Below are 62,500 nucleotides of genomic sequence, written 5' to 3'. Positions count from 1 at the left end.
ACGGTAACTAACAATTTCACTTGTTTCCATTAAATTATATCAAAAAAAGAAGTTAATTGTACTGTTCCATTGTGTTTCAGTGGGAATGTAGCCCTCTCAGTGTTGATGACAGCAGCAAGCACCTTCGCTGCCGTGGTAATGAAACCACTTCCATGTCATCATATATTTGTTATGCTTAATGAGTTCCAATCAAGAATAACCTTTCCTAAGGTTTTTGTTATTGCAGATAATGACGCCTATTCTTACATCCAAACTTGCTGGGCAATTTGTTGCAGTAGATCCAGCTGGGCTCTTCATGTCAACAGTTCAGGTATGGCAACAATTGTTTTTTGCTGATTTTATATGTATTCCTGCTATGCACACCCTGCTGCAGTTTCTTTGTGAATTCAGGTTGTGCTTGCCCCTGTACTACTGGGTGCTCTTCTGAACCAGTACTGCAATAGTTTGGTTGAGTTTGTTTCCCCCTTGATGCCATTCGTTGCTGTTGCAACTGTAGCAATTTTATGTGGTAGCGCTATTGCTCAAAATGCCTCAGCAATTCTTTCATCCGGATTACAAGTGGTCCTTGCTGTTTGTTTACTTCATTGCTTGGGCTTTACCTTTGGTTACTTGTTATCGAGGACACTGCGAATTGATGTCTCTTCTTCGCGCACTATATCCATCGAGGTTGGCATGCAGGTAAAAATGTTGTTTTCTAATTTTTAAATGGAGGATAATGGTGCATCATCATTTAGTATCATTGCCAACCTGTTATCCTTTTGGATGTACAGAATTCAGTGCTTGGGGTGGTGCTTGCTGGCCAGCATTTTGGTAATCCTCTTACTGCAGTTCCCTGTGCTGTGTCTAGCATTTGCCATTCAGTCTATGGTAGTCTTTTAGCTGGAATCTGGCGAAGCATGCCACCACCAACCGAAGTGAAAGATTGATGCCTAGAGACCTTAAATTTGGAGGTAAACTAGTAGAAGTCACATCAGATGTATTAGTAAAAATAGACTAGTTTGCCCTGAGGAAGAGGAATCCCAATGGGTTCATTCAAATGGTTCCTTAATTTGCTTGAATGTGGTGCAATAGCAGGGGAGAACTTTGTTTTGAGCATGACTAAGGGAAGGTTATGGGATTGTTTTGTAGTTGAAACTGCCTCTCATGTTCAGCTAGAGAAAAATTGCAGATGATTCCGCAATTGATACCCTGCTCAATTTCCTCGCAGTTTACTGTCTCCATCCTTCCTTTGAGCTGTTGGTACCCTATGTGACATTGCTAAGGGTAAAATGTTGTATGGTTAGTTCAGAAATCTAAGTCTGTGGAACTTAAAATAAATTCAAATACTGCATCAAGTGTACCACAAAAAATCTGCCATGAGAAATTACAGCTACTGTGTCAGACCGGACAGTTTTTTATCTTTAATGTATGAATTTTATTTTTCTCTGTGCAGAACTGGTTGAGAAATTGTTGAAAAGAATAGGACAAGTTAAATATATACAGCTACATCTGGTGACCGCGTGCTCCTGCATGTTTAAAAATAATCTGACAGCCATCTGTATGTATTCCGTAATATCGTTCAGAACTGAAGCATAATTTGCTCGGTGATACCACAGTTCTGGTCTGTAGCTTATTACAAATGCGAAGAATGTCTACTTTGAGGCGTCTTTAGAAATGAGGAAAGAAATGATGTTGTACTGCTTACAACGTAAAGAAATCCGCCGTCTCCATGCGTACATTGAAATTTCTGCATATCAACTAAATTGGAACCCAGGCACCTGGTCGTCATTCGTGACACCGGGAAATATAGTTTCGTTGCAGGGATCTCTCGGGATTTGGTGTGCAAATAACCTCAGCCTAGCTGAACACCAAGGTGCTCGGGCTAGGCTCGGTTTATAAACAAGCTGCTCAAGCTCGGTTCGAACTTGAGCTGAGCTCATAGCTAACTTACTCGAGCTTGGCTTGGCTAAAAGCTTAAAGCCGATCTTTGGTCCGAGCTGAGCTTTTCCCATCGTATTTGAACAAAACCAACGCTTAGGCTTGGCTCATTTATCAGCCGAGTTTTAAAATATGTTTGAGCTTATCTCCTTTCCTCATTCAACCAAGATTAAACTAGCTTATACCAAGCTAAGCCCAATCTAATTAAAAGCAGCTCGGTTCATTTACACCTGTAGTCACGATATTAATGCTATATCATTGATCTATATGGAACGGCATGTAGAAGATAAGGAACCACTGTCTAATGCACTTTCAACATCGGTGAATGCTATTTGTTAAGGGGGTTCTTTTGGTCGTTCAGAATGCTAGGTAAAAGTGGGAACAAAAGAGAAAAGGAAAAGGTTTTCCGACGAAAAGAAAAAATCTAGGCAATGTTGAACAATCCACTTCTATATTGTTTTACTCTTTTTTGATCATCCAAAGAGCTGGAAAATTCTCTTTTTCATAATAACTTAGGTTTTTCAGATCCTTTTCTGTGCCAAAACAAACCTTAAGCTGCATGATGATCATGCTGTTTAGCAATGGCCACGCCTTCCAGAAAGTGTTAATAAGTCTTATCATCAAAAAGAAGTGTGAACAAGTATTCAAATAAAAGCATTAGGATGCTTCGTTATAATATTTGTCCAATATCCTCAAGTCTCTATCCGCGTTCTTTTATGAATATTATTACTTCTATGAAACCTATGTGTTAATTCTGATTATTTCTTTATGAGTTCTATGCATTATACTGATAAACCATATTTTCATTACAGTTCTTGTTTGGGTTTTTTTTTCATGAATACCCTCCTAAATATCGAATTTTATATGAATACCCTTCTAAAATTGATATTTACATATATATCTTTGTAAACATTTGTTATGCTATTCTACTATTTTTTTTATCCTTATTTTTACATATGTACCTACACCATCTAACACCATTAAAGAATTAAAGGTTTCACATTAAATTTACTAAATATCCTTAATGGGTAAATGCGCAAAAAAATATTTATAAGGTGATCGTGATAGAAAATAAAAAATAAATTTCAAAATTTTATTTTATTTTTAATTAAAATAAATATGATTTTTATTAACGGTGTCATAGAAATCGTTACATTAGATGCATTTGTACAAAAACAGTATTTTATAAAGATATAAAAATAAATATAAATTTTAAAAAAAATATTCATGCAAAAAATTCTTCTTATTTTGTATATCTTATGTTTTTTTTTTACTTATATTGTACACCTTTTAAGGCTTTTTTTGACCTTTCTTTTTTTTAAAAAAAAAGAAAAAAAAAACATTCTTTTAAACCATGTTATAGGACCTTTTCAAATAAGGACATCGCAAGACAACTATAGTGGAGAATTTGGAGATGATACTTCCTAAATTTCCCATATGCTTAACTTTCCGAGATTTACGGTAGTACATATACCTCTTAGGGCCTGTTTGGGTATGGAGAGGAGAGAGGGAGAGGAGTGGGAATGGGAACAGAAGAGCCTCCTTTTAATATTAAAAGAAAAGATCTTGAGATGTCTCTATTACTCTCGTGGAAAGCAGGTCCTGTGTCCTCCCTTCACACCACGAACCAATCCCGGTCCATCACATCAGGTTTAGCCCAGCAGGTCTTTAATATTTAGTAAAGTCATGAGAAGCGTTGACCAAAAGCATCAGTGCAACAAGGAAAAAAATAGTGCATGAATCACACAAAGAAAGCTTAAAGCAGAGCAAATCATGCCTCCTATATATATACAAACATTCTACATGCTAAAGTACGAAATAGAGTGATTGATCTAACAACTGCATCCCAATAACTTCAGCTTTTCATTTTATTACATACAAATGCTGCTCAGCGCTAGCATCGAGCTGAGGTACAAATTTTGGCCGTGTGATCAACCAAGCGACCAACAGTCCTCAAATCTTCACTAAAAATAAGTCAGGTATCACCTGGGCAACGCCATCTCCCACCAGATAGCTGGAGTGAAATAAGACTACCAAAACAAACAAATACCAGCTACTGTGAATATCTTCCTATTACTGCAGCTGGTTTATTTAAACGAGGATAAAACAATCGACTTCTACATGCTGAAACAGACCTTGAACAATTTCAAAATTCAATTACCGCACTTATCATATGGTATATATGCAAAAAATAAAAATAAAAAAAATATAGTGGAGCTGAGGAGACATCATGGTTTCATCAAGGAAATTTAACAAGCCCCCGAAGGAAACTTGCACTCCTTGAACTGTTCAGAACAACCATTTTTGTGATATTAAATGTTAGAACCATTTCGAAAAAGTCCAGCACAGTACTCGATTTAAGCCAAAGGCATCCTTGGCATAAAGCATGTAGGGTACGAAATCACAATTTACTAAAATGGTAATTAGTTTTAGGCAAACAACTAAGCAGCAGCAAATGTAGAAAATTTTAGTCAATGATACAAAAATAACAGCAAGACAGATACTGGACAGAGCATTTTCCTTTTTTGTTTCCAATGAGCTACCAAGGCAAGGTTCTACAATTTCAAACCCTAACCAGAGTGAAAGCAGAACATAATTTTTTTTAATTAACGAACAAGGTCAGCATACTTAACTTGCACCCTCCGATCAACACCCAATACACCTTTACTGTCTAGGCTCTTGATTCTTTACAAGATCTTTAGTGCATTTGATGAAACTGGAACTTCACTGGCTTGTGATCTTTCAATATGTATATCACTGTTATATACATCCTCCAGTTTATGGGTAGCGGTTGGCTGGCAGCTGTTGCATCCTCCCAAGAAAGAGAGAGAGAAAGAGAGGGTGGGGAGGGGAGGGGAGGGGAGGGGAGGGGAGGGGACCTCGTGCTCTGGTATTCTCTAGCGTTGCATTTTAAAACCATACACCAACACCTGAAAACAACCGATGAAAGATAATTTTATAATAAAGCAGCACCACAGAAGCAGAAACTTGTTAACAAATTAATTGGATGCAATGCCTCACCAGCTCCCCTTGTTTGGCAGGAAAAGAAGCATGAATCTTAGCAAGAGATTCTTGTGCTTCAAATATTTGGAGCCCCTCTAAGGGATCAGACTCGACATTATCCCCCATGGTGGAGTTGATTGCCAGAGTTCCAACTTTAGGCTTTCTTATGTATATCTCAACTTCTTCAGCCTGTACAGATGTCTGACGAGCAATGAACTGCATATATGCATATTCACACTTAATTTTTAGCATTAAGATATTTGAATATTCAGCAGTTTAAGTAATTTAAACCAAAAGAGTTGCTAGGAAGAAAGGAATCACTTGGCAAAGGTGTCTAATGCACAAGGTTGGACTGCAGCAAAGATATGGTCGTTCCAAATTTGGCATACTTTGTTCGACCAAAGGGAGCAGGGTCAGGTGCACATCAAACTGAAATATAAAATTGTAAAGCACTAATCATGTTTTACTAAAGTTTGGGTATGTCACTAAGTAGCAAAAGCCAAATAATTTTCGTTATGGTTGTCATACCTCAGCATCAGTTTCATCTAAATTACGGATGTGCTCAGCGAACTTCGTCATGCGCCCGCCCTTGACAAGTCTACCATTTGAACCACTAGTATTACCATGTCTGGTTTGACTTCGTGTACCATTCTTACCCCATGCAAGTATCTCTCTGTTTCCTGCTCTCAAAGGTGATGTGCGTAAGTTTTCACGGCTCGCTTCCAAGTCATCATTTTCCTCACCGTCGATATTGCCTGCTGTTCTTGCTGGCGAAGACCGTGGCATTCGCCGTCTCTTGAATCTCTTCTGCCTTACATCAGGAGAACGATCCTCAGCAGAAGAGGAATCTTTGCTGCCATCATTACCATTTGCTTCCTCTTCCTCATCATCATCAGAGCCAGCAAGTACATTGTCCCGAACACCACTTCTACCTCTGCCACGTAGATAACTGTTTTGTCCATGAGCTCGAAAATTCCCCCTTGATTTTCTTAAGAAAATTTCAGCTGCAGCTTTTGTGGACTTTTTCCTACCAAGTGCCTCTGATTGTCGCCGAAATGTCTCAGCTATGGATGCTTGAATCTAATATAAATGGGAGATTGATAATCGAGATATACCAGATAAAAAGATGACATACAAGACAACGACACAGGCACGCATGCGTGCACCCACACATTCATACACTCAAAGGTTCTTTATATTTGAGATAAGTCAACTAGATAAAACTACCTTCTTATTGCGAGTTCTCTCTTCTTCATGCAAAGCCAGTTCCTGCAAACAGATAATGAAGCTAAAGTCAAACACTGCCTCAAAAATAAAGGAATAGAAAATACTACCAGTACATACAAGTGAGAGATCTGATGAACAACAATAAATTCTGGTAACTTGCTTACCTCTTCCTCGTACTTATCAATATCTGGATATAAAGCTGCAATCAGAGCATCATAATTTGGATCGTCCCTCAAAGAACGCCGACTAGCACAATGTGTCCGGCATGCTGGACATTCATTATTCCTGAAGGAATAGTTGGCAACTAAATTGTTAAAGTCGCATGTCCAAACAACCATAGATATAAAAGATCAATCAGTTAGCATTTGTTTTTTCTTGCATAATGCAAGTTACATAGAAGAATTTTGTATCCCTGTACAATCAAAGAGATAAAGATGGTATTATTTTACACCATACCCAAGCCGCATCGATTTGTCAATACATTCCCTGCAAAAGCGATGCAGGCACTCCATAACGGTTCTTGTCTTCCTTATTATACCTGGTGCATAGACGGTTCAGTAAGAAAAAGGAACTTTTCTTTGGAATAACTAGTACTAGCATATGAATGGTTCAAGGGATACGTGGATTGGATATAAGTTTATGTTTTCCTGCTTACCCAGAATGGCACCAGCAGAACCACATGAAAGTACTTATGAAATAATTCATAGAATTCTCAAATTATGCAAAACAGGATCACAGAGAACAAGAACATGGACTAATTTTAACATAGAAAATGGTATCCAGGAGCAGGTTTTTGCTGATCACCTTCTTTGTATTTTAGCTTCTTATTGCTGAGCTTACAGTTTCAGATTAATACATGCACTTACATCTTTGTGTATATGACAACCATCCAACAAAAATATAAGCAGTGTCTAATATGCTTGATGCACAATACTTCCACAAGTTCAGGAAATCATGTGCCTATATGTAAATGAGGAAGAACTCATACAAACACAAGGTATGTTAGAAAATATCGGGTTGGAGTTCCTAAAGTGCGCCAATAATGTACATAATGAGAAACACCTATTACCCAGCATGAATATCAAAGACAACATTCATTCTCTAGCTGTTTAAGCATCTGAAGGGAACACTCTAGCCTAAAATAAATATCATTCCGTAGATCATGCTTTTCTCCCAGTTTGAATATCTGATTAAAGCTTTGCAAAGATTTGAATATTAAAAGATGGACTATGATGCCAGAAGGATCACATTACAAGCCACATCAAAAATAAAGCAAGCTCTCTCTCTCTCTGTGCGGTTTTTTTTTTTTTTTTTTTTTTTTTTGGGGGGGGGGGGGGGGGGGGGGTGTGGCATTCGGCAGAAGGCCAATCACTTCCATTAAGAAAGTGGAAGGGAGATATAAAGAAAAATCACTGGAGGAAAGAAATAAAAAGAAGGATAGGATAAGAGAGGAAAGAGAAAATTAGAAAAGCAGTAAGGAGCAAAAGTAGGGAATCTTGTGCAGGAAGGTAACCAACCAACTCCAAATAAGCCTAAAAAAGAAGCCCAACAGAACTGAACAGTGGTAGTAGTCTCTGTTTAGCCTTTTGAGAAGACAAGATAGTCCAATCATTCGACGTAAGTGTTGTATTTTTCCAAGATATCCATCTGGCTGCTTCTGCTACCCAAAAAGATTCTCTTGTTGTTCTCCAAACAGATTGACTGATAAATAGTAGCATGTAGCAACCAAAGAAAACCATCAACAGGTCCAACTCTTTTTACTCTTATTGTCTTCCCACCTCAACCAAAGAGAGTTGAGATCTTCTAGGTTAGGGAGATCTTGGACATTGAATTTGTTAAGGAACAATCTAAAATTGCTGAAAAAATTGTCACTTTACAAGAAGGTAATCAATAGATTCTTCTTCACATCACTCAATGGAGGAGGTGCTGGCTGATTTCACCCTTTTCTTCCTGCAGTCATATGTAATATATGTGAACACCAACAGGCATTCACCAGTTGGCACGACCAGTTCAGTAAACTATATGCCTGCTGACTATGACTTGTTCAGGAGTTTTTTTCAGCTTCAACCTAAAGAGAGTTACTGCCAAAATTTAGGCAGTGTCATGTGAATTTTCCATGATTTTGAAAGCCTTTGTAGCAACTAAAATTTCCTTATTTTTTTCTAAACATAGATGCCATTCAATTGTTGGTGGTTTAAAGAGCAAACCATTAGGAGCCATATGAAGATCAATGAAAATTTTTGATCCATAACCCATAACGCCAGGTACTTGAAACCTTTTTACAAATATTTAGAAACTGACTGTACAAAAACACCATTCTTGTTTAGGTGATCCAGAACTGGATGCTTTTTTTTCAGATGGCAAATTCAGCTGCTGTGGGATCAGGTTTTAATTTGGAGCTAGAGTTTAAAGCATCAAACAGTGTGAAACCCAATGATGACAATGCAAAAAAAAAACAGTGAAAAAAGGTATTTTAGAAATTTAACTATATTCAGGTCTATATGTCTGCCTGATACATGGACAACTTCTACAATCCTCAGAACTTTGTGATACAATCCATGCTATGCTTCCAATCCAAACCGCATCATAGATGCCCATTTCACCCACTTCCGCTCTATGAATCCTAGAAAGCATTTTCAAAGTCTCCAGAATCGACATGACAGGGACTAAAGCCTCAGATTGGCTGATCGGAAGGCAGGTGTGATACAAATTCACCTATCAATCATTGTCAAATACTACAATTGATACTCAACTTCGTCTCACTTTGTACTGGTATTCTAAATATCTTGCTAGGAGCCAAGTGATTTTAGAGAGGTCACATGAAAAGGCATACGATTATGAGTTTTACTTTGATGGATATTCATTGAACAAAAAAATAAGTACAGAGGTCTAGCAGAATTCCACCATTTTTTACTATATTTTTCTGTTCATCTTCATGTTATTTCTTCTTTATAGATTTATAATCATGATGACCTCAGATAAGGTTTGATCTTTTATACTTTCTCTCCTTTTCTGTTCTCCATGTCATACTTGTTTTGTTTTATATGCAACATATCTAAATTTAATTTGATTCAGATCAATATCTACCTATCATCTATCTTCCCTGCTCCCTCCATTTTCATCTGTCTTTTTTCTCTTTATAAATTTCCAAGTTCATATCTCAAAATTTGTTCCTCTACTCACCTCCTCTTACTCCACCATGTGACCATGTCTAACCCACTGGATGTGACAGTTCTGAAATAATAAATCAGACTGAAAACCATGTCTTAATGTCTTACAGCATTTCAATTTTACAGATTCAGACAGAAAACAGAAAAGCCTTGCAAACACCTCACTCACTCCTGAAATTATAACCCAGAGCTTGGTTTACATAAGTCAATAGCAGAACAAGATTTTTGTGGTTATAAGCTTAGATGGTCAAATTCTGAATGGGAAGATTCGAAAGTTTTCCTGGAGTCAACGTGACTAAGATATGAGTTATAACGAGGTGGTGTTTCAACGAATAAAGACACCATGATCAAATACTACCTGTTGTACAACACCACAGAAGCAATTTTGTCATAAAGACCAACACTTAGATCTATTGGAAGGACATGATATATCTAACCTTTTTCTTGGATACTCATTGAATTAATGGGAAATTGCAATTCGGTGGTGGCCCACGAATTGTTGAGTCTGGAGCTTAAGAGTTGACTCAGGCCTTGTATAAATAGTTGAACTTCAACATAATTCTTAATGGTGGAAAACAACAAACCACAGAAGGAAAACTTCCTCTTCCCCTCAGGATTTCCAACAACCCAACTCCCCTATGCAGTTTGATTTTTGTATACTTAATCTTAAACATTTTATACAATTTGGAAAAACTGTCACCCATGCCCTTTGAAATAATGACCTTTCTTTTCTCTTCACTTTGGGATATCAGACTCTTAATTATAGTTATTCCTAGGACAGATATTTATCACTGCTCTAGTGTAAAAAATTGTACTTGCAATTTACAAGAGTATCTCCTCTTGTGGAACCAACATCTTTAGTCAAGAACTCTGCCAGAACTTTCTCATGTACCCTAGTTGTGGAAAAATGACATTTTCACTAAGTTAAGGCATGCCTTATTGCCAAGTCTAAAATTACCTTGTAATCAGTGAACAGAATCTTAGCAAATGAGCTGGCACTTAGTTTGGAGCAGCAGAATTTACTAAGAATTTCTTCAACATGTTTCGCTTTGATTTGCAACAAAAGGTATCCTAGAGAATCATGCATGAAAATTTTCCAAAACTGAATTCTAGATACCATGTCGGGCATTGAACAAATTTAAGGGGTATTTGCAGCATCACTATTGTATAAGGATTCACTGACATCAGTTACCATAATGATCATGAAAATTATGCATACCTTACATGTCAATATATCAAAATTTTATTAGGGATAACAGTAACTGAAATTTAGATTAATAAAACAGAAGCAAAAAAATAAAAACAATAAAACTTTAGGAACATAAACATAAAAGTGTGTCTTATAAGGTGTTCATTTACAAATAACCAGCAATTACCATGTCTAAGATCAGTTTGGTAATTCATATAGTTTGTTACAGTTATGCTTATACATGAATATATTCTGCATTAGAAACCTTTTCTTGATTCTAGGAGTATATGAAAAGCACACAGGTATTTTTAAGTCCATTGAATCACCTTCTTCAAGATTCACATTGACACGGAAAGATCAAGATCAGTTTTACAGTGTAGAGTTCTAACATCACATAAAGCCCATTTTCAAGGATCAATGCAGTCATATGCACACCTTACTTTCCCATCTTCCATCTCTCTCAAAAGTGGGAAAGATAATGATCCCCAGGAACATTTTAGATTTGAGCTTACAATAGAATCTAAATGTAGGTTATATTCCATTCAAAGCACTTCATAATCAGTCCACTATATGCAACATTACCCACTATGAATCCCATAACATGTCATTTCCCGAACCTTATTTGGACCCAATATGGTAGAATTTGATGCACCAAAGAAGTGGGGAAAAATCTGAAGACAGCAAAAGGCTACCAGAGCTATTGACGGAGGTGATTATCTCAACAAAATAATCAGATTTTGCGATTCAGGGGGAAAAGAAAGAGTCGAAAGCTTTCTGAAGATTTAATTAAATCATGTTAAGTTCTGGCACAAATGCTATCAAACATTACAGGAATCTCCAACCAGAAAAGGATTGAACCAAAAGCCTAGGGGACACCAACAACAACATAGAGCTTGACATCACACTTTGAAGAGCTAGAGGGCTTAGAATAGAAAAATCTATTTAAGATTTACATACATACATAAAGACACTGTATGTGTCGTTGCATTCAGATTAGGTTCAGTTGTTTTTAGTTTAGTTTTATGTTTCACATAATTTCCTTTCCTTAACGAGTTTTACAAATTTTGTTCAAGCCGTTTTGGTGCAGGTTACATATTTTATATTTTCCAACAATTTCTGTTCTAGTTTTAAGGGCTATGTTTCTAGTGGCACTCTGAGTCCTCCTTTAGGTAGGATTTTAGTCTACAGGTGGGTATCATACCTTTCAAGCTTAGAAAGGTCATTTTATACTTATATTGGAGCATTAGATATGAGAAATCATACAATAATGAATTTATACATCCTGATTTATTTGGATTTTCCTTTTTCTCTTCTGGTGTCTTCTTCTGCATCTAAGTTCTATCAAAAAAATCTAGTTGTATAGTTAAAGATGTGGCATGTAATGAAAACAATGGACAAGTTGACTATATATGCAATGTGCGCATTTGTGTGTATGTTAGAAGACTACTAAAAAAAATGCACAAAATTGAAGAAGCCTATTACATGACATGCTCAGTAACAATTTGCATCCTATGCCCCATCATCTAGATAAATGAAAGGGTCTAACTTAAGAAGCTTGTCAATATTAATGAAAAACCAAAAAATAACGAATGACTGCACAAATCATAGCACTGAAAACATTGTACTATAGAATTTCATGAAATAATTTGCGACTGTAGCATGTATTAATGTCCAATTACTGAAAACCAAGTATAGGTTTCTAGCAAATATACATACCTAAACAAATAGGGCATTGAACTTCTTTGCGTATGTCCGCCAATTTCACTGGGATAATTCTGTGGAGCAGGGAGAGGGTAAAAAATTAATTCAGAATGAAATACAACCATAAAAACATTTTGCAGACATGAATAGGTGAATAATAAAATTTATGCAGATCAATAAGTTTCATAACATACCAAAGAAATTCATAGCTTGCAAATGAATTCCATATAATTCAGATAACCAAAATAGATGAAAAATAATCAGTGCCTCTTTAAGCTTCAGCGACTCAATATAGCTCAAGCTTTCATTAGATGATATGCAAGAGTCAGCTTATAACACCAAGAATTTCTCCACAGCACAAGCACGTTAACTATATGATGCATAGACACAAATTAGCTTTTATACAAGCTCTAGCTGTGACTTCCATACAATAAGTTTGTTCAGAACTAGAACATCCTATAGAACAGTGAAAAGAAAATTTACTTAAGCATAGATGTGGGTAAGTGAAGCAGAAAAAACAACACACAATCACAAAAAAAAAGTTGAGACAAGTCAACAATCACTCATGTTTTCAACTAAAGAAATAGAAGATTAAAGTCTCATTCTCCATTAACAAAAAAATACAATGCCATCTCAGTGAAAGATAACTCAACATAATACAGTATTAGCATTGAATGCTTAGTTAGATAGAATACCAAGGTACAATCAAGGTTTGACCCTACATATGTTTGCTAACATGTATGAGATTTTACTTGGTGGTCCATGGATGGGAAGAAATTTGTCCATTTACATCGGCACTTGACAACAAGAAAAGGATAAACTGCAATAGTGAAGCCTCATTTCTTTAGGAGATTAGACTGCTAAAACAACAAGCAAGGCCATGAAAATATTTCATATCATGAACAAATATCAAGGGTCAACCATCAAATTCAGCAAGCAAACTGAAGAATTCAAGAGGTGACAGGACTTAAACACAGTTCTTTCAACTTAGACAGGACAAAAGATAGGATATTATGGAAGGAATATGGTGGCCACTAAGTTAAAAGGAGCACTCAGCAGATACACTGGTAGCAACAATAACTTGCATGCACCAAACACTTGAATCCTTGATTCCAAATCAACACATTCACTAAGGTGCGGCCCTAGCTGCATCCATTGGTTAGCATGCTGCAGTACCAGAGTGTGCCACCCAACCTTGGTGCCAACCATTGGCACCATACCAAGGCACAATACCACAACCCCTAGTCACAAAAAGGCTCCTCATTGTACACAAAAACATAACCAAGGAATGGCAATTTATGAACCGAACCCACCAACCCACCAGAGTTTGTCAAATTAAATGGATTTGTATATATATTTTTAAAAAAAAATTGAGCAAAGTTTGGGTCACTTAAGACTACCTGGTTATAAGTGGGTTGAAAATCAGTTTGGAACCAAGATCCAACAAGTCACCATAGGTTGAACAAACCCTCAAAACTCAGCCCTATGACCCTGTGATAGTAGCATTGTTAGCGGGCCAAGGGCTAGTCAAGGCTTGGTTCAACTGTTTAGTAATGCCTGGCAATTCATGGTTCAGAGAATGAACAAAAAATACTAAAGAATATGTAGAGTTGACAGGGTTTAGGGTTTATCACTTGCTCTCCACTTCAATTTCCTCTCTCTCTCTCTCTCTCTCTCTCTCTCTCTATATATATATATATATATATATATGGATGCCCAACTTAAATCCCCTGTTCTTGGCCGTATCATTTTCATTCCCCAATAATGTCAAGTGAAATCCTCATTGGTGGGTTGACACGTTGAGCATGGGAATATATAAAACAAAATCTGTAGGGTATGATTCTATTAATTTCATCCCAGTTATAAATGGTTCAGATATGGGTTGGGGGTTTCTTTCTGAGCAAACCTAAAACCAATCAGACCCAGCCCATTGCCACCCCTATACACAAAAACACATGTAGAAAGAAAATTTGGGAGTAACAAGAAAAGCTTGAGGATAAGGGACTAGAGATATTAGATGCAAATACATTATATGCAATTTTACAGTTCTGAGACATAGAAATGGATTAAATACCGTATATACTGTATTAATTGGACATAAATAATATCCTCATCTAGGCATAAACAAAAATATATGTAAATGTAACAAAGTCCGGTCACCAACATGGAGAAAACACAAAAAGAAGATTTATAAGTCAAAAATTGGAAGATGCACAACACATTATGATGTACTAATCTAACACCTCTGAGTCCTTATTGATATTATGTACTGGTTTGAGATTTCAAAGTCATAATAGTTTTGAGCCCCAAATATATAAAAGTATTGAGCATCTAGATGTTCATAAGTATATCTTCCTCACTACAGAGATGAAAGGTGACATAAGAAAAGCCATCAAAATTGTTAAACTGTATACAAAGAAATTGTTCACAGAGTTTGGTACCTCAATTCAGGATTAGGTAACTCTAATGATTCACAAATTGCTGCACTAGCCCAACCTTTCTAATTTATTTAAGAGCTTCCCTGCAGTACCATGAAGCTTGACACAGAGTGGCTGGACCAATAGTTCAGATCCAACAATGGGAAAAGCAAAGATATAAAAGAGCTGGAGCATCTAAAAATTGTTTGGGTGATTAAAATCAAATCTCACACACCATTTAGTTAAATGGTGTACATTTCGCATTCCCATAGCTGTTTTTTGAAGTATGGGGAGACGAGGATGTTAGAGTGGGCATGCAATGAGACTAGGAAGAATGAAGTTGTCAATAAGAAGAGAAAAATGCTCTTTATGTGATGTAAATGGCAGATGAAGTGAGCAAAATCGCTAAACATGGTGGAAAGTCATGCATGTTACCCAAAGAAGGCCTGAAAGGAGGGGTGATAAAGAAGAATTAGATGGAATTACTGGGTACCGATTTATAGATTCTTTGATTTCAGAGAACTTGACCTTAAATATGAAATAATGCATAAGTGGAACATGTAAGGCCTAGCTGAATAGCTTGCATGGATAAGCCTCTTTTATTGTGTTTATATATGTATTTGTTCTATGTTCTCTTTTTTTCTCTTCCAATATAAATAATCCATGGAGCAGAAAACTGATAAAACATCAAGAATCATAACATTGACCAAACAAAGTTCAGTACTGGTAGTATATAATAACATAAAATAATGCTTTAAAAAAAAGGAGTTTGAAATTTTAAGAACAGAACAATGGAGCAAAAGCAAGATTGAAGCATGTTTGTATAGGTGATGCCTCAAACAAAAAACATATCCATCATCTGCTCATTTGACTATAACTCCAGAACCATGAATAATCATAATAATCTTTCTTCCCTGCAACTCGAAAGTTGAAAAGCTGGCAGGCAGGTAGCACCACCCAACCATATGAAATATCCAGAACTGCAAGGATTAGAAACTATCAAAGAACACCAACCAAGAAATGATCAACAGGGAACTAGTTGTCTTAACGATAATAACTTTAAAGGCTTGTCGTACGTAGAGATCCACTACACTATCTATCTTCGCTGCTCCTTCAATTCAACTCGTGCATCCTCTGCGAACGTATGCCTCAGCGTATCCTAAATTAAATTAGCTTACACGTCATACTGGGTTTCCTAACTCAAAGCCCGCCATCTCGTTAACGTCACCCTTCCACTGCTCCCGCCCCTGCCTTCGACGACCATCAGGATCACCAACACGAGGAAGTGATCACGAATACATACCGTCACACTCCTCTCAAAAAGAAGAAGGAAAAAGAAAATACATACATCTGAAGAAAGAAAAAGAAATGCATACCTCCACGCATGCGGAAGGGCGTCAAAGCTCGTGCAGATGACTATTACAGGAACACATTGGTCGAAAACAGGAACAATGGAAGAAAACGAGATGGCGAGAAAACGAGATAGCAACCAGCTACAACCCATGAGATCGGATCTACCGAATAAACCGACCCACGAACACGAATAAAAATAACATGCATGTGGCCGAGAGACGGCCGTCATCCGTCATCTTCATCCCCGCGAAGGGAAAAGAACAGAGCGAAAACCCAGCTTACCCCCAAGTTCCATCGTAGCAAACATACAATACTCCACCACCTCGCCGGTACCGATCAGAAATACGACAAGATACCACGAGGATAAGAGAGAGAAGAGAGAGGGGGCGAGAGATAGAGAGGAAAACGAAGAAGGGGAACCTACTCGTCTTTGTCAGCCTCGTCGTCCGAAGATTGGCTGCCACCTTCGCCATCGGAATCTGGACAGGAACCAAAAAAAGAAGAAGACACGAGACGGATGGATGGTGAGATCGAGAGGCGGCGGAGAGAAAAAGAGAGACGGAGAAAGGTTGAGGCTAGCATCTTTACCGCCATCTCGTTCCTTCGGTAGCTCCGGCGGTGGATTTGGCTGCGGCGGCTGCGCGCCGTCGGCCTGCGGCAGCGGCTGGTGCTGCTGCTGGGACGGCAGCGGAGGCGGCAAGTGGGGGGAGTCGGTGGAGCCACCGAGGTGGTCGGAGGGCGGAGGGAGGGGGCGCTTCTGGGCGGGCATTTCTTTCTCTCTTTTTCTCGTTGGTGTTTTGGGAGGGTATGAGGTGGGAGAGAGGATGGTGGAGGAACTCCGACGCTCCTCTCTTCGTTTTGGTTGGGATGGGTTATAGGCGGTCCACAGGGGGAACGGCCGTGGTTGCGTGCGAGCGAAGGGAGGACGAGATGAGAAGGGTGCCGGATGGGAGGCAACCGGGGAAGAGAAGGGGAAGAAGGGGAGGGGGGGGGGGGGGGGGGGGAGGGACGGGGGTAGTCCGAGAGAGAGAGGAGATAGAGGGGGGTTGGGTGGGAGCGCTCGCGGTCTGACCGGATTTATCGATCACATTTAGGCGACAAAGCACATGCAGCGGCGCACCTATTTCTCTTCCGCCCCTGCTCTTCCAGTCTTTATATTTTATTCTTATTTCTTACCCACCCTTAATTGTTTCCTTGCTATTTTGGGAATAGGTTGCAACGCCGGTTTGGAGGCGCCTGGGTGCGCGCTGCTGGGATTGGTGCGTGGGAGCGGGGACCGCTTGAAGTAGAGAGGAACGGGTGGTGGTGCGAGCCGCGCCGCAGCGGCACGTTTATGTATGAGCGATGAAGAGTCGGACGGTAGGCGCCACGGCAGCAGAGCGAACTGGTCGCGCCTGGCGGACCCGGATGGAGGACGCGGTTTGACTAGGGTCGGGGTTGTATCTGGATTCACCTTCCTGGCGCAGGAGTTGTATCTGGATTCACCTTCAATCCAGCATCGAATTATCAACTGGTTGCTTCGGGACCTATACAGGTGGATGCATGATAGGGTTTGTAGTGCTTTGAAATTCATGTGGTGGATGATTTAATGGTAGATTTGCACGAAGAAGAATGAATCCTTCTTTCGAACAAAAGATACGGCCTGTTCAGTTTGACCATCGCTTTTTCGGTGCAAGGTTTTAAATTAACATGATCGTAAGTTTGTAAATAATTTTTCTGTATCGGGAGACGAATAGGGCCACCGACTGGATCGCTGCCTATGCAACACAGCATTCCGGAGAGATCTTCTGGACATACCAGAAGGTTCATTCTCCATAGTATGCCAGATTGTAGCCTTTGATGCTGCTGGCTGTACCTACATTAGGATGGGATGAGCAGCCGTTGTATAAAAAAATATATATATATATGTTTTTTCAGACATGTTGTTATTGTATGCTTGCTTTGGTCATGTGTTATGTACGTGATTATTTGCATGATGCACATGAGAGTTAGTAGGGATGGATGTGATCTTTCATTTTGATTGAAACGTTTTATTATTTATATAGTTAGATTTAATTTCTTTTTAGGATTTGTTTGGACAATCCAATAGGATTTGAATAATTTTTTTGCTAATGAATTGGGCAGTGTATTTGACCATACGGAATATAATGCTAACACTTTCCAAGTATGAATCATGTGGTTGAAGAGAAAAAAATGCCTTCATAGGTCCTGTTTATTAGGTCCTATTATGCTACATCCAAACCGGCTTATCTCAGGTCAGTTGTAGATTTGGACAGTGAGTCATAAAATACTGCCCCAAGCTATTAAAATGCATGGTGTCGCTTTGCCATAAGTCTAATTATATCCATCCTTTATCTTTAGTCTTCAGCCCTTAGGTCGATTAACTACAACAAGCATTCTACCATTTTGCCTTAAAATCAGGTGTTTTAGATCAGTTTGTCTAGAAGGGATACCTGAATCTTGCTCATAATGTAACATGTTTTTTTTTCTCCGCAATTTCCACTACTGTAAGTTTTAACTCGTTAGACTAGTCTGACTATATAATTTTTTGGATATATGTGTACCATGTTAAATTATGAATACCTAAAGATTTTCAATTTTGCTCACTGCATAGAAGCGTTGTTTTATGTGGTCTCAGAAATGGGTTGGGGTTGTATCTTTCGCCTGAAAAAATGATTCACCTTCCTTCATGTGATCGCGTAAATGTTGCTTCGAGATCTGCGCAGGCTGATAAATGAGAGAGTTTGGAGTGCTTTGAGAGCTGTATGGGTGCGATCCAACAGACGGCATTGTGAAAGAAGATCAATCATTGTTTCACACGAAAGATACAATCTGAACCCTTAGAAATGGAGAAGTCATCGAAGTTGATATTCTTGAGAGAGAAAAAAAAAAAAAAAAAGGATACTCTGACCTTTCAGCTGGACCTTCTTCACCTAGAATACCAGCTTCTCGCAGAACGGTTCGTGTTTATCCAGTTAGCAATGACAAAAGGAATAGAAAGTTTCGGGTACTTCAGACAAGCAGTTAGTGTACATTTCAGGTTTTATTCAGCAATGATTTTTTTCATTAACATCTGTAATTTGTTTCTTTTTCTGAGAAAAAGAATGTCACCCACTTAAATTTTAAAGCACGAACTGCCAAAAAAGTTAAAGGACGTATGACAAACATGTAATCAGGCTGGAAGTTTTTGTCATCTACAAAATGTCAATATTAGAGGTTGAGTTTGCTGCTAATTACTCTCTTTATGGTACTCTTTGGAATATGTACAACTAATTTCTAATGGACATCTTATTATATAGGGATATTCTTAGTCTGTAGAGAATTCCAATATGAGCTGACATCTCGCAAAATCTTGCATTGTGATATAAAAAGGTCTATCATCTTTATGATCACAAATGTTTGGTGTTTTCTACAGGTTAGGAAAAATTTCATTTCCACAAATTTTGTCTTCATATCCTAATCTGTTTGCAGGTACTATTTCCACTTCTTCTGCTCTCTCTCTCTCTCTCTCTCTCTTCCTTTTTTACTTCTTCTTCTTCTATTTCCACTTTATTTGGCCGTTGTTATGCCTGCAATACTGTGTGCAATATTATTTGTTTAACTAAGAAGTCACATACATTACTTTGCAGCGTGGTAGCACTTCAATCATATGACCAGTATTCCTTAGGGAGCTCCATAGATGGATCAGTGAGTTATCATTTCAGCTCTTTTGACTAGTTATCTGTGAAAGGACTGTGTAAAAGTGCTCTTTATTCCCAAATATTGATACACTGTAAATTTGAATTTTGTCTGTTATAAGCCGAAGTACTTGGATCATGGTGATTCCCATGGAAGTCTTCATGTTGACATGTTGAATATAACAAACCGGCTTTCCTTTCTCAAGAAAGGCATAGAATTTTCTTTGCTGTTGAAATTGAGAAAGCAGGTGTTAAAATGATGAAATTTATGCATATACTGTAAATCCACTAATGTGGGTGTACTGTGAATTGTAGATCACGTACTTCTTTTTCACTAGCTGATTAATATATAAGAGTTGGATTCAATCGACACAACAAAAAGAGTTCGAAAGTGTAATAATTTACAGTATTAGAGTAGTTGTAATGAACTGTAATAGTGAATACGGCCATAGTGGCAGATGAAGCAAAAGTTTATCTCCTTTTGTCCAAGCCTACTTCGGGATAGCGCTCTCGCTATCACAGTACAGAGCTGTGTTTTTCGACTGCTTGACAACTAGGTATGAGTTTAGGTAACAAAGCCAACTAATCTTTATCCCAGTGTAAACAATCCTACCACATACTCATTGTTAGTTTTAAATTGAGATGCAGCATATTGCTGTGATCCTTTTATCATGAGATATAAGTATGCATAAATCATGTAAAAATAAGTAATTAATTTGCTTTTTTTTGTCATGATTTAATCTATGTTTGTATAACAGGGTAACTTTAGTTAGGAGAAGGATCTGAAGAGGACCTTAACCTTAATTAACCTATCTACATTCATCAAGTTTCTGAGTTTCTGCTGACACAGATATTTTTTTGGACAGGCTTGAGCTGAAACCAGCATCTGGCTATTTCAGCTGAAGCTGACGAGATCAATCCAGTTTCAATTGTTTTAGTGGTTCCATCGATCTTGGCCAAAACCGATGATGGACGGATGCTATATTTGTGTCGGTCTTTTGGCGTCATTCTCTGATCATTGCTTTCTTTCTCTTTCGACTGTCGAGTAGTAGATGACAAGGGTGATGTGGCTATTTGATGTGGCATTGAATTCAAATATCTAACATGATTCACTTTGCCAAGCTAAATGCTTTAGCATGCAGATTTCTAATCTGTGCATCTAACCAATCATGTTTTGAAGTGAATGCTTCATTTTTTGTGCATTTTTTTCTGTTGCCAATGCTGATAAAGCTCTCCGACTGCCACCTGCAGCTTGGACTTAACTCATCTGAAACACTCATCATACCAGGTGCATCTCTGTTTTAGTTTGGCCTCCACATAGGAATTCAATCAGCTAAATTGGAGGTAAAAAATGTCCCATGTTAGGCGGAGGACCACTATCTGTGTATCTGGAGCTTTTTCTTTTTTTTTTTGAGTGAACTGTGCATTTGGAGAATCGAGACCAGGGAACCAATGTCTGAAGAAAATTTCTCTAACTTTGTTGTTCCCACTATTTCCTGGCCACAAAGTGGAAATATCTCTTGTGGTCCTCATTCTTCACCCAAGTAGTCAAGTTTCTAGGTTGGAGTACTCACGTGCGCCTCCTTATTGACTAATCTTCGCTGCAGGGGTTCAAGGATCACTTAGGTCAAAAAAAATTTCTTCATTTGGTTTCTCACAAACTTTTTTAATTCAAAAAAGAAATTATGGGTTTATCATTCACATTCAGAATATGATCGTACCACTCAATATTCATTTTAAAGTTAATCACTCAAGAAAACTTTATGTAACTTTATGTCCCATATCTATGAATTTGTCAATTCTCACGTGAAGCATTCTGAATCAAAATGTGAGTGAAGGAAAGGCCTATTCATTTCCTTGCCAAGGGTAAAAAGCCTGAAGTAAATAAATAGGGTATCCTAATTCCACATTGAAGACAAAAGAGTAGGGAGTTTTTGGTGGCATGAGGGTCATATGATGAGCTACTTTACGTGCATAGTACTTGATTTATCCCTAAAGTAGAATAGACTCATCTGAAAAGAGCTGACTGAAGAAAGGTAATGTTCTTGTTGCGTGAATGAAGCCAGACGTTGGAGAAAATTTAGAAAGTTATATCTTGTACCCTCTGAAGCTCTTGTTCCACCTTTTTCCTCTCTTCATCTCCTGTCAGCAGGTCACGTCTGCTCCTCTTCAAACTTCAGGGTCCAGTTTTGCTTTGATGCTGGGCACCTGCTTCCAAAGTTAACTGTGAAGTTGCAGTCTAATTATGTTTAAGTCAAAATGTTATGTAGCATATGTTGTATCATTTTCGTTCCATCCTCAAGAATGTGCATTTGCTATGTTGGAACAATTGGAAGTAAATTAGACTACCTTAAGGGTGCATTTCCATGCAAGTTTAGACTAATACGCAGTATTTTCATGCCCTGTAACAACTACTTTAAGGGTGCATTTGGTTCGTGATCAGAATCGAAATGGATTGGAATGCAAATCGGAATAATCATATCCCTCAATATGTTTGGTTCATAGCTGGAAGCAAAATAGAATTTGAATACTATGGGAGAGTAGAAAATGGGTTTTAGAGGATTGGAGCATTTCCGTTCCTCCCTAGAGTAGACATGGGAATGGGACTGAGGGACTCCTTTCAACCAAACGGCTAGAATAAGAGTCACTTATTTTTATTCTCATTTCAGAGTCTTACTCTTTCCATCCAAATATGCCCTAAATCCTGATAACTAGCTCATGTATTTCATTACAGATGAAATTGTCAAATAGCAAATCACTTGGTGTTCTAATGTGGTTCATTCCCCTTTGACTATGCATTTGAAGTTGCTGATACAAATTATCATAGTACCATTTTCCTTTTTCTTCTTCTTCTTTTTAAAAGAAGTGTTAAATTTTTTAATTAGGTATGGGGTTATGACATAAAAAAAAGACTAGTTTAGTACACGAGGCTTTAGCTACTATAGGATTTGAAAAGAAATAGCTGTACATAATTTGCTCCCACATGCCAGGTGATTGTTTCCATGTTTCGAATTTGTGACACCTAAAACATAATGTAGCATCTTATCTTTATGGCAGGGATCACTATTTCTATGGATGTCTAACTTCTTGACAAAAAGTACTAGCTTAAAAGGAATACAGGGTCTATGCAACAATGACCCTTAAAAGTTTCCAGTTAAATCGGCTTTAGAATCATTCCGGGTATCCAATGAAAAAGCATGAGAATCAGTGGCAAATATTGTCTATGAATTTAAGTATGTGTCCACCAAAACCATAGGACATGATCTTTAAATCTGTCCAAACAATTTGGATTTTTTTTATATTTAGCTCATGATTCGCCGAGTTCGTCCTAAACTTTGGTTAGGCGATATTTACAGGACTTGTGAAAATTGTTTGTGTGACCCTATAGTCACTGAAGCCTTTTTAGAAGAAAAATAGATACTTAAATAAATGAAAACAAACGCACCTTTTTAGAAGAAAAGGAAATGCAGGAACAATGGACAAAAGCGAGCAGATGGGCTGAGGGTTATTCGTTAATTTTCCTCCGTTTTAGGGACCGTTGGTGCAAGTCCTACGGGGTACAATGGGATCCTACAAGATAGGCCGAAAAGAGGAAAACGTAGAGGGCGACTCGGTGACAGTTATTAATTAAATTCAGTAGAGTGTGAGTGGAGTAGGCGACAGCCACCCGCTGCTTAGGGACATTCCGATTATAGTGTGTGGAGAGATGGCCGTATAGACAAATCATGTATACCGAGAGGCCAACGAGGCAGCAGACTGGGTAGCCTCTTAAGTGGCTAATCATTCTGGAGAGACCCTCTGGCTCGGAAAGGAGGATCTGGAGCGCCCTGGAACTTGTTATCTTTTGATTTTTTTTGTGTATTCGTACCCGTCATGTATGATACATCCGTTTTAGTAAATAAAAAAAAAAGTAGAAGGAAGAGAAGGAGAGAGCGCCGAGGCCGCTGGTTCCTATCCCATAGGAGGTATTTTTTTGGATCGGACCCCACCATCCGCTTGCTGCTCTCTCCCCCTCTCTACTTCAGCCCCATTTGGGGGAGCTTTTGGAGGGCCAACAAGCACTTTCTGGCCCTCCAAAAGTACTTTTAGATAAAAAATAGTATTTAGTAAAAATTTCGAAAAGCTATTGAAAACAGCTTTTGGGGAGAAGCTCCAATTTGGAGCTTTCTAAAAAACTTATTTTTAGTTTTGTCGGAAAGTTGTATTTTGATAGAAATACCCTCCATTTAAAAGTCCCTTTTTTACTCCCACGCTGCCTCTTTCTCTCCCACCCCTCCCCCTCCCTCCCCCTCTTCAGTGCCACCCTCTCCCTCTCCACGACCACACCCCCCCACCCCTGCGACGCCCTCTACCTCTTCTCCCTCCTCTGCCGCTCCCTCTCCCCCGTCGCCGCCCCTAACGCCCTCCGCCTTTTCTCCCTCCGCTGCCGCCCCCGACGCCCTTCGCCTCTTCTCCCTCCTTCTCTGCTGCTCCCTCTCCCCCTCCGCCGCCCCCAACGCCCTCTTTCTCTTCTCCCTCCTCCGCCGCTCCCTCTCCCCTGCCGCCGCCCCCGACGCCCTCCGCCTCTTCTCCCTCCTCCTCTGCCACCGCATCTCCTCCAACCGCGTCTCCCTCCGGCTTCGCCGCCCACCCTCCCGTCGTCGCGCCGCCGGGAGCTTGATCGCCCCTTCCATGACCGCGCAGGAGAAGTGAGGCAAGGGAGGAAGAAGGGAGAGGGGAAGAGAAGAAAGAAAGAAGCAAAAAGGGGAGAAGCTTCGGGAAGGAAGAAGAAGAAAGAAGAAGAAAGAAGAGAAGGAACAGAAAAGAAAAAGAAGAAAAGAAAAAAATAGAAAAGAAAAAGAAAAAAAGAAAAGAAAAGGAATGGAATAAATAAATAAAAATATTCGTAATTGTCTAACTAATTTTATCATCTAAGAAATTTGTTATTTATTTATTTATTTACATTAATATTATACTATATCATATATTTATGTATTATTATATAATATATTTTATTATGCTCTGTTGTATAATACTAATAATGTCCTTTATGGTCATTTTGTCATACAAGAGTACTTTTTTGGTTTGTTTACTAAACACATGTTAAAACACCACGGCATTTTAGAAATATAGTTACCAAATAGCAAAGAGTTTTTTTATAAAAGCTATACTCCAGACAGCTTTACTTTCAACAGCTATACTTCCAAAATCTCTACTGCTAACAGCTCCCCAAACAAGGCCTTTGTCGTTATCTTCTTCTGCCATGCTGCGCTTCCTCTACTTATCTTGCTAGATCCAACAGCTCATTACCAAATAGATTGTCGGTCAAAAAAACAATCGATTTTTCCTAGCCCATTTAAAACATTAGAAAAAACGGTAGAGCACAGGTATGATTTTTGGTGATGAAATGCCGAAATAACAGTCATGGTATGTACAAACATCTATAAATTTGAACTTCTAAACATTTCCTTAGAATCCTAATTAAAGTCCTTTTTATAGTAAAAACTTTTCTTAGATTGAAACAAAATAAATCTAAACAATTTTATAAGAAAGATATATGAGCACTTAATTTATACATTTTTTTCAGAAATATATTTGTTACTGTTAGAATTCGAGCTAAGGTCAGCCGTTCCGAGGTGAAAGCGGGTCGGCCAAGAGCTAAAGAGTAGCTTTAAGACGCTAATAGACCGGCATCACCACTCTAGAAGGCAAGCACGATATGCAAAGAAGTTTACTTGTTGGAAAATTTTCAGCGAGGGACCAACCAATGCTTAAGTTAGTATATCAGTGGGAGAAAGAGAGAGAATGAGAGCAGAAGAATGCTCGAGAGTGCGGGTCCTCTGGTCACCCCTATATATACGATAGAATAATATCCATTACCTTATTCATCAAGAGGTACGGTAATTGCATGGCAACAGCTAACCTCATTTGCTCAATGCATGGTAATGGCTCCTTCCAATATATATGTGATGTTAATTGTGCATATTATGTATTTATGGCCGAGCTAGATCAACAGTTACCGAGTCTATAATTACAACTTCTTTGGTGATCCTTGGCATTACTCCACGATTAAATCAACCAGCGTAATACATTGGCCAATACCATGGTCATTCACCTCAGTCAAGGCCAAGGTAGAGAGATCGGAATAGTCTAAGGTTAAGATGACCAATATTCTTCCTATCAGTATTATATATAAAATCTTTGGTAGCAATGATGTGCATACACGTGCCTTAGATGTATAAAAATTAAGTCAACAAGATATGGAGATATTTGTTAATACAAATTTTTTTCTAAAAGTAACTATGTGCCCTAAGCAATTTTTTAATATTAATTATAAAGAAAAAAAAGTAAGAACTAAGAAAGCTGTAATGATAGTTAATTTTTTGAGAGGATTAATAATAAGTTAGTAAGACAAGAAAATAAGTTTATATCTCAGTACATCAGTATATACCGGCTGGATACAGCGGTCAGAATTTTATTTATATATCGAATCAGGGACCCTCCGCCAGGTCCACGCGAACCGACTTGGCCGAGATTGAAAACCGGTCCTCCTGGAGGAGGCCAAGCGGGAAGGAAACCGCGCCCTCTAGTTCCTCCGGATGTGGTTGAGCCGCTTCAAGGAGACGCTCCGCCCCTGCTCCAACTTTTCCTCCTCCACCGCCACCGCCACCGCCACCGCCTCCTCTTCTTCTTCCAATTCGGAGCCCTCATCCCAGGTCCCTCTTCCTTTGAGGAAGCCCCCCAAGTCCTCCCTGTCCCAACAACTCCAGCGCCTCGAATTCCCCTCCGCCGAACGCCCGCTTTCGCGAGAAGTCGTCAAAGAGAAAGAAGCAAGAAAAGGAGGAGGAGGAGGAGAGAAGGAGGAGGAGGACGATGGGGATGGAGAGAGATGCTCTCTCCCTGCTCGATTTAATCGAGAGACGTTTCTTCCCCAGCCCTTCACTTCGGAGGTCAGAGGCCCCTACGAGCCTCTGGTCCTCTCCTCCCCCGGCGAAACCCCCGTCATTCAGGTGCTTCTTGCTCCTTTTCCCCCTTTTTCCCTTTAATTTCTCGCTGTTTCTTTCCCCCTTTTCTCGCTGTTCAAGATATTTGAATAGATTTGTCCAAGAACAGCTTGAGATACCGAGACGCAAACAATGCTAGCGATTTCAGGGACTAATATGGAGTTTCATAAGTCAAATCTTGCCATCTTCCATCTTCCTCCAATTTCCTTCCGAGTTTAGGGGGAATTTTTCCAAGAATTTAGCGGGACAGCCCGTTATAAAACAAAGGACTTGGGTAGTTATGATGATGGATGTGGATTGGGGTCTGGAGAAACTAACAATTAATGCTTTGTGAAGGAACTAGCTATCACTAAATATAATTTAATTACTCATGCTGTACGCAATCGTTCTTGGCACTTTCGGCTGCGACCCTTTCTTATGGATGACATAATTTTCTTCTGGTTTTTCATCCCATAAATTCCTCCTCGATCGGTCCTATTTTTTTAAAGAAAATTATGGTATTGGAGTTCTAAGAGTTCAAATTGTGATACATTTTCATTGATTGAAGGAGAGTTAAATCCATAGTCGCATGGTTCACTATGCTCCATAACAGACTGGAGTTAACATCCAAATTTCTGTTTGTCTTCACCTCTTTTCGTGTGTTACAAATCACAGATCTTTAATCATACTTTTAGTAAAACAAAAGAGACTTCCTTTTCAACTCTTTCGCTCAAATACGGTTAGTATTGTTCTCTATTTGGGAACAAACCTTCTCACCATAGCCAAATCCTTTCTCAGTCAATATTTAGTAATCTTCTTGTTCAAACTAATGAGCTCTTGGTTTCATTTACTTTGTCAGTTCTATTTATCATGGGTTATGTAGTGGAGTGTAGGTTAGATCTTAGTCCTTTTCAAGCAGAGATTTGGGACAACCTGAATTCGATCAGAGACGAATTTATTTCATCCTTGGTTTTAACCAATTTCAATTATGGAAGGCAAAGATACATTTGGTGTAAATTGTTTAAGACTTAAAGCAACCTAATCTTCTGGTCCACCTTTACAGTGAATCTAGTACAATGCTTGCCAATTTTATGTATTCAGCCCACACCTCCTGCTGGCATAAGGCAACATCAGTTTATTTGTTCTTTCCTCATTTGGGCATTGTCATCTTGCTTTCATGCATTGGCGTCAATACTCAACAGTGTCAGCCTCAACCATGGTAACCAACAAAACAAGACTCAATGCTAAGAAGTATCTTTTGAGTACATTGAGAACATGATTTTGTGAGCATTGATGCCTTCTTTTTTCCTGGTATGACATCAACCAACATTGTATCTCTTTTATCTTGTTACATGAAATTCTTCTCTAGTATGTCATCAATAAAACCTATGCTTTAATTCTTTAAAATGTTGATAACAATTTACATCACTGTCAATGCAAAATTATGTTTGACTTCAAAGTGTTAGAGCTAGTTTGATGCGTAGGAACATATAATGTTACTTTCTAATCATTTTTGACCAATCACCACTTGTCATGTGGCAAGAACATAATCCACTTGTCAGGACAACAGGGTCAAGTTTTTAGGTAAGCTGGTTCACGAGTCACTCGGCGTCTCTACCATACTGCTATAGTGCTAGAACAAATTCTGGTATGCAGTATGATTTTGCCAAAATGGATTCAAGTTCCAGTAGGAACCTTGTTTAGTTTGGGAGTCCAGTCTTAGTAGTAAGATCATGACTTCTCATCTAGGAACCTTTTTGCACGTCGTATGCTAGTATATTTTTCACATATAGAACCAATAAGGTCTAACTCTTCCTTGCAGGTTCCTGCATCTATCAGTTGTAGGCTTCTTGAACATCAAAAGGATGGCGTGAGGTTTCTATATAGTCTGTACAAGAACAACCATGGTGGTGTACTTGGAGATGATATGTAAGCCTTTTTTTTTTAGTATTCTATTGTTACTCTTATTTTTGTTATTATAGACACAATGCTGGTGATTGATCTTATCATTTACTCTGACTTTGACTTTTTATTTTATCTTGAATTAGGGGTTTGGGTAAAACCATCCAGACTATTGCTTTTCTGGCTGCTGTGTTTGGGAAGGATACTGAACATGGGGACCATCAGTTGGACAAGAAGGTCCATATGATCAAGAAGGGACCTATACTGATTGTCTGTCCCACTTCTGTTATTCAAAACTGGGAAAATGAGTTTTCTGAGTGGGGAGACTTTAGTGTTGTTGTTTATCATGGACCTAATCGTGATTTGATTCTTGAGAAACTTGAAAATCGAGGAGCTGAGATACTTATAACTAGTTTTGACACTTTCAGAATTCATGATAAAACTTTATCTGAGATTTCCTGGGACATTGTCATTGTTGATGAAGCGCACCGTCTGAAGAATGAAAAGTCTCAACTATATAGAGTATGCTTAGGAATTAAAACCAGAAAACGGTTTGGTCTTACTGGAACCATAATGCAGAACAATATTTTGGAGTTATTTAATCTGTTTGAATGGGTTGCACCTGGGTCCTTGGGAACTCGGGAACATTTTCGAGATTTCTATAATGAACCCTTAAAGCATGGTCAGAGGTTAAGTGCTCCTGAAAAGTTTATTCAAGTTGCTGAGGAGCGCAAGCAGCATCTTGTCGCAGTGTTGCAGAAATATTTGTTAAGGAGGACCAAGGAAGAGACTATTGGGCATCTTATGCTAGGGAAAGAAGATAATGTTGTTTTTTGTGCAATGAGTGAGTTGCAAAAGCGTGTTTACAAGAGGATGCTGGAACAGCCTGATTTCCAGTGTCTCATAAATAAGGATCTTCCTTGTAGCTGTGGGAGTCCTTTAACTCAGGTTGAATGTTGCAAGAGGATAGTACCTAATGGTATTATTTGGTCTTATCTTCACAGGGACAATCCTGAGGGCTGTGACTCATGCCCTTTCTGCCTTGTTCTTCCTTGTCTCATCAAACTTCAGCAGGTATTTTGTGTATTTCACCATCTTTCCCCCTTTTGTGATTTTTTTTTAAATATAAACTTGTAAATGTGATTCTTGCAGATCAGCAATCATCTGGAGCTGATAAAGCCTAACCCGAAGGATGACGTGGAGAAACAGAAGAAGGATTCTGAGCTAGCATCTGCTGTGTTTGGTGCTGATGTCGACTTGGTTGGTGGTAGCGCGCAAATTGAAAATTTTATGGGGCTTAGTGATGTAGAACATTGTGGGAAAATGCGAGCATTGGAGAAGCTGCTATTGTCATGGACTTCTCACGGTGACAAGATACTTTTGTTCAGCTACTCTGTCAGGTATAGTCCACTCTGAAAGTTATTCTAACCTTTGTATATACTATATATGAAGGGCTTGTTTGGAAATGCCAGCAAGATTGAGTTAGATTTCCTATTGAATCATAGAGTGGGCAGTCTATTTGGATAGAGCCCATATAAACAAATACCTCCCTCAGCTCAAATCTTGTGGGAGGGAAAAAAAAGACCCCTATGGTCTTTTTTTCTTCTTGCAATCCAACAGGCTCACAGATGGGACTTAAGGTAAGATTAGGATGGGCCTTGAGAAGGAAATTCAGCCCAATCATGCTGGATTTCCCAAACAGGCCCTAACAGTATTCCAATTATTTGGTTTTTTTTCTTCTCATTTTGCTTTTGTTTGGTAACTCATGGTTAGTGGCTTGAGTTTACCAGTTACTAAATATAATATTTCGCCACTATCATTTAAAATATCTTCTTGGAGATTTACTAGTTCTGAAAACTAATTAGGTTGAACTTTTCTTGGCGCTATAGGCAGATCAAAATTTTCAAGATCTGCAGGCTTGGAACCTAGATGAGGAGGTTTTTTGGTTGGATATTATTCTTGTGGTTCCTTAGCATATTTCTTTCACATGCACTTTTGTGGGTAGAATAACTGGAGCAAGAGGAGGCACAATAATAGTCATAGGCAAAGCAATAGAAGCAACAGGACGTAAGTCAACTTACAAGCTGCATTGCTTGAGTTGATTAGTTGAACAGTAAATAAGGTTTGAAGAAGTTAATGTTGACACGCAGCATATTCGAAGTTTATAATAGTATCATATATATTTTCTTCTAAGTGTGAGAGTACCCTCATCTCACTTGTCATTTCTAGATCTAGAACGTATAAAAAGCTAGCACAAGTGAGTATTTTTTGGAGGAAACCCTGAAAATTGTGAATTCTGAAAACAACACTTTCTATGAAGTTAAAATCAAAAGCGTTGATGGTGTTTATTTAGTTAAATAGCATCCTATCAAGAAAGCATCTGTTTGGTGGGATTTGAAAGTATTTGTCTATAAAGGTTTGCCGTAGTGGATGTATGATACCGGATTGATACACAGTTTCGTACAGTATCGACACTCAGTACGTCTTGCCATCTTATATCGTATTACGTACCGACACTATAATAGGACGGTACTGGTAATGGGGTTCGGTACCGAGACAATGAATTTTAATCTATAATATAAGGAACTTCTATATTGTGACAATGTTCTCTTTCCACCCCTGTATCAATAATATTAGATGGAATGTTCTTTATGTTGGAGTGATTCACATGAAAAATCTGAGAGCAATCATTAATCAACAATAAGTTAGTCATATGGGAGTAACCATTAACGGAATATGATGAAATGATATAGAATTGAAGACCATAAATATTGAAGATGTAAAGTTCTCAAATTGAATGAGCTTTACTATATTTCAGGATTAATCTGAGTTTTGCAACTGATGAATTTTCGCCTCGGATATTAAGCAAATGGAACATCACTGTGAAGTTCTGCCTTGGATAAAAAGGTACACCAATGATGATATATTAAATTTCAGGATTGAATCTGAGTTTTGCAACTGAAGATAATGTAGGGACTTCTTAACTTGGCCAACAAGTGATGTGAGGCAGCAGTACCATTGGAGAGGGAAAAGGTTGAACAACATCTGGCACCAGTGGTCTCTGATTGTAACTTAGTCCTTCCATGTCACGACCTCCACCAAATATTCTTCTTGTAAGATCCAGAGATGTCATGTTAGGAAGGTGGTTATAGAGCAGCTAAATGACTTGGTTCACTTGAGGAAATTCGGCAAAACAAAATGTGAATTGCAAGGAAACTATGTGCTGCACTAGCTCCATCTATCTGTGACACAGCCATCCCAAAAACTAATGGAACCGTGTGAGTAAAATTTATCCACAAGAAAGAATATATTTGACTCACCTATTATATTATCTGATAATTTGAGTCTATGATCCAAAATATATATTCTTAGTAACCAAGTTAAAGTTATTTCAGTTGGTCAAACTTGTAACTCGATTTTCTAGATTTTTTTTTCAAGTTTGAAAGAGAAGGAAAAGCAAGAAGGAAAGAAGAACCTCTGCAAGAGTTTGAGTATTCCATGTTGTTCTCTATTGTCACTATATGATGCCATCAACTAGGGTTGAGAAGAAACTTTATTCCTGAGGTCATTTACATAGATAGCTCCTGCAGTGTTAAGCTAATATACATCTATCATCTAATTGTAGTATATCTTTTGTTCTAGATAAGCCAGGTTTGTATCATGGTCTGGTTATTGCATCATTCCCTCAAAAGTCATTATTTTGTATAAATTGTGATGATTTGCGGATGTACATGTGGATTTTTTCCTTGTTTATGTGTATATTTTACAATTTAAGTTGATGGTTGTTAGCAGGATGCTGGACATACTGGAGAAGTTTCTTATACGAAGAGGCTATTGCTTTTCCAGACTTGATGGTTCAACTCCAATGAGCTTACGCCAGTCACTTGTTGATGAATTTAATAGAAGTCCAAGTAAACAGGTAACCTACATTATTTAAATAGTGAATTTGCATATGCATTCCATCAACTGATGGATTCTTCCCCATTTTATTACAGGTATTTCTTATATCTACTAGGGCTGGTGGTCTAGGTCTGAATCTGGTCAGTGCTAATCGTGTTGTAATTTTTGACCCAAATTGGAATCCTGCTCAAGACTTGCAGGCACAGGATAGGTCATTTCGTTATGGCCAGAAGCGCCATGTTGTAGTATTTCGTCTTCTTGCAGCTGGTTCACTTGAAGAACTTGTATATTCTCGCCAAATATATAAACAGCAGCTTTCAAATATAGCTGTTTCAGGGAAAATGGAAAAGCGCTATTTTGAAGGTGTGCAGGTATTGAGTGCTTAACTTGTTTCTTAATTGCTTTATCAATTATGTAATTACATAATTCTAAGCTTTGTTTTTTGTCTTTCCACTTCTTTTGCTTCGTTACAGGACTGCAAGGAATTTCAGGGTGAACTATTTGGAATCTGTAATCTGTTCAGTGACCTATCTGATAAGCTTTTTACAAGTGAGATCATCGAAATGCATGAGAAACAAGGAAAGGATCCTACAACTCAAACCAATCTAAACAGTCCAAAGATTAATGATGATTCTTCTCTCAAGGAGGTACATGTAGTTCCACTCTCAGGCAAGTTTTCTGAGGCTGCAGGTCACGTGCAACACATAACAAAGCTTGATGACTTGGGTAAGCCCATGATTTACAATGTCTAAATCTTTTATATTTACTAAGCAATGTATTCATCTAATGAATATTCTTTTTTGGTGTATCTATTGGTTTTGATCCTGAAATAGGAATGCACATCTGGGTTGATTATGGTATTTTATTTTTTGAGGTGGTTTTTTTTTTTTGAAGTGGGTGGGGGTGAGTTGGGCCAAGCCCAAAGGTGGTCTCAAGCTTCACCAACAGGCACGTAGCTTGGGCTCCGCCTTATCTATAGTCGACCCAACTTGTGTGGCTCCATCTCTGCTCGATGAGCAACAAGTGAGATTGAGCTGAAATCAAGCTAGCCCAAGTTACCTTTGGAACCTTTTTTTTTTTCCTGGAAACATGTCATAGATGTATAAGGAATTCTCTCACTGACGATTGTATAATATGAAAATTGCTTCCGCAATTTACATATAGCATGTGATTAGGGAAATGATCTGTAAGATGACTGCTAATTGTTGCTTATATTATAGAAAAGATATTTAGAATTGTACTTATGATATAAATGATGCACATGCATTTTGTAAATTGGGCTAGGCCAAGCTGATCTATTGGGCTTGCAAACCACTGGCCTAAGATTCTAGGTTGGGTGAGGAATTCACAATGCAGGCTTATTGAGTCCATGAAGATATTGGCCTGGCCTGCTTAAATTGCTGGCTTGGTCAAGCCAGTGTGGGTTGGCCCAGCCCAATGTGGCATCCTGCTGTCAATTTTTTCATAATCTTGTGTTACATAAATTTAGATTTGCTCTTAAAAGTATGGTGGATTTGATGCATATACAATTATTGTTTTCATGGACCTGGGTTGTAACTCAAAACTAGCTATTGGTTTCATATTTATATGTGAAAAACTCATGATACTAGAAAAGTATAAATTCCTAAACAGTCTTAAAGAGACAAGTTAAATCACTATTGAGATGTTGTATTGAAGGTTTTATTTATTCAGGGGAATAATGACATTTACCTCCTTGCCTGGTGCTGTCTATATGGTCGCTTATGAGGAAATAACTTGCCTTAGAATTTGACTGCAGATGTTGAATCAAAAAATAAAGATACTTCTATTAATATTCATGCAAACACATTGTATGTCTAAAATTCTGTCATTCCAAGCAATTAGGATTTATGATCAAGTTCATCCAGTATCATTTTACTTTGCTCTTTTCCTTATGAAGTCTGCCAGTGCTGTTAGACTAATTTCAACCTGTTAACAATAATTTAGCTGAAAAAGAAATAAAAATAAAATAAAGTCAATTAATTTTCACAGGCATATTATATTCTCATCGTAATGAAGATGTTGTCAACACGGGGCCGGGCCTTCAAGGAAAGAATGATGCAACAATTACACAAGAAAACAATACCATGAAGACTTCAATCAAGAAGACAAATAAATGCTTATTCGCAACAGATATCTCCCAGAATGGAAAACCTTCTTCCAGAGAGCAGAAAAGAAAAGAATTTAGACGCATCGCCAAGTATATGGGCATGGGGGAGCTTGAATTTAGCAAATGGCTGCTATCTGCATCACATTGGGAGCGGAATGAAATGCTACAGAGCTACAAGAAGAAGAAGAAAAGATGACCGCTGAAAGTTGGGAATTTTATGCAAATACCGGGCAGGGCCTTTGTTAACAATAAATAATTCTTTCTTTTTTTAAAAATGAACTAGTAACTGGTCCTGGCCGTGTCCAGTAAATCAGTGTCTGCCTTGGGTCTTCCTGATAGGTTTTTCAGCAGGATCTGGCATCCTCATCAAGGAAAAGAGTTGTCTTGTAATTCTTTCTTTTTTTGAGAAATTAACAGGTACCTGGTCCTGGCCGTGTCCAGTAAATCAGTGTATGCGTTGGTTCTTCCTGATAGGTTTTTCAGCAGGATCCAGCATCCTCGTCAAGGAAAATAGTTGTCTTGTAGCATGGAACATCTAGTTCCTTCCCTGCATATTGCTTTGTATTATGTGCTCTCTGTAAATGTAGTTTTTTCATCTCCTTGTAGATTAGTTAAACCTGATTTTTGCTGTAGAACAGATTACTGTGGTCTAATATAAGCTCCGGTGACAGCTTTTTTACTCATTTTGTGAGAAAACTAGTGCTTCACATGTTTCATTATAGCATTTGAATGGAGTCACTAGCTATTCTTGTTATAAAACTTTTTTTCCTTTTATCTTCTCGTTTGTATTTAGGGAGAATGAGAGAAATAATCGTAGGTCATTATGCTTGTTTGTATCTTGTACAATTAAGATACTTCTCTTGAGGCTCATCAGGGCTATACGTACAGTCCTAATCAGGTTGATGCAGGCAACCAAGATTCCGATGGCATGAGTTGAATATGTCAGAAATAGCAGGACGAACATGCAAAGTTTCCGATACTGTTTACCTCCAGGTTCCTAGAACAAGATAGGAAACGACAGGAATAAGTAAATAATAATGTCCGCAGGATCAGGCACGCTTGATGCAATCAGCAACAGAAATTTTTACCGCCTCATGCACAGGAGTTCCGCCAGCTAACCTCTCCCAGAAGAATTCAGGGTGGTGCAAGCACTGCCAGGGTAGTTTGAATCCTCTCCTGTTTCGAAACTAGTTACAGATGGGTGCCTGTGCAAGAGATGTGCTCCGCCATCTATGTATAAATTAACAAAGTAAATTAGCGGCTACATTATCATGTTTATAAGTAAAAGATAGCTGTGAATTGAAATTTTAGAAATCTCAGACCTCTGAACAGTAAGCCATCAAAGCGCATTGCCTATAGCTTTTCTATAAATAATGGTCATGCTTTATATATCCTCTGCGTAAGATCAGCAATGTGGCTGCCTGCTCGCTTGATGCGCGGGAGGTCATCGAAGGTTTAGTGAGGACGATATATGAAAGTAGATATATAATTGTGGAGTTCTTTAAATTGCCTCGCAGTCAAGGACTCTACATTGTTATCTTTTGACTTTTTTAGATGTATCCGTATCCATCGTGTAGGATACATCCGCTTTAGCAAAAAAAAAAAAAAAAAAAAAAAAAAAAAAAAAAAAAAAAAAAAAAAGAAAAAAAAAAGAAGACTCTACATTTCCATAAGATTTGAGGATGAAGTTCTTTATGCATGGTGGAATGACGTCCCATATAGCCTAAATTAATGAAGAACCACCCCTGCCAGGAAAACTCGGAAAACCTTCAACTATTTAGCTGTTCACAATAAACTGTTCAACGGCAGACGATCCAAGTGTGTGGTAATGTGGAAGAAGATTTAGATCGTTATTCTTCTCATGCTTTTCTCACACCTGATTTGGCAAAACATCATCCCCAACCTCTCTCCCTTCGCTGCCTAGCTAGCACGTTCAAAACACTGTGGAAAACATGGAGAAAAAGCATGCAAAACAAAGAAACGAGGGCAGCTTGGGATATAATAGCAGAGGTGGGTTTGCTGGTGCATGCGGAGGGAGCGAAACAACAATAGAATCTTTCAGCTTGGAGCCACCTCTCCACGCTTGGTAGCTGCACAAGCCTTCTTTCTTACGTAGAGCTGGATGTCTTGCTACATGGGAAGACTCTAAAACTCCGACAAGGTTAGTAGTCTGCAGGAGAAGACCGGAGTTCTGGTTGAAAACTCCCAGCTAAGAACTTTAGCAAAGGACTACCTCGACGCTTGAAACCGCAAGAACTTTGGGGTGATCCCTCTTTGTAGGTGGACCCTATGTCAAGTCAGCCTGGTCCATAGTGTATCCGCTAGAGGCTGTATCTTAAAGCCCTTATCCATTCTGATTGCAAATATTTAATCCTTCTCAATGAGATTCTGGTGGTAATTACTCCTGTCCATCTTAAAGCAGAATCCAAAATCAGGAACTTCTTCAAGTCATCGGTCTAATGATTAAAAAAAATAAAAAAAAGAAAAAAAATGGCGTGCAATATTCTCTTTCTTTCTCGTTCTTGGAACATACTTTTTACCGATACATACTACATGACTAGATAATAAACACTAAGAAAATTACTTATCTTGCAAGCCAATACACACCTCTAACTAATTCGATATATAGCTTTCAGAACATAGTGTTCACCAGTATATAGTACACGATCATGTGATACATATTTAACAAATTAGGCTCCGTTTGGTAGAGCTTTTGGAGGGCCAAAAAGTACTTTCTCGCCCTCCAAAAGTAATTTTGAATGCAAAAAGGTGTTTAGTAAAAATTTCGGTAAGCTATTTTAACTTTCTCAGAAAGCTAAAAACAGTTTTTTGGAAGAAGCTCCATTTTGGAGCTTTTCGAAAAAGCTATTTTTTAACCAAAGTACCTATAATAAAATATAACAATTGCATACTTTGTCCCTTTATAAACCTAAAAATCCGCTCGAGCCCTAACAAAGAACCCTAGCCATGGATCAGACTCCCTTTCGTGCAAGAAAAGGTATTCTTATTTTCTATTTTTGTATGCATCTTTTGAATCACGTTTTAGAAGAAAAAATTTTTAATTTCTTTCTCCGTTCCTTTCAAATTTTTTTTAAAATATTATATTACATTATATCATAATACATTAATATGTTATGTTAAATAATTTAATATTATGTTATATTATGAAAAATTAATTTACGCTAGTAATTATAATATTTTATATCTTTAATATTGTATTATACGATAAATATAATATTATATTACATTATATCATAATATATTAATATGTTATGTTAAATAATTTAATATTATGTTATATTATGAAAAATTAATGTATGCTAATAATTATAATATTCTGTACCTTTATTATTATATTATCTATAAATATAATATTATATTACATTATATCATAATACATTGATATGTTATGTTAAATAATTTAATATTATATTAAATTATTATGCTATAGTGTACAATGTTATATTACTATATTATAATAATATTATATTACATTACAGTAATATTATATTATATCATATATATGTATTAATATATTATATTTTATTATGCTCTGTTGTATGATATTATGCAATGTCTTTTATGGTAATTTTGTCATGCAAAAGTACTTTCTCAGTTTGTTTACCAAACACATGTTAAAGTACCACAACACTTTATAAATATAGTTATCAAACAGCAAACAACTTTTTATAAAAGCTCTACTTCAGAAAGCTCTACTTTCAACAGCTCTACTACCAAAAGCTCTACTGCCAATAGCTCCCCAAATAGGGCCTTAGTTATCTAGCAACCTAATATATATATATCTAAGCAAATTGATACACAGTTTTTAGAATATCATATTCACCAGTACACACTAATATGGTCAGGTGATACATAGTTTTTAGAACATAATGTTCACTAATACACAGTACACGATCAGATAATACATATTTAACAAATTAGTTATCTAGCAATTCAATACATACATCTAAGCAAATTAATGTACAGTTTTCAGAACATCATATTCGCTAATACACACTATATGGTTAGGTGATACACACGTCGACTTTTTGATACATACTACAAGCTTTTTTGATATATATCCAACAGTGATCCAATATACACCTCCAAGTAAATTAATATATAGTTTTCAAAATATACTTTTTATCAGTACATAATGCAAGGCCATGTGATACACACCAAGTGAATTAAGTCAACTAGCAATTCAATATATACCTCTAGGTATATTTCTAGAATATGGTGTTCATCAGTATTAGTATATAGTGTACAGTTTTCTAGCTTTGTCTAATATAAGAAATTATATACATATCATTCTTTAAATTCTATAAACTCTGAGGTGCAAAGGTTTTGAAAAACAGAGAAATTTGAAGGAAGACCTTACAAATAGGAAATAGAAATGACGAAGAGGATAGATGGAGAGACTTGATAAGGAAGAAAGAGGGTGCCGCGTGTGATATTTTTCTTTCCTTTTTTATTTTTTTAATTACAAGACCGATGAGGTCCTTAGAAGGAGAAATTTCTAACTTTTGACCTCCTAGTTTAAGATGGGCACTAGAGAAAACATATTTAAATAGAAAGTAGGTCCTATATTCCCTTCCCTGCTGCCCACCCCATATAATTTTTGTCCCTTCCCGGCAAGCATGAGCTAAGTCTCCTTGTCCATTTGATAACATCAACAATAGTTGTTTACTCTGTGTGCAAGTGAGGCCGATTTCGCATTGCACATGTTGGCACGAGCAATGCGTTCGCGTGTGCAAGGTGACAACATAAAACCCTTTAAGACATGATTGATCTCATATACAGATCCTTAAGCCACCGAAGTTATACTATGATGCAAATTTAAACTAACGTCATTCTTCATTATTACTTAAAAAATTTACATACCGTTATCAGTGATGATGGAACTCCACAGGTTTCAGTCCACGAGCCAGTAACCAAACGCTTACTATGAATTTAGGGTTGGAAACTAATAAACCTCTCGCTGTATTCTAAATCCTTAGCAGGAAGATGCTGAGCTCAGGACCGCCATCGTTGAAATCACTGCCTCCACGCCCACCACCATCCGGGCTGATCATGTAGAATGCTTCCGAGTCGACGTTCCCCACCACCCTGTCAAACTTGGCTCGCAAGTACATCACCTCACAATCAGCGCCACCTCCACCGCCACCGCCGCCGCCGCCTCCATCATTCCTAGACCTGCCAATATTCTCCGTCTCTAGAGAATGAGGTGGTGGAAGGGGAGGAGCAATTGGTGGAGGTGGAAGCACCCCGGCGCCTACCGACACCGCCTGCAGCGCTTTCAGCACATGGAGGTCGGCCCCGTTGCACCGGCGCGACACGGCGTACCCGCGCTGATGCCCGTTGCAGTAGAGGCTCCACGCCGGCTCCTCCCACAGAGAGCGCCGTGGAGAATTATTTTTCCCTTTCTTCTTGCTTGCGGTGGCCATGGCAGGTGTGCTGGTGTTAGCAATCCGATCGCATTCAAGTAGTATCCTCACCATCCCGGAGGCCATCTCCTTGACGAGCTGGTGCATAGGAGTGGCCAGCTCAAGAAGCAAGACCGGCTCCGACCGGGGATCCATTTGCATAGCCAAGCTCACCCGGCCCCTCCTGCGGCCGAAGAAAGTCCCGATCACCTTCCTGCGGGCTGAAGGGATAGACTTGAAGGGTGCAATGGCCGGCACGACCGGCCAGTGGCATGCCGGGGTCAAGAAGGATCGGAGGGTGGGGAAGAGGGAGCGGAAGATCGACGAGGCGAACATCGTGACGGAGAACGTCTTGCCCGGCCTCCTGCGAAGGAGAGGCAGGTGGAGGGGCGAGAGAGCCTCGTCGTGTTCGCCGGAGGAGGAGGAGAAAGAGAGGTCCATAGGGCGTGCTACGTCCGCGCTCCCCGTTGTCATTGGCTTCCACTCGTTAGGTGGAGATAGCAATAAGGATTGGAGGTGGTGGTGATCGCGCAAGTGGGGTAAGAGGAGGGACATAGTGGGGAGGAAGGGAATATTGTGGACAAAGCCAATGGGCAAAGAAGTATCCAGTGGTATGATAAGCGTTTTGAAGATTATGGCAACTGGGAAGCCGGATATTTTTGAAGGATGATTCAGCCACAGTGATTGAGTAGATCAGGTGTAGGCATGTCAGGCTAGATCTACACTCACTAGTCAGGGATGTACGTCATCTAATTGAGAGTCTCGATCGACTCATTCTGGGTTGCACATGTATTTAAGAAGGCGAATGGTACGATGGCTTCCTTCGCAGTTCATCGTTCTGAAACTTTTCTATGGGACGATACTGGCTTCATTTCGCAGGGCGTAGCCCATGTTTTGTATTCTATCTGCTCGTGACGTACTCACGTCCGAATATAGTGAGACGCTGGTGTACCAAAAAAAAAAAAAAAGAAAAAAAAAGATTACCAGAAACCAACAAAACGGAAGGCGAGCAAATAGGCTGCACATGATCACACTCCATGACAACCCGTGATATAAGGAGAGATTTGATACGAAGTGTCAAAAAAAAAAAAAACCCTGCCATTTGTTAATGTGAAATATATAGATCGGAGGGGAACGAGGGACGAGAGAGAAGAATAGGTTTGTAGCTTAGGAAATACATTTGGTGGTGGTGCTGGGAAATACGCAAGTCAATGAGATGATGCTATTGAGGGGAAAGAGAGGTTGAGGGCGTGGGGACGGGAGCAGGTATGGTGGCTCCACCAAAGCCTCCCGAAGCTTGGGCGGTGGGATGGACGTGATGATGGGAGCCTTCTCTATTTGCTCTTGTGCTTGTATCGATATTTTGTTTTAGTTTTCTTTAATAATGTCTCGATCGGTTATCAAATCAATGCATGACGAGCTTGGTAGAAGGGACAGGAGTGTCTTGTAGTGCTGGGTGGATGGACTATGCATCATCCTGTGAACGCGTGTGTCCTCGTCATATTAAATTAAATAGGATATTAATTTGATCGAAATTGTTGACTTCTTATTTAATGAAGTTTAAGAAGAATCTTTTATTTATACAAGCCAAGGCTAATTTTCTATGCGACGAATGGTGCATGCATGCATGATTTTTTTCTAATTTATACTGATTGGGCATGAGTACAATTAATAAAATCAAAAAAAATAAAATAAGTTGACGGAGAAGAAGAGAAATAGACTCGTGATTCTTTTAGAAAATCTCTTATGAATATGTGTAGTATAGGAGGTGACCGTCCTTTTTTTTTTCGATTCAATTTTAGCTCTCTAGGCATTCAAGCTAGTACTAGTAGCAGTGATGGCATAAGAAAAAAAAGGATCAATGCTGAATGTGCATGCATGGTTTGAAGGAATCCAAAGGGGACCACTGGAGTCAGCTTCCTCCCTTAAATGAGAGATCCAATGGTGAAGGGTTGGCCTAAGCAGAGGCCTAATTATGTAGAAATTGTCATTTCGAGCCATTCATATCAGCCAGGGTCAATTCATAAATCCAATATAAATCAAATCATTCTGATGACCAACTAAGTAGGGGTGTGGCCTTCTCTAATCATAGGTAAGGATGGGACTAGGTTTGATGCCTTTATATCTTCAAGTAACGCATTTAATTTGCTGGTCTTTAGATCTAGGACATGCGTAAATACTTGTCTAATTGGCTTGTTCCAGGCATGTATTGGTTGTGAATTTAATTTAGACTAAAACTAACAATCTCAGGGCCAAACATGACGTTCGCAACTATCTTAAGTTGGTCTAGAATTGGTCAATTTTCTTCGGTCTAATATCACCAAGATCGTAACCTAAATGATTGCAAATACTTTATCTTTGGTTTTGAATCTATGCTAGAATTCACTAAATTATAGGTCTTCTTTACATAGTAAGTATGCAACAATTATAATATCACCATTAGTTTCTCTATCGTCGTCGTTATCCTTATCGTCCTCATCATCCTTGTCTTTGTCATTAGTTTCTTCTCCCCACATAGCAAGTAATTAGATTTGATGGGTCTTCAAAGCTATATAATTGACATACAACTGACTCAATTATGGGTGACTAATTGTGAATCAATTTTTATAAGTTAATGATTCATTGTATAAAAATTAGAAAATTATAATTAGTTGTTTGCTTTTTGGCTAGCCTATGACGGGTGGTTTCACTGAGTCTTTTTCTTATTATTACTTTTTCAGTTCTAATAGTCGTGCCCATGCGAACCTTACAGAAAATATCCTCCCCAACCTGCATCACAATACTGAAAAAATGTCGAAGCAACAAATATAAACAAAAAATAGATAAGAATACAGGAAAAAAAAACCCCTCACCTCGCTGGCAATTGGATATTTAACCTAATCTTGACCCTTATGTCTAATCCTTTGCCTGTAGTATATACATATTTTTTCAGTTGTGTAGAGATCTCATTAGTTAGAACTATTATAGCTCAGCAGGTGGATGGAAACCATAGTATCTGCCATTGTTCTAAGGAAAAGAACCTCTCGTTCAGCAACATGCTAAGCTATTTGCAGAAAGAAAAAGAAGAAAAGATTAAACGTGCTAAGCTAACGATGAAGGTAATGGGTGGCTTGAATAATTTATTTCAATCGGTCATCATGATATTTGCCTGAATAGCAGAACTTGACTAGAAAAGTAATAGAAGTGGAAGTAGAATATTCAAGTAAGTTAGAAAGTTCTATCCCTATGATAGGTCACCAATGAAAATATTAAGAAAATATAGATTGTTTCTGAAATATTGAAGGAAAAAGTTGCACAAAGCTTGTTAGTTGAAGAAAATTTTTTATTTCCCACCTAAACAAATTTGCCAACATTATTTGAATTATTTTGCAGTGGCATGGCTTCATAGGAGACTCCCGTCAATTCCCATGATCCACCACTAAATCATTTCCAGGAGAAAATTGGACAGCTTTTCTGGCAGTACAGAGGATAGAGTTTTCTTTGCGGAGTTCTACCAGATGATCATGAAGAAAAGAGCAAGCTGAATTAAGATATATGAAGTTTCTAAGTTCCTATTTTCTCTTATAGGTGTAGAAAAAGCTACACGATTAACTGGAAGTGAGATATTCTTTTTAATCCCATAGGATGAAAGGCTATGCTTATATCTTATGAGCGAAAAGATAACATGGATTTACCAAGGAGATAAGGACTGCGGAAGAACATCTTCGCAACAAAGTTAGTTCTGCGGATGGCTGTCCAAAACCTTGTTTTAAGCTCATTATGCACTTTGAGTATCTGTGTTTGCCTGCTTTCTTTTTTATAACCAATGCAGTCAAATCTCTTGGTTTCCGGTTAAGCACGACAAGAATGATACCTGCGCGATGCATGATTGTTCTAAGATTTTTTTTTCTAATTGTTCTGAATTTCGGAGAGGGGTTGAATTCTCTCTCTCCAATCCGTCTAATAGATATAGAGATATATGCGTTTACTGTCGATAGAAAATCTATGAGCTTGTTACTACGAACAACAAACAGTAGTTCTCCCTTGGTTTTCATTTTCTACGTATGTAAAATAAAGACATCAGAAAATGCATTAGAAAATCTAAAGTAAGGTCTCTTTGTGCAAGGCTTGTGGATGGGCTTGATCTTTGGTCTCTTTCTGTCAGGCTTGCACCCCCTTCCTCAGTGATCACTCTGTGCACTAAATAGTCAAGATTGGACCCTCTTAGTGAAGGATAAACTAAACCGTGCACATGTAATTATATAGCAGATGCTTAATAAAATTCACAGAGGTTAATTAATAACAATCCAATTAACAGATTTGCCTTCTTTCAAAGAATGAGCATTTCATTTCCAAAATGTGATTGGATTTTATGATAGAACAATGAACATGTAAAAGCAAGTGTTTATCAATTAGCAAGGCTCTCAGCACGGAAGTCGATGTGTTCTTCTTTGCTTTACTATAAGCATGCAAACGATGGCATGCCTTTCTCATGCCCAAACTGAACTCGATCCAGTTGACTGCAAGGTTTGGGACTAATCATTTTTTTTCTTTTTTTTTTGGATAAATATACAACTCCATAAGATTTTTTAGATTTGACTTATGTATGCCTTCTATGCTTTGGGTTCAGATCCAAATTATCCATGAGTGGCCTGCCCCACTTAATCCAACCTCAAATTGAAACTGAAATTAAATGAGTTAATGATTAGAAACTTTGCCCAACCCAACTTACCAATCTTTAGCAGACTGCAGTTTCATCTTCACATTGTATTTATGTGCAGTGTGATTTTTACTATATGTAACTTCAGGCCAAGTTGTAAACTTTTTGCTTAATTAGTTTTATACATTTTGTATATTCTCCGTGGCTAAGGTCATTTTGGCACCTTTTAAGAAAGTCTACACTCATTTTGACAATTTGATCTCTACTTTCATAGAACCATATGAAAGTGGCAATTCTCTTGGAACTGAACTTGTGCATCATCTCTTTCTTTGATGTTAACTCCAACCAATCCTTAAGTCGACCCAAATCTCACATGCATAACATAAAAGTTATATCTAGCTAAATCGGCGAACCAATCACAGACCACAAAGGATTTACTAGATTGCTAATCAAATTATCAGCCAAGTCGACCCAACAACAATCACATCTAATGTGATGAGAAGCACTTGCAAGGTAATAGTTGGCACTTATAGACTTCGAAAAAAAGAATCATATATTTTAGATTGCATTTGGTCCAAGCATAAAGTAGGAATAAGATATGGAACACCTATCGAATAACATTTGTGAAGGAGGCGTGACTAAATAGTGATGCCGGTCGAACTTGCTTATGACATGCAAGTATTCCAAAAGGCTAGCGTAAGTTATACCTTGCATAAGGATACTTTTTAATCTAATTTTACTTTGTTTGATGGATAAAAAGTTCTCGTTCAAAAGATATTTCAAATAGTTGAGTTTTGAATCGTCTAATAAAAACTATCATAACTTAAGGCATGATTATTTCCATAAACTTAACTTCTACTATTTTTATTTTTCTTTCTTCCCAAACCAAGCACAACCTTAAGAATTAACAAATGGTTCTCATATTTAAATCGTGTTAACAGCTCATTAGTTTTAATAACGATACAAATCCACCGACAACCAATAATTACCGAGTTATTACCTGTAATAAACTATCAATAAAAAGGGAAGTGACGTGGCGGAGGTTTCCATGGCCGCTGCCGCCGACCCCACCAACGCAACTCTCCAAACCCGGTCTCTTCTCGCCCGTCCGCTTCAACCCTCCTCCCCTCGTCTCACCCCAAGATTTCCGACGCGAGAAATTTCTGCGCGCTTCTTCTACCTTGACTTCTCTCCCACCCCCATCCCTACGAATAAATTTCAGAGCTTATACTTATTCTATTGAATTCATTTTCCTGTTGCTTTCGCTGTGCGCGGAGTTATTTTGGTGGGGAGTCGGGTTTGGTATCAGTTCGTTGAGCTCTCCCTTTCGTCTCTTTCTTTCTTTCTTTCTTTCTTTCTCTTCGATTCTTTCTTTTGGGTGGGTTGGTAGTTGTCTCGAATTGAAGCAATCTTTTGTTGGTGATCTTATCATGTAATCCGGGCGTAATCTTGAAGAAATCGCCCTTATCTTCGATCTTAATGTTTGGAGCTGAATTCTGAGGGTGGGCCGTGTTTGGACGGCAATGGATGGGTGGAGAGGCGGAGAGGGGTTTGTAAAGAGCGCGATCTTGGTGCTGCTTCTTGGGTTTCTTGGGGCTTCGACGGCTCTGAGGCCTATCAGGGAGAGGGCTTCTGCTGCTACTGGATCCTGGGGCAATCAGGTTTATTTCTTGCTCTTCTTGATGCAAAATTATATATTGCTCCTTCTTTGCCGTTTCTTCTATGTTTTTGCTGCATTGTCGAGTATGTTTTGTTTTGATGGATAAAAAAGTGGTTTCTTTTTTTTTTCTTTTTCCGAAAACCCTAGTTTTTTTCCCTAGCACAAAAAAAACCCCCTAGTTTTGGCTCTGAGGACACTCGTAGCTACTTAAAATTGCCATCAGACTCCAGTTGACTCTACTCGAGGTTGTGGTGAGTTAATTGAGTGATGCTAGGATGCTATTAACGAATTGATCGATTTGGCAAATACATGGGACCTTGATCATGAGCAGTTGTATATGTATGGTTTCTTTCTTGCTGTTTCCTTTGCTTTTCTTTTAAATTTTCTTGTTTTTGATGAATTTCAAGGGTAAGGCTGGTTTTTTCCCCCTGCATTTTAGGATGCTACGGGTGCAGACTTTTGTAACTGGGAAAATCCTAAATCTGGCTTTGGGGACACTTGCAGCTTAATGCATTGTAATAAGAGTACAGTTGACTTGTACAAGGTTTAATTGGTTAGTGATGCTTGGATGCTATCAGGAATGATTTGTTTGGTTAATTCATGACACATTGATCATGAATTGTTGTCTGTGTGTCGGGGTCTTTCTTGCATTCCCTTTTTTTTTTTTTTTTTTTTTTCAGAACTTTAAATTTGCTTGGTTTTGGTGATCAAAAACTTGGTTTTCGACGGCATTTTAAGTTGGTTCAGTTTCTGAATTTTGTAACTGGGAAACCATAGAACTGGCTTCGGGGACATGTGGAGCTATCAGAGTTTACTTGAACAACTGTTAATGGGTTGAGTGATGCTAGGACACTACTAAAATCAATTGGTTTGATAAATTCATTGCACATTGATCATGAGCTGCTGCCTATGTATTTGATCTTTCTTGCACTTTCTTGCCTTTTCTTTTTTCCTTCTTAATTTGCTAAATTTTTGGTGCAATTTGTTTTGGTCATAAAAAATTGGGTTTTATTTCATTTTAAATTGGTTTAGGTTCATGATTTTATAGCCGCGAAAACCTTTTGGGGTACTTGTAGCTATGCAATATGCCATCAGATTATAGTTGACTTTAAGAATTTTTATACATGCTGATGAGGCTAACATGCTATTAAATGATTTGATTGTTTAAAGCTCATTGATCATGAGCCACTTTCTATGTATCAAGTCTTTGGCAGTTTGTGTTTTTCTTAGTTCATTTTCTCTTCTTTCTAGACTTTCTTCTTGATTCCCTAAGTAACTGTTCTCTTAATTTCAAATTAGAAGATCTGAAGAGGAAGCAATTGGCATTTCTTAGTCATTCAGAGAATACGAAAGTATTATTGTATATGGGGCATGCATTGCAAGGCCTTGGTTTTTATAATTCTCAATCGTTTATGACCAATTTTCTTTCCACTTTTTTTATTAATTTCAATTATTTCTTTTAGCTTGTCAGTTCATACATCTTGCTTGCCACTGCAATTGTATTCTTTGGTGCACATCTTAAATTTCCTAAGTCTAGATGCTTCTTGATGGACAATCTTTTGTTAGTATTATACCTTAAAGATAGTGCTCCTTGTATCCACAACTTAACAATCACTTTCTCTCCTTTTCTTTCCGTTTTCTCTTTCTTATCTTTTCTCTTAATTCTTGAAATTGTTCATGTTAGACAATTTCATCTTTTCTAAATTCCCAACCCTTATCTATGTTCTCTAGACAAGGAGTTGAAGGATTTTTGAGATGGTCTCCTCTAGGGTTCTAGGTTGCAATACACAAGTATTCCATTCATTTTAGCATGAATTTGGTAACAAGAGAAAACATGGAATTTAAGAAAAAAGCAAGAAATTATTAGATTAGTGCAAAAAGTAGATTCTTGTTTTGGTATCTCTAATCACATCTTTTTGTAGGCTACAATTATTGTGGCGCTTGTCACAAATTAATTAGGTTTAATTCTTTAACTTGTTTTGATCACCTGTCGTTGCTGTGGAGCTATTTTAGGTGGCTCTTGTCTAGGTTATCCATCTGAAATTCTATATATACACCTGTCCAAGGGACAAGGGCATGCATATATAATGCTTGTAACCATATAAAATTTGGTCAGAAACGAAATTATACCTTAAGCTGTGGATCCATTTAGTGGAAGAACTGATCTTGAATTGTCCATCATCAGTGACAATGATAGACACATGATTGATCTAGATAACTCTGGTGCCCTTCCATTTCTTTTTATATGCTCCTTTCATAAGGAACTGATGTCATCAGAGTTTTCTGTATTTTTTGTTGGGGAGGTATGAAGTTATATTATGACCCAAGGTCTCCTAACCAATCAGCCTTCCGGTATTAAATAGGATTATCGCCTCATCTCTATGAACAACTGATGTTACTGTAATTGATAGGCAGAAGACAAATAATACGTAAAGTGATTATTAGGGTTACATAGTGAAAGTTATTACAAATTCTGACACTTTTTCAGTGCCACATAAACTTACTTTGCTCTGTTCTGAAAGACCCTGCATGACTTTAAAAAAAAATCTAGGCAAGTCTGCATTTGTTTTATAGTATACAAATCACTTTGATCCAATGTAAGCAATTTAAAGAACATATTCAGGAATTGAGAGAGAATTTCAGAGGGAGAGAGAGGAACTACTGTGATGACTTGCTAAGATAATAAATTGTCTTCCTTGTTTTATCTCCAACTTAAGAAACTATAGAAGCTTGACTTCTGCAGAGCAGCCTTGATTTAAGAACTACAATGGTGGAAACCTGCTGTTGGATTGTCATTTATGATTATTTCTTAATATTTAACTTTTGTCTTTAGGATTGGTGCTTTCTTTGAGTTGCCTTCTTGTCCTTTCACAATACCATTTTGCGATGGATGTACTCCTATTAGCAAATTCCTGTTACTTGTTTAACTTATGAAGGGTGTTGGTGTCATTTTTGAGTTAACATTAATGCCTTTATTCATTTCATATTCTGAGCCATCATGAGAAGCTCATATGCAATTACTTATTTCTGATTGATTTTTGTTTATTGACTGTTTCTTCAGAGGCTTTTCCTAAGAAGAGATGATAGTGATATAAGTTCTTATTCTGGTTGGAATATTACAGGAACATATAGAGGTTTGGTTCCTTTCTTTCTTTCTTTCTTTCTTTTTTCATGTTCTTATGAGAACATCCACTCAGAGTCTAGAAGCTCCTTTATTTAGCTACTGCTCTGAAGTAACTCTAGATTTGTTTCTATGTACATCTCAACTGCCCTGTTCAAGTTATTTACCTTTCATTTCTCTGTAATTCATTTTTTTACACATTGTTAAATTTATTGGACAATTATTACTAGCAATTATTATCAGCGAGATTATCAAGGAACAAGCCATATTTTTTCAAAAATGTCATTCTTGTCTGTAGAATTTACATGCCTCTGTCTCTTTCCTTTATTGTCAGTTATGCTATTCTCTCTTGGTCTACTAATATCTGACTTTTAACATATTTGGATATTTGAGATTCATCGACTATTTTGTTATTTCTTGTGTTAAGAAGACCCCAACTGATTAATTGACAAAAACAACAGAGTGAGCATGATCACGCATCATCCAGATGTGTGCAAATAGCTTGAAGAAGGATGCGAGCTTTGATAGAGGGCTTCAGCTCTGAATTTTGAGTCATTCTGAAAACATCCCAGGCCATTATTCCATCACTGACTTCTGATAAAGGTGTTTCAGCATGTTTTCCGCCCTCTTTTAATAACCTCATGTTTTGATACTTGCAATTTTCATCAACTGTATTTGAATTTGAAACATCAAAAATGAACAGTAGAAATCACATTGAATCGATTCAATATATTACCTCATGTGCCCAAGAATTGACAAGTCCCTTCGATGCAAAGTTGCTTCTGCTAGTATTTCTAACCAAGAATATAGGCTACAAGAATCATGAATGAAATTACATGAATGAACCAACGTGGACTTCAGTATTTGGTACTGGGGTGTCCCATAGTCTAATAATGCTCCTCCATTTGGTATTTCTGTATGACTGTTGGAGCCAAAGATAGAGATACATCCACTCAATTTGGTGTTCAGACTCATTTCAAAAAGCGATAGAAGACATTAGTTATTTATAACAGTTTGCAGGGAATATGTACCAGAAGGGCAGAAACTGTAAACTACATGATATACCTTCTGGGATAAAGTGGTGAATAATCACCATTTTGTTGTAACCTAACAAGGTGATGCTTTTTCTATGGATATTTGCTTTGACGCTCATAGGAGTAGTTGGCTTTATCTTCTAGCTACCATGTAATAATTTGTTGATTTAATACTTCTATATGGTGTACCTTTCTGAAGTCATCTGGCTGGGTGAGTAACTGCTAGGCCATGCTGGAATTTTGATGGTTGTAAATTTATGTATCATCTGGCTGGATATATCATGCGAAAGTACTTGTTCGAGCTAGAATGCTTGTGTAAAAAAAATTTATGCATCTGACTACAAATTATAGTTAGTACAATTTTTTCATATAAAATCCCAACAATAATGAAAGTTTGTATCTGGAATTTTGATTCAGTATGCAGAAGGTGCATTTTATTGATCTTGTTGTATGGTAACTTATATTGTAGGAGTTGTTTTAGCAAATTCACTGACTTTTTAGGTGGACTAGTAAAGGTGCCAGTAGATTTGTCTTCTCGATTGTTGCTTGAACTTCTACGACTAGTGGGGTTGGGGTTGGGGGGGGGGGGGGGGGGAGAGAAAAATCTGCTACGTAAAATGGTGCTTATTAGTCATGTTCTCCTAGAGCTCGATATATCTTATTTTCTGATTATTCTGGTGGTAATTTTGGAGGTGCAGGAAGGTGGAGCTTTGTAGAGACCACGAATCGCTCTTCTAGGTTTCTAGAATTTGGGAAATCTAATGGTGTATCGGTCTTGGAGTTAGTGAGTACCCCAACAAAGATAAGTGGTGTACACTATGTTCAGGTAAGAAAGATGTTCTTTCTTTTGCCATCATTATCATCATTGTTGTTATAGTTATTATTGTTAATTATTTTGTGGTAGTACATGATCTATTTTGATTTGTTTCTTCTTTTTTCATCTGGTTAAGAAAATAAACTTAGTTATCTTGTGCTTGATTCTCTTATCATTCTGATTACAGTATCCAATGTGGCATCCTCACCTTTCTCTTCTATATAGTTAAATCTTGTTCTCCATATGTAATTGCAGCACTAAATTATCTCATTTATTTCTCGTATTGCATTATCCAGCTTCACCCTGCCAAATAGTCTCTTTTCAAGTTGCTACTCTAAGTGCAAACTTTCTACATATTAATTTTTACCTCTGAGATTAGTCACCTCACATTTTGAGATGAACTATTTCTAGTAGTTTGGAAGTTAATATCAGTAATGGAAATGGTAATGTCAAGCATCATGTTCTGCAAGCATCCAATGTTTATCTGGTCATCATTAAGATGAAAAAAATGGAGATACAGAAGTGACCTCTTTGACTATTTTCGATATGCCGAGACTGCTGTTATATTGATTTGGTGTCTGGTGTCTGACTCTGATATGGTTATAAATGTTTGCTTGTTTGCAAACAATAGCCTTATGCAGTAGTGGTTAATGACATGTGTAAGGCAGTTGCTGTGAGTGGTACTCAAAAGCAGTAGTCGAGTGTAATCAGAGGCATACGCTATGGCTGAAGGTAATGCCAGTGAAACTGACATGTGTTTGTTGCATAAGATGGAAAAGAACTACTAGTGCTACTACTTTAATTGGATTCCGTTTTGTAACTATTGATTTTCTTTATATGGGTGAGGCTGTAGATCCAAAAGCTTTTGAAGGTAGAAATGTCTGCTAGCAAAGTAGGTGCACGTCTGTTCTATATATGGTTGAAAAATGAAAACAACTGTCAAACTATAAGTCATCTTCTTTAATTGATGCTAGTTTGTGATTTGTCTTTATTTGGTCAAGGCTATTGATCAGAAAATTGTTAAAGGTAGAAGGATGTGCTAGTGAAGTTGGTGCATACTTGTTACGTGTAAGGTTGAAAAAAAACTACTACTCTAGGTTATTTGGATGCCCTTTTTACTAATTTTCTTTCCTTTTTGGTCTTGAGTGAGCAGCTATAGATTACAATTATTACAATTGGATCCACAAATTCAACTTTATTACTTGTTTCTGTTTTGATAAAATAAAATGTGACCTTCCATAACTTTTATGATTACAGGGAGCCGTAACTTTTCATGATGTATTTGACAATGAACATGATAATGGAGTTGCTCAGATGAGAGTAGAAGGTGTGTATATATGGCCCTTCAGGCAACTTCGAATGGTAGCCAACAGGTAAACTTGCTATGCTTGGCTGCACCTTTTTATTTTGTCATTTTCTTATTGAGTGTGGGGCCATGGAAGTATTAAACAAGGAATCCCTGACATCATTCCATAATTGAACAGAATGACGGTTTTTGTATGTCGAAAAAAAGCTGGCTGCCTAAAATCTTTGCATGGATGTATGCTGTAATTTGGAGACAACAGTTTTAATATGATTCTTTGTTAAAGTTGGTTTTTCTAGTCCTTTTTTCTAATTGTGCGTGTGTGCGTGCATGTTTCGGGGGGGTGGGGTTGGGGGCATCTATGTTGATGGAATTTGTTATTCCATGCAATTTTCAGTTGCCGCAATCTTTTTTCTTTTTTGAAGAAAAAGTGAGTTAAAGCCATTCACTTGAGCCATTTGTGAAGTTTTTAGGCTGTTGGTTGTCAGTCTTTCGCATGTGGCTGTGTTTGCCCAGTTTCCTTCCCAACATCGCAGATCCGGTGATGGCTAGTTCTATTCTATATGTTTTCCCAATTGATCCTCTGACTTTCCTCATCCCCCCCCCCCCCCCCCCCCCCCCCTCTCCTTTTGTTGTGTGTATTGCTCAGATCTGCGTTATACCATATTTAGGAGACATGCCACCTAAAGATGTTGTAGCATATTCTGGAACTTGTTGTCTTGATCCATCTTCTTTGTTGTCATTTTTTCATCTTTATTAAGACTGATGGATTTTACAAGTTGATGACAATTTGCTTAGTGTTCTCCATTCTTGTTGAGAAACTTCTCGGAACTGTGTCTTCTGTTCCATTTGAAAATCACTTTGTTATATTTGAAATGGAAATGTTCAGAGAAAAAATTGATGTATCATGATCATGGTGTCAGGATACATGTACAAGTTGATGACAATTTGCTTAGTGTTCTCCATTCTTGTTGAGAAACTTCTCTGAACTGTGTCTTCTGTTCTATTTGAAAATCACTTTGTTATATTTGAAATGGAAATGTTCAGAGAAAAAATTGATGTATCATGATCATGGTGTCAGGATACATGTGCGATTATTTCTTTCTAATGCTATACTTTTGGTGACCCTTTTCTTGCTTACTGTGGCACTAGCTTTCATGTGTTAGGCCTCGCAAATTTAGTAATTGTATGCTACTTTTTTTTGCATCACTAGATATACTTCAACAATTGCCGTTGGATCAATTTGGAGGTAGTATATGGAGGAACTATCAGTATCGTAATCATTCTTTTATTATTGCAACTAAATCTTTTTCTCATTTGTATATGTTCAAATAGCAATATTTTCTATGTTAAACTTGAAATTCTGATTTATAAAAATGTATATGTTCTGAATGCTTGATCAAACATTTTCCAAATTTGCTTATATTCTCTGGTGTACTTTGTTTTATATAGGAGCCTTTTCTAGGAAGACAAAATTTATCTGTTGCCATGTAATTAATTTGGTACTTAGATATTCTGTAAGACTGGAACTAATTTAACTTAAATTTATGCATGTTCAGTGGAACAGATGGCGAGCCCCTTCAAGAAGAGGATTACTTCTTGTCCAATCCTTATCATTTGGTAACCAGTAAATAATTTCAAAACATTAAGCCTTTCATTGCCATCATATTTTTATTTAAATTATCAGTTGTGGGTGTTAATTCATATATAGTTGGATGCATTCACGTTGGTGACTTGATGTATGATTTTCCCTTCTCTGTTATTTCTTGTTATTTAGAGTAGTTGAGCTATATTTGGTTTGCTAAATTTGATTGGTCATTAAGAAACTAAATTGTGATTTAGAATAAAATGCATGATTTTTTAAAATATTGCAGAAGATCTTTCTATGCTTGCTTCTTTATTGGACTTTTCAGAATGTGGATTATGGATGGAAAATCATGTAGTTTATGAGCTTGCTGCTTTTCATTTTTTTTTAAAAAAAGATTCTTCATACAATTTTGACTACATGCTAGTGTTGATAGTTGGAGTAGACATTAGTGGACATTGTGAATTTCATAGTTTTGTTGTTATGAGTTTATCTATTATGGCTTCATGCTGAAATCTTGTCATATAAGTATTAATATATGTCTGACTCTGTCATACATTTTTTTCTTTTTTTTTTTGTTGAATCTATTGCTCTGGTATTGACCTGCAGTTCCTACGTGCTTCTGTTTGTTTTGGTACCAAATATAGTTTCATGCTGTATCAAGTTGCTTATAAGATGATATGCAGTGGTAGAAAATCTCTGTTTTATGACAATTATGCAGTAGTAAACAGCTTCCATAAGAGTAGTTTGTACACAAGTAATTCATACTCATATATTTGCATGTCACTAAGTATTACTCTTATTGTCTCTAGATGCATACTTAAAAAAAGTCAATCTGTGCATATAAACAGTCAGAATGTCAGATATCTTCGACATATAATTCTGGCTTATCACTTAGAATTCATTTACTTGCATAGTTGAAAATGACTACGAATAGTTACCTTCTCATAAATCTATAAAAATAAATATTGTGGGGATGACTATCCTGTTGACATTATCAATTTCCCATGATTATATTATGTTTGAAATCGATTAGTACTTTGTTTGAATAGGTAGCATAAACTTCTAGATTGTTTTGATTTGATTTTATCCACTAGTCTATCCTCTGAAGGTAATAGAAAATTCTATTAAATGGTATGCAATCGTTAAACTTATATGAAGATTTGTCTTGTCAAACAGCTAATCCATTGATCAGATAATTGGAATCAATTTAGCGCACTTATCAAACAGCTCTTTGGGTCTTCTAATGAATGCATGTTCCATATGATGAATAGCCAGTAAATGATTTGTCGTTGGTATAGCTGAGATCAGAGAATGTCCATGAACAATTTTATTAGCATACATCTATTTGTCTCCTGCATGTAATACATAATTCTCTCTTGCTGACAGTAATGCTGAGAAAAATTAGGGAGAACAAGGTATCTAATTACCAACTTCAATTATGGTTAACAAGATCATGTATGCTAATAAAAATGACGCATGCAAAATCTAATTTGCACAGCACTATCCTCTGTAATAATATTACTATTTTACATGATTGATGCTTATGTTAATAATAATTCTATGTATATTTATTCACTTGAAAATATCAAATTGATATTTAGCTATGACACTAAAACTAGTAGAATTCTAAATTGTTATTATATAACAACTATGCAAGTATAAATCTTAAGATGTACTAGCCTTGTTATGCATACTTATCCGTATGACATTTCCGATCAATGAAAATAAAAATCTGTTATAGTTCCTCTTCACTTGTCATTTGTTATATATCGTCAATGTCTTAAGTTTCTTGCCCAAGCTGGTGCTAATGTCCTTGTTGCTTTAATTTCTAAATGCATGATTTGTGCCATAACTGAATCTCACTATCCACCATAGACCAACTCGTGGTTTAAAAATTAGCCGATATGGGACAATATAACCTTGTATCATGCCATTCTGGCATGAAACCGACACCAGTATGGGTGCCAAGATGTTGAAACAACCATACTGATCCAGACCGATGCATAGTGGTGATACCATGTGGATCGTATTGGTCGGTATCAAAGATTTTCAATTTTTTGGGTGCATACCATCGGTATAGGTACCATATTGATATTGTACTGTTCTGATGGAAGAATGGTGCAGGCTTGTTACTGGTATCTAAAGTTTTGGGCCAATTTGTCTAGGTCCTAATTGTAAACATAATCATGAAGCCTTGTCCACCTATTTGGTATTGCCACTTCGACCATCATGCGTGATGCAATATTTAATATTTTATCATCTTTGTTTTTGTTCATTGGATTATGTACAGGTCTTAGAGACCATAGAATCTAATTTAGGTCAGCCCTGGGCTATAAAGGGAGAGATATGGTTTTACTAGTTTTAGTTTTTGCTGTTCTTCATTGGTTCGGGGTTGAATGGAAGACATCTGGAACACCACAATGTTTTCATTGGCTTAAGTGTTCAGGAAAAAAATGCTGAAAAGTGCAGATTTTGTTGATAAAACTCAGATCTTAATAAACAATTTGGTTTAGGGTTTCCATAAGGTCTGATCAAGAGTTTTACCACATAAGTTCTTTTTTCACTCTTAAATTCTGAAAATAGATGACATCTGATCTGCTGCACCAGAACAGACTACAAAAGGAAAAACCACCCTTTCAATATCAAATGCCATCAAAGATAATTTCATGTACTCTTTGCAGTTTGGCGTAACATGGGACTGTTCTATCCTGCTTATAGGGGATTTAGCCACTGCATATAGCCATTTGCATATTTGCATTCTGTTTTGTTGAGTTATTTCTGTGTAGATGATCTGGACAAGAGATGTCTTTGCTTGGGTATAAATTGTTTAATTCCATCACATGCTCTGATTTACTCCTATCCATTTTGACATATCAACATTTCAAGATATTTATTCACTAAGGGCATTACCTCTTTATAGTTGTTGTCTAACATATATCTAATTAGATTTCAATTGTATTTTTTGCCTAACAGCTTGGAGTATTCTCTGCTCAAGTGTTTCAAGAATCACCTCGAGATAAAATTCAGAGGAAAAAATGTAAGGTTGTTTACTTTTTCAACAGATTGCATTCTAAAGCTTAATATCACCTTAATTGTATCTACTCGCCTATCAGCATTCACTTATGACATGGAGAAACATTGTAACATAGAGATCGCTGCTCAGGTTTCGCGCATCTCATCTAGCCAAAGCGGTACCTGACTCTTTGTTTTTATTTGTTCCCATTGGTTTTTTATATTATTTCATGATTGACATTTTCATTAATTTATTTTTAAAATAGAATACGATGCTGGTATTTTTTTGTTTTCCTGGAATTATCATTTTCATGTTATTAATATGTTTCTTCTCATTTGTCTCGGTAAGAGTAACAGAGAACATTCTGTATTCTTTTGCAAAATTTAACTTGTTTCCAAAATCGGAAATTAGTAGATTTTGTACTAATTCTTGTTAAATATACTACTATCTGATCTTTCTTTCCAGAATGAAAGAAGATGTTGTTATCGCATTTTTTTGTTGTTGTATCTCATATATTATTTATCATACGATAGCATGCTGAAGCTAATGTCGGTCCTCCACTTCTACCAATGCTTGGAGTGGCATCATCATATTAAAGTGCTGAAATCCTTAAAAGTTAGTCTGTGATTAAACTGATGTTCAAATTCCACCGGTCAACTTAAGCAATGAATTAGATATGCAAGGTACCACTTGAAGATATGAAATAATATCATTGCAATCAAATAATTGCCAATTCATTCTCTACATCTAAATATAAGTGCAAATTATATAGGGTCATCATTCATTCATTATGTCAAATTCTTCTAAATATAGCTTTTGGCAAATTTCATGTTAGATACATCTAGGATCCATATATGATAATTTTGGGTAGGCTAAATGGCTTCACCCTTGATGCTGGTCCCAAGCTCTGGATGGAAAATGTTGGAGGTCTGAATTAGGTTGACAACTAGTCAAAAAAAAATGTCAAGTTAAAAATCAAGGGCATCCCTTGATTTATTTTGAATAACATTAGTGACAACCCTTAAAAAGTTATACTTGGCAAAAGTGTCCTCGTAAAGCCTACACCAAGTAGTTGGCATGCAGCTTGATTATTATGGCCATGTAAATGGCTAAAAGAAAGCATTGAGTTCCCAAGCTCACCGTTATGTATGCTGCTTAAAATGCTTCTAAGTTGTTATTTATGCCATAAGGTATGGTAAAATGTTAATTTATCAAAATAGTACAGACATCAATATAAATGAAACTGTTAAATCAATGAATGATTAAGAGGCCTTTACTAAGCTTTTCTCTTGGGCATGTTGACACTAGGATAGCTCTATCACCTTCATCTTTCAAGCTATGAAGCACAAATATAGATATCAGATATGGATCCTACACGATATGGATATGTTGATACAACAAATCTTCAAAAATGAGGATACATCAAGAAATATAAATGTAAATGTAAATATAAGTATAAATATATGTATAAGATGCATTCATGTACAAATACATACATACACAAAAACACGTCTGTGTGTGTGTGTGTGTGTGTGTGTTTATAAAGCATTCGTAACGCATTGTAGGATTTCAAAAATAATATAGTCCATACTTTCTGCAATAGCATTAACTTTTACAAGCTTATCATTTATCATTATTCTATAGACCATAGTCCATACCGTATATTTTGAACTTAATATTTTACACTATGAAACCCTCCTCATTTTTTGGAGGTATCAGGCAAGTGTCTAAAGTATTTCCAGGAAGTGTCTGGACTCTGGAGTGTTTTTTTCATTTTTGAAAAATATGATACTTATTAGACTCATACCTGATAAGTATTCGTTGAGTGTTGGTATCCAATGCAGATACGATATAGATATGGCATGTGATTTGAATTATCCATACTTCCTATATTTTATTTCAACTTTACATCATACCAATAGGCTATGATATGCCACATATTTTAGAATCAACTAAAATAACATGGGCTTGTGCAACTAAGAGTCTAAGACCAAGGATGTGTTCCTAAGGATATGATGCAGTATTGAGAAAGAGTAGATCAAGGATTAAAGTACCATTGGAGAGGCGTCCTTTTTTTGGGTAGAAGAGGCCCATAGGTAATGGGTTGCCCTTTTTAAAATTTTGGAACATCGAGTTCTATACTAAATCGACACTTGATGCATGAACAATTGAGTCTCTCAATCTCCTTGCAGGCTTGTTCCTTGCCATATATGATGAAACATGTCAGTAGTTAGTTAATTTTTCTTTTTAATTTATATGATGATTTGGTTCCGTTTTTTCTGTAACAATGAGCTCAACTTTTTGCTTGGCTTTATCTGCTGGAAACTTTTCTTGGTAGCAGATGGAGATCATGAGCGCTATCATTTGGATGGGTTAATGGAGAGTCCAGCTGTGGATGATGATGGAGAGTGCTTCTCACCCATACTCTTGAATGCCACATCACTGAACATTGAGGTCTACTACAACAAAGCAGTTAATTATACACTGATGGTCACCTTTGTATCCTTCACGAACAAGAAACTCATGTCTTAGTTCTTTTTTTTCCTTTCTTTTCCTGCACCTTTTTCTTTAAAAGCCTTGACATTTGAACGCATTAGATCTCTTTTCTCCAAGTTCTGCTGCTGATAAGACAGATGGAGCATAGCAATACCCAATCTGTAAGATTTTCTCCTGGTTTCTTATTAAAGAACCCATTTCATATCTACAATTAGGTGGTACACAGTATGTCCACAATACATGCCCTGAATATATGGGGCCGATCTTTTTTTTTGTTGTTGTTGTTTCTCTATTCATTTTTAATACGTAAAACTTCTTACTCTTTTCACAGGGTGCTGCTAAAGTGTCTATTCTAATGATTGGGCAACAAGCTATTATGGATGCGTATTTGTGTCTTTTACATTTGACAGCTGGGATATTAGTTGGTGAGTGTCATATATTTGGCATCATAACTGTAGTACTTCAGTAATACAACTCTAGAGGAACAAGTAAAGTTCTACAAACAGAACCTATTAGAAGTTACTCTCAACAATTTCAAGTCATGAAGTCTGTCATTGTTTAAGTGCTATTCCATGTTATTGAATTTGATATCCTTAGTGGACATTTATTTTTAATTTAGGGATGTTTACAATGGAAATATTGCCTCACTAGCTTTGATAAGTCAAGCGCAAGTCATAATCCAATAGCACGGTCTTCATATCTTATCCCAAATACTTGTGAGCAGCTACTGTCATTCTTTACCATTCTCTAAGTGCATCTGCTTTCCTATTCCTCCTCAAAACTTTAATTTGTGTCATCATTGGTCTTCCATGCCTGTCTTGGCTCTTCAACATAAATCCGGACCATCCCGTCTTATCTTTACTAGACATGCTGAAATTATCTAATGTAACTCTCACTTGTCTGCTATTGAATTAATCCTCTCCCTAGCCTGGCTTTGTTACCACAAAAGCACTTGGACCTATTTGGATAAGTGGACTGAAAATTCTATTGGATTCATGATTTGAGTCAGTACAATCAGCAAAATCATAGGATTACAGGCTAGGCTAGGCTTATATTCATGGGTACCTAAGAATAGCTTTGGAGTGGTTCAGCCCGAATCCCATAGAGAAAAAAAAAAGACCTCAGCCTGTAAACCTCCATAGGTCTTTTTTTTTCTTCCTATGGGATTCGGCTGGCCCACTCCAAAGCTATTCCTGGGTAGTTATGAATATAAGCCTAACCAGCTTGTAATCATATGATTTTGTTTGTTGTACTAGCTCAATCCACAAATCCAATAGGATTTTCAGCCAATCATCCAAATAGGCCCTTAAAAGTTTGCATCTTTGCCACTCTTCATCTTATTCTTGGACATTTTTGTTACCAGAATCTCAAACAACACATTGTTGCTAACAAGTTCCATTCTATTTGGGCTTCCTGTTAGAAATTATGAGCCATCTACAAAATCCTGGGTAACTTTTTTTAAAAAAATTACTGGGCATCTTTCTATTAACTTTTGGATGGTAACCAGATATGTTGTTGGGCTTATCTGGGTGGCTGAGCGATGAATAATTACAACATTGATAGGCTTTTGCTTCTACACAAGTGATGTCAGTAAGAATATGTCTAGTTCTTCTTACCAGCATGAACTCTTCCTACTAATGACAGTGAACATCGAACTTGATAACTAACTTCCACATCAATGGTTGTGGGCAAAGTTATGGTAGTGTACTGTTGCTACGCATGATCAGCCTAGAAGCTTACCTGGTAGTAGAGTTATACCAACATAGAAATGTAGCCTACTGCAGGTCATGGAATTGCAGCCGCAGCGTCTAAAATTACATGAGTAGTGCTCTGCTTGTTCTCTAATATTATACTATGAGCAGACAAAGTGTGGTTTGGTGGTTTATTGTCATTTAGTTGGTATAGATGTATTTTATGTTTCTATGCAACAGAAATTGTGCATCTGTGGAGGCTTCATAGTGATTTCTTAAATTTCAATATAGGTGCATTTCATCGTCAATTTCTAGACTTTCTTTGCTAAACGCGTCTTTGTTAAGTGCTAGCATGGTAATTCTGTTTTGTAAGTTCTATACATGTAACATTTAAAATTGCTGGCTTATTTTGGATGCTAAAAACATCAACTACTTCTGAATCCTTGCTAATCATCCAAGTGTTGTACCATGTTACCACAGCCAAAATTTTTGTTACTGTTACAGTATATATGTAGATGTATATGATTACTACACAATCATATATGCATTTATGCATGAAAATGCTTGCATGCATGATGATGATTTCTCAATCTCTTTTTTACCTTAGACCAAAGTGACATAAGACTTTGTGGGAGACCTCTCTTGTATACACTATATTTCAAGACAAGGCCACCACGATTCTTTTCTTTGACAAAGGGAATAATAGGAGGATGAGAGAACAATGCATGGCCAACATAGATTTTCTATAAATGTCAAGGGAAGTAGACCATGATTTCTATGAAGTTTTTTTTTTTAAATTTTGTATGCTGAATGTTAGATCAACTTGATGAAAACATAAATCTAACTCGCTGTTAACTCCAAGGACACTCGAACTCAGATTTTCATTATGATGTTAGGTATCGTTTCCTGTTTTCCTCTTTTTGTGAAAACGATATGGTACTTGCAGCAGGCCTGCAATATGGCATACATGTGTGAAGGAACACATAGTTGTGTGAACATAAATTTCTTGCCGAAGACCTTAACATGCTCCCAATTGTAACTCGTAAATCAAAAAAGGAAAGTTTTTGTTTGCAGACATTAGGATTACAATTGAGTTGCACTTGGCTGTTTTATTATATCTAGGTTATTCCTTTTGTATTTTTCTTTTTAGGTTATAACATTCTTAGTGA

General features: G+C 37.3%; 5 protein-coding genes across 8 annotated transcripts in view; 3 read left to right on the top strand and 2 right to left on the bottom strand.

Moving 5' to 3' along the window:
• Positions 1-1,592, top strand: part of LOC103707153 (putative sodium/metabolite cotransporter BASS1, chloroplastic) — a 15,672-nt gene extending 14,080 nt beyond the window's left edge. The window contains exons 4-8 of the mRNA XM_008791537.5: positions 1-3; positions 81-135; positions 227-310; positions 391-678; positions 771-1,592. The exon at positions 1-3 is cut by the window's left edge and continues 31 nt beyond it. Coding sequence (XP_008789759.1) covers positions 1-3; positions 81-135; positions 227-310; positions 391-678; positions 771-926 — 586 coding nt within the window. The 3' untranslated portion in view covers positions 927-1,592. The remainder of the gene's footprint in view (positions 4-80; positions 136-226; positions 311-390; positions 679-770) is intronic.
• Positions 1,593-4,306: 2,714 nt separating this feature from the next.
• On the bottom strand, positions 4,307-17,118 carry LOC103707151 (putative E3 ubiquitin-protein ligase RING1a). The gene is made up of 10 exons (XM_008791534.6): positions 16,566-17,118; positions 16,402-16,456; positions 12,223-12,281; positions 6,604-6,685; positions 6,312-6,432; positions 6,148-6,189; positions 5,449-6,000; positions 5,242-5,349; positions 4,939-5,136; positions 4,307-4,847 (listed from the first exon to the last, which is right to left on the bottom strand). The coding sequence occupies exons 1-10, from the start codon at positions 16,744-16,746 to the stop codon at positions 4,815-4,817; spliced, it is 1,431 nt and encodes a 476-aa protein (XP_008789756.1). The 5' UTR covers positions 16,747-17,118; the 3' UTR covers positions 4,307-4,814.
• A 9,022-nt stretch (positions 17,119-26,140) lies between these two features.
• On the top strand, positions 26,141-35,242 carry SWI2 (switch 2). Of its 3 annotated transcripts, none has more exons than XM_008791533.6 (8): positions 26,141-26,643; positions 28,439-28,545; positions 28,665-29,592; positions 29,671-29,918; positions 32,311-32,437; positions 32,514-32,789; positions 32,892-33,144; positions 34,429-35,242. In XM_008791533.6, exons 1-8 carry the CDS (start codon positions 26,233-26,235, stop codon positions 34,740-34,742), a joined length of 2,664 nt encoding a protein of 887 aa, XP_008789755.4. In that variant the 5' UTR covers positions 26,141-26,232; the 3' UTR covers positions 34,743-35,242. The 3 variants fall into 3 exon arrangements, 2 of the variants coding, with proteins under 2 accessions (XP_008789755.4, XP_088578540.2); XR_015987377.2 differs by having other exon boundaries at positions 26,151-26,643; positions 32,514-32,781; XM_088722414.2 differs by having other exon boundaries at positions 26,153-26,643; positions 29,523-29,592.
• A 4,142-nt stretch (positions 35,243-39,384) lies between these two features.
• Positions 39,385-40,740, bottom strand: LOC103707204 (protein MIZU-KUSSEI 1-like). The gene has a single exon (XM_026804662.4). The coding sequence runs from the start codon at positions 40,525-40,527 to the stop codon at positions 39,535-39,537; it is 993 nt and encodes a 330-aa protein (XP_026660463.4). The 5' UTR covers positions 40,528-40,740; the 3' UTR covers positions 39,385-39,534.
• Positions 40,741-45,735: 4,995 nt separating this feature from the next.
• LOC103707147 (transmembrane E3 ubiquitin-protein ligase FLY1-like) overlaps positions 45,736-62,500 on the top strand; it is a 19,984-nt gene continuing 3,219 nt past the window's right edge. The window contains exons 1-11 of one of the 2 annotated variants that reach the window (XM_088722399.1): positions 45,736-45,913; positions 46,067-46,272; positions 49,333-49,405; positions 51,125-51,252; positions 52,498-52,613; positions 54,103-54,163; positions 57,105-57,168; positions 57,245-57,322; positions 59,486-59,643; positions 59,742-59,801; positions 59,972-60,065. In XM_088722399.1, coding sequence (XP_088578525.1) covers positions 46,135-46,272; positions 49,333-49,405; positions 51,125-51,252; positions 52,498-52,613; positions 54,103-54,163; positions 57,105-57,168; positions 57,245-57,322; positions 59,486-59,643; positions 59,742-59,801; positions 59,972-60,065 — 970 coding nt within the window. In that variant the 5' untranslated portion in view covers positions 45,736-45,913; positions 46,067-46,134. Of the gene's footprint in view, positions 45,914-46,066; positions 46,273-49,332; positions 49,406-51,124; positions 51,253-52,497; positions 52,614-54,102; positions 54,164-57,104; positions 57,169-57,244; positions 57,323-59,482; positions 59,644-59,741; positions 59,802-59,971; positions 60,066-62,500 lie in introns of both variants that reach the window. The other variant, XM_039126092.2, reaches the window with a different exon arrangement.

Source organism: Phoenix dactylifera, chromosome 1 (assembly GCF_051530095.1).
Source record: "Phoenix dactylifera cultivar Ajwa chromosome 1, Ajwa_hap1_PhDact_Kaust_v1.1, whole genome shotgun sequence".
Lineage (NCBI taxonomy): Eukaryota > Viridiplantae > Streptophyta > Magnoliopsida > Arecales > Arecaceae > Phoenix > Phoenix dactylifera.
The sequence above is the reverse complement of the archived record's forward strand: the minus strand, read 5'-3'. Positions and strand labels throughout refer to the sequence as shown.

Excerpts from the sequence above, each read along its gene's own strand:
- LOC103707151 (XM_008791534.6), bottom strand. The coding sequence starts at position 16,746 with ATGCCCGCCCAGAAGCGCCCCCTCCCTCCGCCCTCCGACCACCTCGGT. Across the intron at positions 16,457-16,565 it reads ACCGAAGGAACGAGATGGCG|ATTCCGATGGCGAAGGTGGC; the intron begins GTAAAGATGCTA and ends GTTCCTGTCCAG. Across the intron at positions 6,686-12,222 it reads TCAATGCCCTATTTGTTTAG|GTATAATAAGGAAGACAAGA; the intron begins GTATGTATATTT and ends TCTATGCACCAG.
- SWI2 (XM_008791533.6), top strand. The coding sequence starts at position 26,233 with ATGTGGTTGAGCCGCTTCAAGGAGACGCTCCGCCCCTGCTCCAACTTT. Across the intron at positions 29,919-32,310 it reads TTGTTCAGCTACTCTGTCAG|GATGCTGGACATACTGGAGA; the intron begins GTATAGTCCACT and ends GGTTGTTAGCAG. Across the intron at positions 33,145-34,428 it reads AACAAAGCTTGATGACTTGG|GCATATTATATTCTCATCGT; the intron begins GTAAGCCCATGA and ends TAATTTTCACAG.
- LOC103707204 (XM_026804662.4), bottom strand. The coding sequence starts at position 40,527 with ATGTCCCTCCTCTTACCCCACTTGCGCGATCACCACCACCTCCAATCC.